The sequence below is a fragment of the Dermacentor albipictus genome, unplaced genomic scaffold (genome assembly GCF_038994185.2).
Source record: "Dermacentor albipictus isolate Rhodes 1998 colony unplaced genomic scaffold, USDA_Dalb.pri_finalv2 scaffold_35, whole genome shotgun sequence".
NCBI lineage: Eukaryota > Metazoa > Arthropoda > Arachnida > Ixodida > Ixodidae > Dermacentor > Dermacentor albipictus.
Window position 1 is genome coordinate 1,658,172 of NW_027225589.1, and position 63,198 is coordinate 1,721,369.

Consider the following 63,198-nt stretch of genomic DNA (forward strand, 5'->3'; position numbering starts at 1 on the left):
CGGCCTTCCATATCTCACGGTCAACAAGCATTTTAGTGCGATTAGCATTTGACCGAATGTTTGATATACCATATTGAAGGCCGCCGTAACGTGTGATATATGAGGCCTGTATGCAGCCAGGTGGCTGTCAAGCCCTTTCCTCGGGAAAAGCGGCGCCATCAAGCCGTGACGGAGCAAAGCCGGAGCGTCGAGCATGTGTCAAGATATACTGAAGCAAGACTGTTTGAATATATATGTAGTGGGTTGGACTCCAAAGAGCACGAGTAAAATTTAAATGATCGTTTTTGTTATCGAAGAGAGACAAATACCCCGTGGCTCATACCCAGCGACCCAAGTTTGCGTCGAAGAAGTTCATTGAAGAGATGGACATAGCTCTGCATGGGCTACAATCATTGTGCTGAGACATGGAATACCAAGTGGCTGGGGATGACATTGCCTTGGCGGACATCACCCCGGATCAAGGCTGGCAGACTGCCACGTCTCGCCGCGCCGCAGCCAAACGTGAGAGCGTTAACCATACTCCGCCATATGGCGTGCTGAAACGTGGAGGAACTGAGACCCGCGGCCGTGAAAACGTTAAAAACACCATAATCCGCGCGAGCAGAATGCCGCCATTGCCAAAAGATGACATCCGTATTATTATAAGGCCTCGTGGGGGACTTAACATAGCAAAGGTTGGCCCTGCGGTGGTTGCCAACGCCATTGCCGCCTCGGCTGGCCTCAGCCCGGCACAACAACACTCGGACACGCTTTGCCCCAACAACAAACAGAATATCTTAGTGGCAAGCACTCCGCTCAGAGAAAATGCTAACCGCTACGCGCGGGTAAAGCAAATTTGCATCCAAGGCGTCACCCACGAGATCAGCGCCTACGAAGCGGCACCACAGTCCACTTGTAAGGGAGTCATCCGCGGGGTCCCCGTGGAAGATGGGCCGACGGACATTGACTCGAAAATCGTCAATGACAGAAATCCACTGGCATTGGCCGCCAAGCGCATAGGCACTACCACCGCAGCAATCGTGGCATTCGATGGCCATCGAGTGCCCAATTTCGTGCGCTATGGCTCGGTCCTCATGCACTGCACGCTGTACCGCAGGCAGGTCGACATATGTTACGCCTGTGGTCGGCTCGGCCACCGTGCGGACGTGTGCCCAAACCCTGGGGACGTTATTTGCCGAGGCTGTGGTGCCCCAAACCCCACTCGGGAGCACCACTGTGCACCCAAATGTAAGCTATGCGGTGGCCCCCATCTCACCGCCGACAAAGCCTGCAAGGAACGCTACCACATGCCATACGTGGTCCGTCGACGGCGATGGGAGAGAGCACGCTCGACGAGGAACGGTGACGACTGCACTACAATGCCCAAGTCCGCCATCGCTACCACCGAAGACGCCTACCCGCAACTCCCTGGCAGTGCCCGGGCCGCTGACAACGACCGATCCCACTCCAGATCCAGGGGCCGATCTCGGAGCCGCTCCAGGCGGGCATCGACATCCCGGAGCCGACTACGGGCCCGCTCCCGCGGTGCGCCGCGCGGCGCATCTCGGGACCGCTCCATTTCTCGCTCCAAGTCCGGGCCCGGGTCCCGTTCTGGATCCCGCTCCGAGCCCTCTTGTCAACGTTTGCCAAGCTCACCGGCACCACCAACAAGCAACAAGAAACGAGGTTCCCTCACCTGGACAGATGTCGTCCGGGGAAGAAGGAACGACATCACATCACAGGTAGGGTCGGGCTCACTCCCAGAGCACGTTACAGACACCAACATATCCGAGATAGCGTTACTCAAACGCGAAAACGCCGCTATGAAAGAAACAATCCTCAAACTTACGGCCGCGATTGCCGAACTACAGAATGACAGGAGCGCGCGCGCAGCCATTATGCCCGCCGCCGAAAACGCTGCGAAGGCAGTAGCCCCGTCACCACCGCCACACCCTGTTAGCGCTGATAGCGCGGACGGCGAGAGCGCGCCCAAGAAACGCGCCGTAGCTCGCGCCATACCTGAACTGAAACCCGAGTTAGAGGAGATTAAAAGTACGCTGTCGGCAATTAAAGAGAGCCTCCGCTTTCTCGGAGAGAATATGGCCCGCGTACAGTCAACCCTCACGGCCCACAGTAATCGGTTGGGGATAGTCGAACACTATCTCGAAAACGTCGTAGCCCCCGCCATTGACGCTGCTAAGCCGGTCTCGACACAACATCCCACGCTTAATCCACCCACACACGCGGCCCCCTTCCAACCGTCAAGCGCCCGGGCCGATCCCCACAAGCATCAAGATGGCCAGGCGAGATGAAGCGTTCCGCATCTGGCAGTGGAACTGCAGGAGTTTCACTGCACGGAAAGCCTCCCTGCAGCAATACCTACGTAGCCACGATGCCAAGCCCCACGTAATCCTTCTGCAAGAAACTTTAACACACACCGCCACGTTTACCGGTTACCAGTGGTTACCAGGCCTCGCGGGAGGACGTGGTACTGCCACGTTGGTCTCTAAAAAGTTCACCTGCCTCGCGCATGACCTCGGCACGTCCGAGGTTGACAACGTCATGACGGAGATTCTCCCAAGCGACGCGTCCCGACAAAGTGTGTACATACTCAACGTGTACAGCAGCCCAAGACAAACGAGTCACCGTTTCCGACGCCTCTTCCAGAGAGCCATACGTCTTGCTGGCTCAAACCCGCTCGTTATTGCTGGCGACTTCAACGCTGCGCATCGCACCTCGGGTTACGTATATGACACCCCCAAGGGCACCGCGCTGTGGCAGCATGCGAACGAGCTCGATCTCACCCTAGTGACAGACAAGGCGTTCCCTACCCGTATCGGCACATCCACGCACAGAGACACCACTCCAGATCTCTGCTTCGTGAAGAACACAGCCGATGCCCGCTGGTCCAATCTTGCGGAGGATATTGGCAGCGACCATCTCATACTGGCCGTGCACTTACCCAGCATCGTCAGGAAGCCCAAGTCGTACACGTGGGTCGACTGGGACTTCTTTCGCAAGACTCGCGCCTCACGACTCCCTCCAGACACTGCCCCGAACCTCGCGACGTGGACGGCTCAGCTCAAGGCCGACGTCGTTGAGGCCACGAAAACATTTAGCACGAATATGCCAACCGAGAAGATGGACAGCCGCCTCGCCCACTTGCTCGAAGCCAAACAGTCTCTAATGACACGATGGAAGAGCCAGCGTCTCAACCGCAGGCTCCGCAAACGCATTGCACAACTGAACCAGACCATAATGGAACACTGCAGCACCCTATCCAAACAGCAATGGGACGAGGTGTGTAACTCCGTCGACGGACAGGTCCGCAACGGGAAGACGTGGAACCTCCTCAAACACCTGCTCGACGACACCAACACCCGCACAAACCAGCGCCACTCGCTCACCAAAGTCCTTCACCAGGCCAAAGGCACCGCTTCGCCGGATGACATCGTCAAGACGCTTGTGCATAAGTACCTGCCGATACCCAAAGGCCCGCCGACCCTATATCCCGATTACACCGGTACCGACAACAGTCTCCTAGACGCCGATTTTTCCGTCGAAGAGATACGCCGGGCTCTCCATGAACTAAACGGCCGTTCCGCCCCAGGCCCCGATGGCATAACCAACAAGGTCCTGCGGAACTTAGACGACCCCTCGGTCGTGTACCTCACGGACGCCATCAATGACCTGTGGGGGCGGGGCGAGTTACCTGATGCCTGAAAACTAGCCCAGACGATCCTCATTCCGAAACCGGGCAAGGCGCCTGGCGTCGATAACCTTCGCCCCATCTCGCTAACGTCGTGCGTGGGTAAGGTGGCCGAGCATGTCGTACTCAACAGAGTCGGCCGGTATCTCGAAGACCAGGACTGTTACACACACCACATGATCGGCTTCAGACCCGGGCTCTCGACTCAGGATACGATGCTTCTCCTGAAACACCAAATCATAGACGCCGGGGCTACTTGGGGCACCCGCGCCATACTTGGCCTTGACCTGGAGAAGGCTTTCGATAACATCCAGCACTCGGCAATACTAAAGGCGATCACGGCCTTAGGGCTCGGGCGCCGGTTCTACGAGTTCGTCCGCTCCTTCCTAACCCGTCGCAAGGCCGTGCTCCGTGTCGGAGACCTCACGTCGGAAGAAGTCGAGCTCGGACAGCGTGGCACCCCCCAGGGCTCCGTCCTCTCGCCGACGCTGTTCAACCTGGTGATGATTGGGCTCTCCGAACACCTGTCGAAGATACAAGGCCTCAACCATACGGTATACGCGGACGACATCACCATTTGGTGCTCCGCGGGGTCGGATGGCTTTATCGAATCCGCTCTGCAGGAGGCAGTCGAAACTGCCGAATCCTACCTCGACCACACGGGCCTCAAGTGCTCCTCCGCCAAATCGGAGTTGTTGTTGTACAGCCCAAAACGACGAGGCAAAAGGCCTAACGGATGGAAACCACCCACCGAGCGCAACATCACTGTCCGCACCAGAGACGGTCGCCCAATCCCCAGGGTTGACTCCATCCGAGTACTGGGAATGATTATAGAGGCAGGCGGATCCAACATCCAAACGGTCCACAAGCTGACGACAAAGACGGAGAACGCAATACGACTTGTACGCAGGGTGGCCAACCGTCACCACGGCCTCAAAGAAGACAATCTGCTGCGTCTCGTACATGCGTTCGTCCTATGTCACTTCACCTACGTCGCAGCAATGCATAAGTGGAAACAATCGGAGCGTGAGAAGCTCAATACACTAATCCGAAAGGTAGTGAAGCGGGCCCTTGGGCTCCCGATCACGACGCCGACGTATCGACTCCTCGAGCTCGGGGTGCACAATACCCTCGAAGAGATCGCTGAGGCTCAGGAGAGAGCGCAGATGATACGACTGACGATGACGAAGACCGGCCGTCACATCTTGCGCGAGCTCGGGTACTTCCCACTGAACACCCAGGATCCACCGGAGCTTACGCCGGTTCCCCGCGAGCTCCGCGACCTGATCACGATCGCGCCCATTCCGCGAAACGTCCATCCGGAACACAATCGAGGCAGGCGCCAAGCCCGGGCCACCGCGTTCCTCAAACGAGTAAACAAGAAAGCGGATGACGTCGCTTTCGTGGACGCCGCCGCCTACCGATGCAACCGAGCCTTCGCCGCGGTAGCGGTCTCGTCTTCGCAACGAACTTTAAACGCCGCCACGGTACGCACATGTGATCCCGAGGTGGCGGAGCAAGTGGCCATAGCCCTGGCAATGCTCGACGATAAGCGAACCACAATATTTAGCGACTCGAGACCAGCCATCAAAGCGTTCGAGAGAGGAGTCGTCTCCGTCAAGGCATTACGCATCCTCCGCGGCGCTGATCCAAGCACCCTCAAACACCACACCGTCATCTGGTTTCCCGCCCACCTGGGTCGGATTCCGGGCGCCCCGCCCAACCTCAACGAGACAGCCCACGACGCTGCGCGCGCGCTTACCGACCGCGCCGTCACCCCCGGGCAACTACGTCTCGATGAGTTGGAGGCGAACAGGGATGCCCCAATAACATACAATGAAATAACCAAACACTTTTCCTTGGGACGACGACTCTTTCCGCCCCCGCACCCCAAACTAAACAGGCCGCAGGCGCTAACGCTACGCTTATTACAGACGGATACCTATCCAAACCCGGCCACCTTACACATAATCTACCCGGACGTCTACCCAGACGATGCGTGCCCCTCGTGCGGGGTCACGGCGACACTCGCACACGTGCTCTGGGAGTGTAGAAACGCTCCGCCCGACTCTACCTCCGACAAGTGGGAGAAGACCCTAAGAAGCCCGCTCCTACAAGACCAGCAATGGGCCGTCCAGCAGGCTCGCGCAGCGGCCGCCAGGTATTCCCTGTCGGTCCCTGCGTGGGAGACGCCCACTGCGCGCTGACGTGCGTCCTGCAGGACTTTTATTAAAGTTTTTCCAATCCAATGGACATAGCTATGTAGAGTACCAAATTTACGTCCAAGAGGTTAATTGAACTGCGGCACATACCTAGTTTTGCATACCTAGTGACCCAGGTTAGGCGGAAAGCGATTAATTAAAAAGCGGCTCATCAGCCCTGGCGCATACTCGCTAATAGAAGCTGCAAGATATAAGTTAACTAGTGCCATTGGAGAGCGCCAAATGCACTGTGGTGCCAGCTCAATTACCTAAGTTATTAAAAAAAGAGGTTCAATGAACCTGCGGTACAAAGCTAGTAAACGAAGATAGTGCGATGGTTGGTTCCAAACATTGTTCAATCAATGCACCAGCCCGATGCTCTACTAAATAGATCATGTACTACCCAATCCCTGAGGCCGAAGTTGGCGGTGAAATGGTTAGAGACATAGATAGATATATAGATCTATCTATCTATCTATCTATCTATCTATCTATCTATCTATCTATCTTTCTATCTATCTATCTATCTATCTATCTATCTATCTATCTATCTATCTATCTATCTATCTATCTATCTATCTATCTATCTATCTATCTATCTATCTATCTATCTATCTATCTATCTATCTATCTATCTATCTATCTATCTATCTATCTATCTATCTATCTATTCATTATTCTAGCAGCTCTACTTTGCATATGAAAAAGGTTTGTCAAATGTGTCTTATAAATGTTGCGCCAGAATGATATGCAGTACGTGAGATGACAATTAATGAAGGGCGCAATAAATTGACCTGAGAGTACGCTGCTGAAAAAATTGTCTAGTACTGCTGAGCACACATATGCCAAAAGCTACTATTGAAATATTCACTAGACCATTGTCACTCGCAATGATATCCACATGTCGCCGACAGAAGACATCGCAGCTGAAGGCGACGAAGGGACTACTTCGGTTTTTGAAAGAGACTAGATTGGGCAAGCGACTGTGACAGTTATATCACGTACCGCACAAGAGTGATGGACTGTAAAGGAGGATGTGTGTGCTGTGCTATGTCCTCTCTCACTCCCTTCCCCGTCTTTCATCCCTCCCCCATCCCGCTCCCATGTGTAGGTTAGCAAACCGGTTGAGCTAAACTAGTTAACCTCCCTGCTATTTCTTCTCCACTTTTTCCTTCCTTCTTCATCATACTTCAACTGCATTTTTTTTTATTGAGCGCCGACTGTAACACCAATGAAAATGCTTGTAGTCGACGGGGAAATGAAATGATTCCCGATTGAAAGCTGTGGCATATTAGAGGCTTCCCTTTGGGATGATTATCTAAAGTAACAGGCACTTGTCTTTGTGGGGATCATATTTATTCCGTTGTTCTAGTCCTAAGTAAGGAGGTTTCCAATGTCTGTGTATAAGCTGTGCAACGAATACTTTTGTCACAAGAAACTATTGTGCTGTCATCGACGTATAGAATACAATTAGTGTCAAACGCCACCTGCAACCAAACTTTCGACCGCGCAGAAAGTCAGATAACATGGACATGTAGTAGCATCCACACAGAATGTTGCGCTTGAAATACAGGTCGATGCGCCACAAAGAGCAAGCAAAAATCGATGTTTTTCATAGCGAAACTGAAAACAAAACATCGCCATCATCACCCGGGGGAAGTGATGTGCAGTAAATAATGTGGAAAATGAGCGCTCATAATGTGTGCTTTCCTTGCCTGTATTCCGTTCCGGTGTAACAGCAAATAGGTCCCGCACGTCTGCTAACCACATACAGTATGCTTTGTTGGCTACATAGCGCGCTGTGACAACACCACAGCACCACCACAATGTTATTTTATTGTGAAGTATCCTGTCCGAGTCAAGCCGGTTTCCTCTATCTGGTTGTCTACGTTCACCAGCAGCGACACGGTGCGTTCTGCCTCCACTCGAAGATGATAAAATTGGAGTGGCCAAGCTAGAAATGCGACATAGTCCGATTTAACGCGGACCGGATGCCCACGTGTGGCAGTTACGTTAAGTGAGCGAAAATTGAACTCTCTGCAGTCTAGTGCGGAGAGAGATGTTCTATCGCACGCCGGTGCAGCTGGAACAGGGTGCGTGGCGCGCTAGCTGGACTGACCAGCAGCATGCTATTCAGGTTCACCGAAGCAAACATTTTGCGTTTGCGCCTTCTACATAAAAAAAAAAAACGCTAGCTCGCCGCGCAGTTGCCCACTAATGCTCTAGCAAGAACTGATCACCGGGCTGCCGCAGGTCACGTTTAAAGCGCAGGGTAAAATTTTTGCGACCTCCGGCATGACGTATCCGACAACACCGGCCGCTGCCTGGCACGCTGGAAACGCCAGACTAGCTGACCGATCAGACAACTACTGCCATCTGTAGTGAAAGATGGTAAATAGATTAAGCTTGGCACAGCCGGGCTTTAAGGGCTGTGTTCTGAGTGCGCGTAAACAGACGGCCAGACAGGCCGGACTGCGGCCATGGTGAATCTTCGCCCATTTCACTCTGACGTCATTGCATTCCTGCATGGCTGGCCGCCGCATCTGCACCATGGCCGCCGCGTCGCGTTCTACGTGACAAATGCCGCATGCGGTTCCTGCTCATTTTCGGTGCTCTGTCAGAGAGCATTTCTTCTGTCTACTTCGACGGGTTCAAAGTTGAAATGCACGAGATATCTTGAAGACGATGTACTACCGAACGTTGTCGCTCGAGAATATCGCCCTCGATTACAATTTACCTTTGAACCTTCACTTCGGTTTTCGTGCGGCCTTGCGGCACATGGTAGTTATAGTCACCCCCAGGAAGTGTTTGCCAGGGAAATCTTGATGGGTAAGTCACTGTGCTATTGAAATGTAGCTTCTGCAGCTTCGTCAACTGCAGTGTACATGTTTGAGAACGTTGGCGGGTCTATAGTCGCACTTGCCTGCTGCGCCGCAGTGCATGTTTTCGCTTTGAACGAAGAGACCGGAAAGATGCGCCAGCCTTCCTCTACTCGGGGTTGTGTATTCCACAGTCGTTTTTCGTGCTCGAGTAAGAATTGGTGCACCCGATGGCCACGCAACGCATCAGCATTCTCCCAACAGCTCAAATCCCGAGCTCAACAGGGAGAACACACGCCAATAGACATGTCCGTGAACTCGCAAGTGATAAGCGAGCAATGTGCCTGGCTGCCCATAGGTGTAGCATTGCGCAAGAGAGAGATCAGCAGTTGCATACGGTTCTTCAATATTCGCCATATCCGCATCACTATTTCTTTCCCGCCAGATGCAGGCGTCGTCTACATAGGCGCTATTTATTAACTGCAAATAAAAAAAAAATTAGAAATTACCAGCCCTGCGGCTTTGCTAGGATTACTTTGAGAGCACACGCTAGGCATTCATAGTCAATCAAAGCCAAGTGAAATTTTGTGGCAGTTGGACTTTAACAGAACCTCGCAGATTTTTGTACATATAAAAAAATGAAGTTGGTTCAAAGTGTAACCGATTGCGAAACGCCTTCGTGAAGTGTTAAAGAATATTATATGTAGTGTATTGCAACTTAGGGTGCTATTTCTTGGGGTTTTAGACAGGTTGTGAAATTACACAGACAATTTTTTTTCGACACATAAAAAATATTTTGTTGTGAAAAATTATTTTGTGTCTGTAGCAAGGCTCAAGCGGGGCATTGAGTGCGTTGCAGAAAACTATTTATCATCAGCGCACATGGTTTCCACTGATTTAGCAGTGACACGGGCAAAATAGCATATAGTGCATCATTTCGTGTAAGTGCATGCAGCAGCTCCAAAGTTGTCGCATGCAAATCTCTCGTACTGCCTATCCTAGAATATGTGAATCTTATCTGGGACCCGGTTAAACAGATTAACTTACATAAATTGCAGAGAGTTCAAAGTAAGAGGATGATATCTTATATAGCTGCAGTCCCTCATCTATTACTGTTTTACTTAACCGAGCAGGATTGAATTGAATACCAGAAAAGAATAAAATATATCAGCTGTTGTTTATGTCTAAAATTGTTGACGGTCAGGTAAGCAGGCTAACATTTGTTGATTGTATTTCATTTTCCTTATAGGATTCCACAATACAACGACATCCCTTTTCATTAGTCTTATTTCTGTGCAGAAATGAATGTTTTTAAATATTATTTGTTTCCCGCGAACAGCGGTAATTTGGAGTAATCTTAACGTACGCGTAGTTACGGCAGATAATATTGATCAATTTCAGGCTCTTCTCGAGATGCAATACTATTGATTTTTTCGCAACCAAATGCTTGTGTGCATGTTGGTATGAAATATAAAATAGTGATAGTCATGTAAAATCTAACAGTTCATTCGCATTGACTGTTGTTATGAGCTATGTTAACGGAAGTTGTGATGTACGTGTTTCCTTGTACCATCCTTGAAGAGCCCCTGTAATTCAAGTTAGCAGTATAGTAAATAAAACAAATAAATGAAATGGAGCCTACTTTACAATCTTGTCCTAGAGGCAGGTGGATGCGCTAATTTTAAGTCCTTCATGTTGAAAAACACGAAAGTTTGAGAGGCCCTTCTAATTCGCTCTTCATGCACGCAATGAATCCGTAAGATATGCAGACCAGCTGCGAAGTTAAATGTGGCTGTTGCCAGATTATCAGCGAGCAACACGTCCACGCCTGTACTCTGTCTCTATGAATGTTGCACTTGTCATACGCAAACTCTCAACCTTTTATTAAGTAGTAATCCTTCGCATTATGCAAGGAACAGGTAAATACATAGAAACTAGTATTAAAGGAAATCACGGGAATGAGGAAAATGCATGCATACTTTTCATACTTGCATTTATTTTTACTTGTTCAGCAAGTTTCATGACCGAGATATACTGGCAATAAAAAAATAAAAGTACTAGCTGTTATTACCAGGCAAACACAGATGAATTCAACACAGGATTGCCGTTAATTTTTATACATTTGCACTTAACGGCAACCCATAAAGAGGCTAATGAGTTGACACAGCAAAGCAATACGCGGCAATTGGCGGTATTGTCCTGCTATGACAAATCGCACGAGTCCAAAGATGCAATGCCACAGACTGGCTCTGTGGCTCGCACAGAGCTGCCCATTGTACGCGATGGCATTTCACCATAAAAACAAATGCTGTTTCACCTATTAAAGGGAGGTTTCCTTGTCTAGCTGCTCCCACTTTCGTTATGCACCAAAGCCACGTCCAGCGAGAGCGTTGTTTTTTTTCTTAAATGGTTCTTCCGACATCGCTGGGGGAAGGGCAATGTTTCTTACGCTTGCAACAGTAAAAATGCACGCACTGAGGCAAACACCGTGTTCCTGAACGCGACAAGTATGCGGTGACCGTGAACGAAAGGCGTTGGTACCGTGAGCACAGCCCTCGACTTTCCTTGTTTACATCGCAACGTTGTCCATATGGGTGAAAACGACCACCGCTATTGAGCGACGTGGTGCAAGCGACGTCCGCTTGGCAGCGCGTGGGGCACCACGCGATGAGGTCGCACTTCTCGCTCTAGAGAGTAAGAGAAATAGAAGAAATAAAAATACGCAAGAAAAATGCGAAGCAGCTCTATGGTGTTATCAGCGCATGGAGTGGAGTCGAGTCACTTATAGGCACAGATAATAAATATTGTGTAGGATCGGCGTCACGGACTATATTGCTCTTCACGAAGCACTGCTCGCGGAAAACAAGCGTCTATATTCAAAGAGAAATCACTGTTTTGCTATTCAAAAATCACGATTTCAGGTGACGGTTGTCGCGTAACGTCAGCCCGAGAGCTTTAAAGCTGTGCTGTGCTGTGCGATGGGGGCACGTAAAGGATACTCTGCTGGTCAAAATGTATCTGCAATCCACTGGTACGGCGTGCCTGATAATGAGATCGTGAGTTTGGTGCATAAAATCCCAGAATTGAATTGAAATTCAGGTCCCTAATAGTACTGCCTCTGTACACCTAAGATTGATGGGAATGGGAAACAGACTGTACACGCTTGGCATTGTGGCACTGTATTGCTCTGTGTCTTGGCTTTTGGTACTGCGGGGAAAGCGAGCGACACTTTAGCACAATGTCTCTAACAGCGGTCGTACAGGTAGCCTCAGATAGCCTTCTACAGTGCAGCACAGGAAACCGCGGTGCATTCACGTTGAGCGGCATGCCTTGATTTCTTTGAGTTGATACTTCTTCCTTCGATCTTTGTCAAGCGACTCACTATTGCTTACGCAGGATATATCATTGGCTCGAGATTTGACTTCTGTCAATTCACCATACTAAACTTTTTCAAATCTTCCCATTTTTGTTGGGCATCACCTGCTCGTGGCAGTTCTCTATGTGACTGTTTTAACTGCGGAATATAAAAGTCCAGATAAATGACTGTTACATTCATACATTAATTAAAATAGCAAAATTACCATCTGAGCAGTAAATATGAAAAAAAATATGTTTTAGAGCATCACTACATCAGTAAGTTATTAAATGATTGGCATAGGCCGCAAGACTTCTGGCTGTTAAACGCTTGTACTAGGAAATTTATTAATATCCCAGTCAATGAATGTTGCGAAAGCACTCTTATAGTTTCCGCGGTGATCCATCTGAATGCTAGCATCTCATTTGTCCACAACTCCACTAAATTCTAGGCGTTAATCAATCAAACATTGTCGTGTATTAGTTTGTACAAATTGCTAGAAGTTATATACTCCATTATTTAGGCACGCCGACAAAATGCACATGAACTATCAAATTAAATTGTCAGTGAGACAGTGGAGGAGTTTCAATAGATTGTATAGACACTTTGCCTCACAGTCAATGCAACGTTTGAAGTTTGAATTCTAAACAGGTTGTGTTTTGTGGAATGAATAAGGACCAGGTGATAACGGCACATCCATTAAGTTGCACTAAAAAACGTTTTCAGTGGTATGTGCAGTAAAGAAGTGCTTATTAGGAAAGCGCCGGTTTAATGCCTCCATGATTGTGAAGTAAATTGCATAAAAGTCCTCATTGTAGCTATACCAACAGTAGAGGCGGCAAGCTTTTGAACGCGCACGCTAGGTAGAGGCACCAGCTTTTCATTTTTGGATGCTTGAGTGTTGGAGTTTTCGCAAATGAGACACTCGGCATCCTGAATAGCCAGAAACAACAAAAATAATGATCACAGGCGAGGAAGCGTTCAACTAAGACAAACACAATTGAAAGTGACCCACAACACGAATGTGGAAGGCACTCCGATGAATGATGTCACCGCACGTGTCAAGAAAAAGCCACTTTTGTGTATTGTGGAGCCGTCTTTCCTTGTTGAGGTTATTATCGCACACAATGGCGCTCGTGCTAAAGCGAGGAGGAACGCATTGCATGTGCAGGTGAAACACGCACACATCAAGCGTATTCTGGATATAAATAAAAGGTACAACCGAGATACAGGGTCTTTGCAGTCCGACTACTTGTAACACTAGACTTTATTTACACAGCGCGAACCACACTGTGGTCGGGAACATTATTGGTTATAAGTGAGATATCTACCAAAGATTGTGAGTAGTCCTTTACAATTCTTATTGACATATTATCAGCTATGTGAACTTCTTACGTTTGGTTTGCAAGTGCCTGTACGATGAATTGCTGGACAACATGTCATTTCTCCTCAGGACAATCGTATTTGTGCAATTCTCTATCGATAAGGGGTTGACATGCTCTAATACTGTATTGCTGCTGCTGCTTAAGACAGTTTAAATTTGTTGGATCTCTAGATTCAGAATAGTGATACCGAATAGAAGTAGGTTAGTGAAACAACAATTTCTTAGAATTGGACTTTGAGGCTCTTTAAATAGAGCGAGAAGATCCATGCTGGTATAGCGAAGTCAGATCAATGAGTCCATCATATGCATTCACACCTGGGTTAGTGCGCGTTTACTGATATTTTTCCGTGCGGATGATTCGAGATAGCGGCCTAAGGTTTCTTACCGGGTACAATAGCACTGACTTACAGAGCACTTCCTGAAAAAAAGTTGAGAATTGTGTATTAGACTAGTATTGAGGACATTTGTGAAGGCGCGAGCAAGGGGTAGTTGATTCGGCATGCTTCTTCAAAATTGTTGTGGTATATATTTGCCCATCAAATACTCAACTGATGGTATTTCTAGTAGTCATGATACACTTGTACTTTTCCTTAGTACACCAGCACTTGAAACGATGGAACCATAACGTTTGACATAAATATTGGTGGCACCATCTTTACATTTACTACTAATAAATGTAATACTACCTTTAGCGCCTCAGCACAAATTGCCCACTGTCCTTCTTTCGTTCTCGTTGTTGCTGGTAAACGTCTGTAAAAGTCCGCTGCAGAAGAATATGGTTTACACAAATTTTTAAATTTACAAGATATTTCTTGGCGCTTTCTTCGCAGTACAATCTACAAGATGAAGATGAGAACACAAGCGATCTTGCTCGCTGCCTGCGCTGGCATTGTCATTTGCCTTGCACAGGCCGACGAATTATCAGCTATAATAGTACCAGTATTGGGATTCATAAGTGTTAAGACAATTGAATACAAATATCTATGCTTCTGGTGGTTAGTTACGCTTGACTAAATACAACTATCAATGTTAATATAAAACAGCGGGATGGGTATACTGATGTACCTGTTGGATAAATAACAACATTTTCTACTAGCTTAACATTTTACAAAACTTCGTATTTCTATGTTAAAAACATCGTCCCTTCAACTCTACACTTTCATGCGAAGAATTTATGACCCCAAACCAATAATTATATAGATCAAGAAAATAAGAGTACGTGTCGTTAAGTTTGCATGTATGCTACCAGCCGCACAAAGCTTGAAAGAATCATGTTGATCTGTAAAAAAAGAAAGAAAATTACGAGCGATGTTCTGTTTTTATCGCAAGAAATGACATCATGATTTTAAAAAACATTGCACAACTGTATGCCGTATCACAAAGCTTTGGAGTTTATATTTATAAATACGTTGCTCGGTGAAAGTCCGCGTAGTTAAGTATGTGGCCTTTTGCTCTTGAGATGGTTAGCGCGAGCTCTAAGCCCTTCAATGAGTATTTGCTTTCTATATTTCGAGCGATTTTTCAGTTCTATCTAGAGTAAGCAGTCTGACTAAATACATGCATGTAATCGCTACATTGTTAATTGCAACTTGATTAGGCTGTGTATGGTGCACTGGTGTAAAATATTTCACTTTTCCCGTGGTGCAGAGAAGTGCGACTTCTCAGACCTCGACCTGGAGAAAATGGTCGACAACATTGTGCGGCGGCTGCCCCAGTCGTACTCAACACCAGGACGAAAACCGGAAGAAATCGTACTCGGAATAACCATGGGCCCTTCTGTGCTCAAAGGCTTGGATAATTTCGAACCTTACGGTCCAGTGTTCAGCTATTGTCGAAAGGGCGCCAAGCTCGTCCAATTAGACCTCGTCACTCATCGCCCCATGGAGCTCTCCGCGGCTTGGAAAACTTGCGATGGAAAGGAGGGAGTCATTGGAACTCACGGAACTGCCAGAGTTACGGTGACTTTCGAGGTAACACACTCACACCACAGTGTTTGTGCTTTATTTTGCTGTGTGCACTGAATACCAGCATGTTTATGCATGACGAGTTGATGTCGCCGCAAAATTTTACCTATGTGAAAGCAGTATGAATCAGTAGCTGTCGCGGTCATTGTTTATGACATTCAGATGGAGCTGGGAAAAGTGGTCTCGGGAGCTACAGGTTGAAGTGTGCGCTCAATCTGTGCGATTTTTGCGTTTTAACCTCGTGTTATATACTCTGGTAAGCTATAGACGTACCTAGCATTCGTCATATTCGCTGAAAGTATGGCGATACTTTCGTGCTATATAGCTTCGTCTTTCAATCTGTGCACTTCATAATATCGTCGCCGTCACACGCGTCTGTCGTGAGTTTTTTTATATTAAAACCTAAAAGAAACACGCAGGTCAACGTGATGTCCACCTTTGTGATGTGGTGCGTGTGAAGTCATATGTAACCTGCTCACCTGCTGATTTAGGATAACAAGTTGCATATCAGTTGCGGAATGGTTATTGCCAACATTTCACGTGGTCCTTTTTTTCTAGGTGGTCAACGGGACTGGCGAAAATAATTTCCAGGATAAAGGAAAGAAGCTGGTTCTTCACAGTGACCCGAATCCTGTTGAAGTCAGTCTCATTAGCGTGTACATTCGAGGGGCAGGAGAACTGTTGAGTAACGTTGTAACAGCATCTAGGTTATTTCTGCCTAAGTTGCCCACGGAGTTATTAACTAACGAAGTTACATTTCGATTCCGGCAGATTCTCAAGGATTTAACTGAACGGCCTTGACAGGCTGGTTAGGCAGAACGTAGTCACTCCATTCATGGCTTGCGGGCATTCTAGGCTACAGCTTAGATCGCATACGATGTATCGAAATGCAGCAAAATAATTCGGATCTGCACAACGAAATATTTTCAATTATGGCGCCCGTTTTAATAAATGACTCTTATTTTTGTGTATGTCTGGCATCGATTTCTCGCATGTTGTTTCCTTCCTCTGTTTGGTATACTTAGGCCCAATGTGAGTAGTAGTCAGACTACGAAGAGACGAGCACCTCTTGGGTTTAGGTCATTCATTTCTCGCGAAAGAAATGAACATCTAATTCTAAAAGTCTATTGCTAACCCAATTTTGTCTATAGTCTATATATACCGGTGCTTATTTCAAGATTCAGGCGGGTATAGCTTACCAACAGCCTCAAGCAAAGTAACTTTCTCTACCTCATTAAAAAACGTATTGTATTTCCCAGCTCTTGTTTAATCGTAGAAGAGAGAAAGCGGTTCTCCCGTGGTTCAATACAGTTTCCTACCTGCGTTTGCACAGGCTTATTCTTACATTGCAAATGCGAACAAAAAAGTTGTTGTGAAGGAAACAATGCTACACGGAACCGTTTTGGTAAAGAATCTCTCTTGCACCGACGTCCTGCTGTACCGGGATTTGGGTACACAGAATTGTTCTGCAAACATTCATGCCCTCCCATCGTAATTCATAGGCTACAAGTACAGACTCAGATTGCGATTTGTTGGCAACCCTGCTTGTCTTTTTCTAATGTGTTATGAAGCGTATCTGTGCGAAACAGCCGTAATCTTAAATAAGCACGGGTGACGAAACAGTAGTAAACCACAAACGCAAAGAGGAAATTGTAGCCTATAGAAGCTGTGATAACTTCTGTGAGAAATGGATAGCTATAGCGTGTTTTTTTAAAGAGTAACAATTGAAGTGAGTACTTGCTGAATGCCTATAGTCTGCATTCAATGTTCAAGAAAAAATGATAGAATTTTGCTGCTTCAATATATTTCAGTTAGTGTGCCAACCAACAAAATAACTAGAGTGAGATGTTATAGTAAACTAATTTCGCTTTTTTGAATTTACAATGCTAGTAGCACAGAGTTTCGATAAAATTTCTCAGTGGCAGTTACTTCATCGTACTCGAAAGTTCCAACTTTTTCGATGCGCTGGCTTAAACAGGATTGCTGGGAGGAGTATTCTTAGGATACTTCACGCATATTCTGGTTTATATGCGTTGAATCACTTTGCCGCCAATTTGGGTAACGCGGTATGTCTTAATGGGTATGTGCTGCTACTGCTTGATGTAAAATTGAGTTTACGCGGATATATGCGACAAGGTGCCGCGCTGACTGACTCAGAATAGAAGCAGGGAACCTTTAGCATTTACAATACTGCGCGCGAGTTTCACATGCGATGTGGCTGAATAAAGGCAACCTGGCATGCCTACACCGAATTCGACTGAACGTCGCACACAATAAAGACTTTTTGCTTACTGAATCTACTAAGGTCGCCATTGTACACGGTGTGCCACTGTTAGGGCGAGATACAATTTTCATGTTATATATTTGCTGCCTATTTATATTGGAAAAAAAAGAGCCCCCAAAGTCTGCACTGAACGTCAACAAGAATACCATCTCTCGAGCTAAGATGCGTTCTTGGCCGTTACGCCAACGCTGCATGTGCGTCTGACGATACGAAGGCAGTTCTAAACTTCTTCAGGGTCACTGGTGTGATAAGGATCATTTTGTTATTGTAGGGTTTCCTATATGTTGCCTATCTGTGACATGCATTTTGTACGCCATAGTGTGATTTGTGTGCTACCAGCAAAATCTCTCGAGGGTTGAAGTTGAATTTATTTTCTTCAGTACGACAAACAGTAGTACAAACAGGTGAAGTACAATAGTCCAATCAGATGTCCCCAAGTAACCACCGTCGAGGGGACCTCCTAAGCAAGAAACAAATGCTGGTTAGTACAATTGTGGCACAGTAGCAGGCTACATCATACAAAGGTTGTGTTTGTCAGCAAAAAAAAATGAAAAAAAGAGGAAAAGAAAAAACGCAGCTTTGAATACAAAAGTGTGGTTGTGTGGAACATGCGACGAGGAAAAGTTTTCATTGGAAAGAAAAAAACAGTGTTTTAATATAAAATTAGGTGGTAGTAGCATAGGGAACAAGCAATGCAGTAAAGTATTGCCAGGGACAGAAAACATCAAAAATATACAAAAGAAAGGTAGGAACACAATAGAAATACATTTAATAATGTTTACATCGCAGAAAATATACTAGGAGTTCCATAAAGAGCTAATATAATACGCCTTAGCTTTGCGCTTGAAGCCTTAAAATGCACATGATCTGATATCGGACGGAATAGAATTCCACTATGATATGCCTGAAAACATGACAGTAAATTTGCCGTAGTTAGGTTTAATTTTAAAAAGGAACAAATTGTGACATGCGGAAAACCTTGTGTTATTGTTATTAGTGAGGTCAGTACGGGTAAAACTTTCAATACCTAGCTTCGTATTTATGAGGTGGAATATTATTAGCAACAACTTATGATTGAATAACATGCGCAAGGGGAGAAGGTTTAGGGAACGAAAAATGGGAGCAGAGTGAGACGTTGAAACGTGAGACGAGTGAGGTTGAAATGTCATCAGTCATACCGCTTGCTTTTGTAAAGCTTCTAGTTGGTGGAGATGAGTGAAGAATGTATTACCCCATGATGAGAGGCAATATGAAAGGTGACTGTGAATATATGCGTAATACGAAGACAAGAGAATACTTTGGTTCCAGAAAGGAGCGCGATTTGACAATGACGTGAATGCAAAATAAATTTTTTGAACAAGAGATTGGGCATGGCGGTTGAATTTTAAGTGCTCATCTAGGATAATGCCTAGAAATTCGGTTGACCCGGGTCTTGTAATTATGCGATTGTTAAGTGATACACCTAAGGAATCTATGAATAATGTTTGAGGGGAATGAAATACCATGAAAGTTGTTTTCGATGGATTGAAATATAACATGTTTTTCATGCATCATGCATGAACGTTGGCGACATCATTGTTTAATTTTTTTAGTAGCGTGACGGAATTTTTGTCCGATACAAAAATGGTTGTGTTATCAGCATATTGAAGGCGCTGGGCATGCGTTAATATTTGTGGCAAATCATTATTGAATAAAGAAACAACAATGACCCAAGTATTGATCCATGAGCGACGCCGCTATTAATAATTTTAGGCGAAGAGAAGGAACTGTTCACTTGGCCTATTTGTGGTCGGTCTCTCAGATAGTCACGAATGAACTGCAAAGGCAGGCCAGGAATGCCATAAGATTCTAGTTTATGTATGAGGATGAGGTGGATAACTGTATCGAACGCTTTAGTGAAATCCATAAAGAGAGCACCGACTAATAGGCCTTCGTCTATAGCTAATTTAACTTTGTCAGTAAACGTAATAAGTGGAAGTTCTGTTGACAAATGCTCTCTAAAACCAAATTGATAAGGAGATAGTAGCTTAAATTTGTATAAGCTATTAGTTAAAGGCTTGTGAATGAGCTGTTGAATTAGCTTGCTAAAGAAAGACAAAATGCAAATAGGATGATAATTATTCAAACACTCACGATTACCTTATTTAAAAATTGGGATTAACTTACCTATTTTGAGGCTTTTGGAAGAGACACCATCTTTAAATAATTTATTTATTACGTTGGCAAGTACCGGTGAAATTTCTTTATGCCCATGCTTAATGCTCGACGGTAGGATGAGATCAAGTCCAGGCCCAGTTGTTTTCAGTGGTGTTATGGTACTACAAACTACTTGTGAAGTTGCAGGGTATAAGTAAAATGAATAGAAACTGAGTGGTGAACTAGGTGAGGGTAGTTCTTGCTGCAGAACAACTATAGCACTAAAATGGTTACTGAAAGCGTTAGCGATGTCCTCAGGGTCGGTTAAGTTATGTGAATTGTAGCTGACGCATGATATGCCAATATCAGTGGTATTAGTGTTGAAAAATTCTTTAATTACTTGCCAGTTTCTACTGGTGCCGTTTTCATTTTGTCTAATCTCGCTTTCGTATTAATTATACTTCGCACATTTTAGGGTGGCTGCAAGAACATTTGAATAAGCTTTGAATCGTGAACTCAATGTGTAATTAAAAGGCTGAGCTTTGAGCTTCTTGCGAAGGTTAATTGTCTTTCTTTCCTATGGATTGCATTAAACTGTTGCTGATCCAAGGCTTTCTTGGTGTACTGAACCAGGGCGGTGAAGTTATTCACGCATAAGTTAGTGCACTCTGATATTCGCTGAAAAAGATGCAAGCGCTTTTTCTGCCCATTGCTCCTGAAACACGTCTGTCCAGTCAGTCGTACGAATTAGGTGAATGAATTTATTTGAATCAAAGAATGACCTGGCGTTTTTCCTAGAGAGACTAGATCTTACGGAGCCCGCGCTAAAAAAATTGGATAATGGTCTGTTATATCATAGTTTACTCCATCGGCCGTGGTATTATCAGTTGGTAAGCTGGAAAGGATATGATCGATTAGAGTGCTAGAACGCCTTGTTCACACCGAGTTGGCGTATGAATTAGCGTCCACAGCTAAGAAAAGTGGCAAGGTACTCAGAGCATGAGTTACTGTTAGGGTCAACTATACTGATGTCAATGTCACTCCGAATTATAATATCCTTGTTGTCGTCAATTAAGTTCTTCAGTAACTGTTCGAATTCTCTGCAGAAATCAATATAAGAAGGCGAAGGTGAGCGATAGATGGCCGCAAATATAATATTACGATTGGTTGGCAACAAGTTACCGCTTGACTGAAAGTTACTTTGATATACTTCTAACCAAACAGATTCGCAGAGAGAAGTTCACTGTAGGTCATGACGGCGTTTGTAGGTAAGTTTTGAATTTACTAATATGGCCGAACTGCCTACGATGTCCTTCGCAATGACAGTATTCAAAAGTATAATCTGGAAGACCGAACATATTTCCGTCATGTGGTGACAACCACGTCTCAGACAGGCAAATAAAAGAGAAAGCTTGGTCGAGAATGGAAAGAAACGTGACAAGATCATTGTGGTGCCTACGAATACTGCGAATGTTAAGATGTACTAAAGATAGCGTGGGCTGCTTTTTTTTTCAGCAGATAGTTCAATCAAGTGAAAAAACACTCAGCCATGATTAATTGTAAAGATCAGAGAGCGCTAAGAAAACGACATGGGATTACGTGAATATAGATCAGTCACACTGGATATGTGGTGCATACGGCTGTCTTCCGACTTTCTGGCTTTGATAGCACAGTTGTCAGCTCATACGAATTTCCACACTTTAGATTTCCAAGTTCTAGCGCCTGCGCAAAAAGTCCCTTATTTTCCGGTGTTAAATGATCGTTGACGAAAAATAGATATCGGCGGCTTATGCGAGAGCCCAATAAGGGCCGTAGTTAGTCGGGCCTTTCGCACTTAGGATTCAAAGTCTGCCTTTTTTGTCCTAGAGCAGAATCGGGCTATGATGATGGTTCCCTGTTTAGCAGGTACTCAGTGAACAATTTCTGTATCAGTAGCAGCCACAGGACAGCCGATCTTTTCGCCCAAGACCTGTGCAATTGACAGGCAGTTTTCATGGTCTGTTATTAGGATGCCCTTAATTTTCACATTGTTTTGCCGCGAGTACTGCTCCAGGTCACCAACTCATTGCGTAAGGGTTTTGTTACTATCCACGAGGGACTTGTTCTCATCACTCAGAGATTTGTTTTCTTGCAGAAGGTTGTCATTCCTTGATTTCACAGACTCGTACAAGTCGATAAAAGCCATCAGGCTTTGGTGCATCTCTGCGACTTCAGAACGGAGTACTTCAATTTCCCTTGCCAGCTCAGCGTTAGTCGGCATCGCGGTTAAGCACACAGAGTAATAAACACAAGCAGTAGTACACCTAGCGAAAAGGCAGCAGCGGTGGTAGCACATAGGGTATTTGTGAAGGACTATGAAAAAAAATTACCAAAGCACCAACCTGCGCGAGAATTGAGGCAGCGGTTAGGACCGTACTTTACACCATAACCACAGCTGCCGAAATGAAGAACTCCGTCCAGAGCCAGCCGCTTAAGAAGGCTTGTCTTCGCCGGCAGCCACCGGACGCAGCGCGGTTGTTCCGATGTACGCAGTTGCCATGCAGTCGTGACGGTGCGATGGTAGCCGGCTGTACACGTGTCCGCCTTGTCAGTAGGTGCTGTCATAGTGCTGTTCTTTGAGCTCAGATGCTTCGTGATCTGCGGCAGAATTGAGGCAACGGTTAGGAGCGTACATTACGCCTCAACCACTGCTGACCAAGTATAAAAGCCTCCTCTAATAAAATATTTAAAATAATAATTAAAAATAAACACCTCCTCTCTCTCTCTCTCCAGTCACCGTGTATGTGCATCTGAGTAGCTTGGTATGCGCCGTGTTTCAACGTCAAACAATAACAAACGATTTATCCAGTACTGCACAAATTGAACTCGCTGACATATATTTACGTAATGTCTCAATATATATACGCATATACGCATACGTACTTTTGAATGACGCAGGGGCACCACAGAGAAGCGGCGACTGGGGAGCCCTGCTCCATACACTTTTCATACATGGCGCGTTTAGGAATTAGCAATGCGGCGTATCGCTGCTTTGCCTCAATGCTAATATCATTAGCGTCGGCGTTCATGGTTACATGGGTTCTACCGTAATATTGCAGCTGCATTCAGCAAATTACTTTACGCCCTTGAAAAAGGAAGTACCAAAAAGTATAAACGAAAGAAAATATAGAGGAACAGGAAGGTCCAGTATTCCTAAGATTGAGGGAGCTGACAAATTTTCACCCGGCGGTATGAAGGCGCTCGTAGAAAAAGTGGCACATTAGTAACCGGGCTTAAATTCTTTGACTAACGTAGTTTTCGTAATGGTACGGATACATTACAATCAATTGAATAATTTCACTCGAAAGCCTTATTCTTCGATGCCCAAAGTCAACCAGTGCCTAGTTAAGACTATTGCGGAGTATAAAGATATTGCAGTCCGCATCAAGGAAGAGTTTTTTGAATTCCACTCACGCTTATAGGAAAAGCACTGGGATGTGACGAACATGATACTTTCAGCGCCTTCATTGAGGATTGCTGCCGACAGGCAACATACAAAAACTATGTTTTTTGCGCTGAGGTTTCTTATTGTGAACAATGATGTTGGGTAAATTACCTCGGCGAACACTGAATGAAAGGTATCATAAGTTGTTTCTTCTTTCTTAGTAGCATGCCAGACTTCTCCCTCCTCGTCATGTGTTTCTGGCCAGAAACACATTACAAAGAGGAAGAAGTCTGGCACATGACTCGCTTTGTTGTAAGCATGTTAGCAAAAGCATGTTAATACAAATATTTCGAATGTATTAGCATTAGGAGTGTCAACGTGGCAAACTATGCGTGTATGTGAATCCCTTCACATGGTAGCACGTGTATAATATATATATATATATATATATATATATATATATATATATATATATATATATATATCCAAGGGCCAGCAATTTTTTAGTCAAATCGTAAGAAGCCCGCATACAATGATATGAAGGCCATGAAACAGGAACTTGCCTGTAGTTCCAAATTGAAGTAAAGAACTGATACATGAAAGAACATGAAAGTACATGAAAAAAACACCATGCCTTGTGTGGGATACGAACCCAGGCCTTAGCATTATACATGAGATGCTTTCGGCATAAGATTCACCTAGGCGCCGTTTTCTCCTGCTCTTTTTGGGGAATTTATGTTGGTTCACTACAACTTGCTCTGTAGTGGTTAGCCAGCTCCACCACTCACGTCCATGGTTAGTGCATGCAGAACAGCCTCTCTACCGCAGACGGGACGTAGTCTCTGAGCTAGTCAATAAACTCAGGCATGCTACCTCAAGGCACCACAGCTCGCGAAGTCGAGACCCTACACATTTAAAGAACGAGAAGAAAGGAACTGAGGGCCTCAATCTCAATTAGTGTTACCATAAGAAGCCACCAAACAATGACACGAAGGATAACAATGGAGATATGAACCACAGGCCACCAACCACAGACGGCGATTTTGAAGACAATCCGCCACGATTGTGGGAGGAAATTGCTGCCGCCGATTACCTGCTGGTAAAATAATTACAAGCGTGCTCCTGGCCTGGTGCTCGGCCATTGTTGGCGCTAAGTGCTTGTTAGGGGGCTTTGTCTCCAACCCGAGGGCGTCCCCACCTAAATAGGTGCATTTGGCGCTCCTCATGAGAAACGGCCGCCATGGGAAATGCCCAAATATCACGTTTACAGTTAAGGCGCGTATGGCTACCCCATTGGTCCCTCCGTCCGTCTTTCTCCCCCACAACACAACTCCCCCGGCGCAACCCCACGCGTATACGCGAAAAGAAAAAGTCGCGCTGGTGGCTCTGAATGTTCTCATCTTATCGACCATGTTATGATGCATGACCCTCATGGCCATATGTAAAACGTGGGATGGCGGCGATTCTTCGCTCCCTTTGCAGGGTCGAAAAACATAATAAAACGAAATAGCATACCCACCAATCGCCAACATTACCGACGACCTAGCACGCCTCGACGGCAAGTGTTTTGTATCCTTCCTGTTGGAACGGTTTTCAATTGAGTGCTACACGGACGTCACTTTGCGAACCATGCGTCACCGGTCGTGTATAGATTTAACGTTTGGAAAGAACGCGTCTAGCATAGCAGTACAACCAATTTCAGTGTGCCACAGCAACCACAAAACTATGGTCACTGTGGTAACAAATAAGACAAAATTGAATTTGCATGACACTGAATTTGCATTTCTAGACTGCTTCATCGTGTAGCATTAGATAGTAGCATTAGACTGTTGTTATGACCTATGTTAACGGATGCTGTGATTTACGGGTTTCCTTGTACTATCCTGGAAAAGCCCCTGTATTTCGGGTTAGCAGTGTAGTAAATAAAACAAATAAATGAAATGAAGCCTACACTACAATTTTGTCCTAGAAGCAGGTGGATGCGCTGATTTTAAGTCCTTCATGTTAAAAAACGCCACAGTTTGAGAGGCCCTTATAGTTCGCTCTTCATGCAAGCAATGAATCTGTAAGATATGCAGACCAGCTACGAAGTGAAATGTGGCTGTTGCCAGATTTGCAGCAAGCAACACGTCCACGCCTGGACTCTGTCTCTATGAATGTTGCACTTATACGCAAACTCTCAACGTGTTTTTTCAAATAGTAAGCATTCGAATTATGCAAAGAACAGGTAAATAAACAGAAACTAGTATAAAAGGAAATCACTGGAATGAGCAATATCTACGCGTGCTTTTCGCACTTGTATTTATTTTTACTTGTTCAGCAAGTTTCATGACCGAGATTCAATGGCAATAGAAAAATGCAAATATTACGCTTTATTAAAATACAAGCGCAGATGAATTCAACACAGGATTGCCGTTAATTTTTATACAATTGTACTGAACGGCAACTCATAAAGAGGCTAACAAGTTTACACAGCAAAACAATACGCTGCGATTGGCGGTATTGTCTTGCTTTGACAGGTCGGACGAGTCCAAGGATGCAATCCCACAGACTGGCCCAGCTGACGTCCAGTGGTCTGTGGCTCGGACAGAGTTGCCCACTGTACGTAGCCGCATTTCACCATAAAGACAAGAAGTGTTCTTTCAACTATTAAAGGGAGGTTTCCTTGTCTGGCTGCTCCCACTTTCGTTAGGCACCAAAGCCACGCACAGCGAGAGCGTTGTCTTTTTCTTAAATGGTTCGTCTGACATCGTTGGGGGAGGGGCAATGTTTCTTACACTTGCAACAGTAAAAATACACGCGCTGAGGCGAACGCCGTGTTCCTGAACGCGACAAGTATGCGGCGCCTGTGAACGCAAGGCGTTGGTACCGTGAGCACCGCCCTCGACTTTCCTTGTTTACATCGCAATGTTGTCCATATGGGTGAAAACGACCGCCGCTATTGAGCAACGTGGGGCAAGCGACGACCGCTTGGCAGCGCGAGGGGCACAACGCGACGAGGTCGCAATTCTCGCCCGAGAGAGTATGAGCGAAAAGAGAAATACGAAGCAGCTATACGGTGTTATCAGCGCACGGAGTGGAGTCGAGTCTTAAAGGCGCAGATAATAAATATTGTGTAGCATCTGCGTCACGCACTATACTGCTGCTCACGAAGAACTATTCGCGAAAAACAGGCGTGTATATTGAAAGAGAAATCACTATTTTTCTATACAAAACCACGATTTCAGGTTATGGTTGTCGCGTAACGTCAGCCCGAGAGCTTTAAAGGTGTGCCGTGCACTGGGGGCACGTTAAAGATACTCTGGTGGTCAAAATGTATCTGCAATCCACTGGTACGGCGTGCCTCGTAATGAGATCGCGAGTTCGGTGCGCAAAATCCGAGAATTGAATCAAAATTCAGAGCCTTAAAAGTACTGCCTCTGTACACCTAAGCTTGATTGGACTGTGAAACAGACTGTACACGCTTGACATTGTGGCACTGTATTGCTCTGTGTCTTGGCTTTTGGTACTGCGAGGAAACCGAGCGACACTTTAGCACAGTGTCTCTAACAGCGGTCGTACAGGTAGCCTCAGATAGCCTTCTACAGTGCAGCACAGGAAACCGGGGTGCATGTACGTTGAGCTGCATACGTTTGATTTACTAAAGTTATTCTCCTTCCTTCGATCCTTGTCGAGCGGCTCACCGTTGCTTACGCAGGGTATATCATGGGCTCGAGATTTGACTTCTCTCAATTCACCTTACTAAACTATTCCAAATCTTTCCATTTTTCTTGGGCATCATCTGCTCGTGGCATTTCTCAATATGACTGTTTTAACTGCGAAATATAAAAGTCCAGATAAATGACTGTTGCATTAACTCATTAAGTAAAATAGCAAAATTACCATCTGAGCAGTAAATATGAAAAAAATGTGTTTTAGAGCACCACTACATCAGTAATTTAATAAATGATTGGCGTAGGCCGACAAGACTTCTTGCTGTTGAACCCTTGCACTATGAAAAATTTAATATCCCACTCAATAAATGTTGCCAAAGCTCTGTTATAGTTTCCGCGGTGATCCGTGTGAATGCTAGCATCTCATTTGTCCACAACTCCACTAAAATCTAGGCGGTAATCAGTACTACCTTCAAACATTGTCGTGTATTCGTTTGCACAAATAGCTAGCACATAGATAGCCCATTATTTAAGCAAAGCGCAAAAAGCACATGAGCTATCAAATGAAATTGTCAGTGAGACAGACGTGGTGTTTCAATCGAATATATAGACACTTTGTCTCACAGTCAATGCAACGTTACGTACGCACCGATCAAATAGGAATTTGAATTCTAAACAGGTTGTGCTTTGTACGATAAATAAGGACCAGGTGATAACGGCACTTGCGGTAAGCTGCAATAAATAAAATTATCAGTGGTGTGTGCAGTAAGAAAATGCTTATTAGGCAAGCGCCGGTTTAATACCTCCATAATTGTGAAGTACTTAAAAAAGCAGGGTTAAAAAAAAAGTCCTCATTGTAGCTATACCAACTATAGAGACGGCGAGCTCTTGAACGCGCACGCTTGGCAGAGGCAGGAGCTTTTCATTTTTGGATGCTTGAGTGTTGGAGTTTTGGGAAATGAGACACTAGGCATCCTAAATAGCCAGAACCAACAAAAATAATGATCACAGGTGAGGTAGCGTTGAAATGATACAAAGACAAGTTAAAGTGAGCCACAAAACGAATGTGGAAGGCACCCTCATAAATGATGTCACCGCACGTGTCAACAACAAGCCACTTTTGTGTATTGTGAAGCCGTCTTTCCTTGTTGAGGTCATTATCGCGCACGGTGGCGCTCGTCCTAAGGCGAGGATGAACGCATTGCTTGTGCTGGTGAAATACGCACATGCCAAGCGTATTCTGGCTATATATAGAAGGTACAACCCAGAGACAGGGTCTTTGCAGTCCGACTACTCGGAATACTAGACTTTATTCACACAGCGCGAACCACACTGTGGTCAGGAACATTTTTGGTTATAAGTGAAATATCTACCAAAGATTGTGAGTAGTCCTTTATATTTCTTATTGTCATATTATCAGCCATGTGAACTTTTTACGTTTGGTTTGGAAGTGCCGTTGCGATGAAATGCTGGACAACATGTCATCTCTCCTCGGGACAATCGTATTTGTGCAATTCTCTATCGATAAGGGGTTGACATGCTCGAATACTGTATTGCTGCTGCTTAAGACTGTTTAACTTTGTTGGATCTCTAGATTCAGAATAGTGATACTGAACAGAAATAGGTTAGTTAAACACAACATTTTCTTAGAATTGGACTTCGCGGCTGTTTAAATAGAGCGAGCATATCGATGCTGCTATAGCGAATAAGGTCAATGAGTCCATCATGTGCATTGATACCTGGGAGATTGAGCGTTTACTGATATTTTTCCGCACGGATGATTCGAGATAGCTGCTTAAGGTTTGTTACCGGGTACAAAAGCATTGACTAACAGAGCATTCCCGGAAAAAAAGTTCAGAATTGTGTATTAGGCTAGTATTGAGAGCATTTGTGAGGGCGCGAGCAAGGGGTAATTGATGCGGCATGCTTCTTCAAAAGTGTTGTGGTATATATTTGCCCATAAAATACTCAATTGATGGTATTTCTAGTCTTCACAATTGTACTTTTTCTTAGTACACCTGCACTTGAAACAGTGTAACCATAACGTTTGACATAAATATTGTCGGCACCCTCTCTCTTGATCGCAGACGTGGTAATACTAGTTTTGGCGCTTCAGCACAAATTGCCCACTGTCCTTCTTTTCGTTCTCGTCGTTGCTGGTAAACGTGTGTAAAAGTCTGCTACAGAAGAAAATGGTTTACAGAAATTCTGAAATTTACACGATATTTCTTCACACTTTATTCGCAGTACCATCTACAAGATGAAGATGAGAACACAAGCGGGCTTGCTCGCTGCCTGCGCTGGCATTGTCATTTGCGTTGCACAGGCCGACGAATTATCAGGTAAAGAATCGCATGGACAATTTTATAACAGTACCAGTATTGGGATTCATAAATGTTAAGACAATTGAATACAAATATCTATGCTTCTGGTGGTTAGTAATGCTTGACTAAATACAACTATCAATGTTAATATAAAACAGTGGGATGGGGTATACACTCTAATCTTGGTAACCTATAAGCATACCTATAAACATGAGTAACGAATAAAATAACGGTTACTTCGCCCGTCCTTTTGATATTTTCTTTATGTTGCTCATACTAAGGGTTACAATGACAAAACTGAGTGAGACGGGTGCTGCTTTTTAGATACATTGATCTGCTGCCAGCATGTAACCTCTATATTGTAACCTACAGAATTTTAGTAAGCTTTAACCGAGACCCCATGGAGACATTATATGGAGGGGAAGTTCGCAATTTACAAATTAACAAAGTGCAGGATAAGCTACCTGCGTGCACACATGGTTGATCCACTTGATGAGCACTTGTACGGGTGTCCAGTCGCAAATTTTGACTGAGAGCAAATTACTCATTGAGCCGGAAGAGCCGCATATCGGAAGTAGGCCGCGAGAAAAGAACGTTCTGCAAGAATAATGACGATTCTTGCCGGAAGTGCAACCATCGACTGAGCAAGTATTATATACGATTAGCGCTTTTCACAGACCCTACATGTGTCCTGCAGAAATCTATCTCGTTGCCGTCGCATGCCGCTGCCGACACATGACGCCGGAAGTGTTTTTTTTTTGTTTCTTATGGGTCTCACATTCACGGATTGGGGAGCCCTTTTAACATACGTTTAGCTTATAACATGATAAAATAATGCTCCTCTGGGACTTCTGACTTCTTCATGAGGCGAGAAAAAAGAAGCATGGTTGTTATTATTATATGGTAGGAAATTGGAAGGGCCTTTTCCCGCGTTTACTCAGTGCGAATTTGGTTGGGTGCATTCATGGAGCAAGCTCAATCGCAGAGTGATGTACGAACATTTTCCTCATATTACAGCCATCCAGCGCAATGCACCGTTGCCTAGAAAGCGTCCAAAGAATTTAATGAGTGTTGCCCCAACGGAAGATATATTAACTGAGCATTTTAGCAAACAATCTTTGCAGCCGAGGAGCGTATTCGGAGCAAACAAAATGCATCATTAAAACGCTTGGCACGTTTCTCCCGTTATTTTTTGAGCACACAGCAACGGCACGAGTCAACGTCTGCAACACGCCACATGTCCCTATATTGTGCAGCAGCAACACGGTTGATGCAACGCACCAATGCATGTAAGCGCAGCATACCCAGCACGGAAAAGCCGCATACAGCCGCTCCATTACCACGGAGCCGGGTAGACAGATGAAAAGTACAGTTGGCTGAAGTTCTACCACCATGATAGCTATATAGAATAATTCTGTTCAATGCAGCAGCATTGTTTCCAAGAGCGCACTATGTCCATAAGCTTGTGTTTTTGTTTTACCCTCAACGAACCTGTTTTCGTTTGAATATGTGCAGCGGGATCTGAATGTCCGAATCGTGCTTAAGTTACTGTACTTCAGTACGGAAACAGCGGCCATGTTTTTATGTCATCTCTCCGCGTTTCCGTATATAGTTTTAGCATTGCATGACGGGAAGTAGTTGAAAACATGGCGTTGTGAGTTGTGTATGTGTGTTTTGTTGCTAGTTTCGGCGCAAATTTTGTCAGTGGCAATGGCAGTGACGAACAGAGACTTGTTTGGGATAATGCGCGGCCGCTGCAAAGAGCCATTTTGTGACTGTGAGCGCTTCAGTGTCCTCATTTCGGTGAACATTCGCTGTGACTACTGCGACCACAGCCCCGGATCGCATGGGAAAATAGACGAACTTGGTAAGTGTTCTTGCATTGTACTGGTTTGTTGGTTTGTCTGTATTCAGCATATAGCTAGGCTGCAGCTTGTCTTTCAGTATAGGTCAGGGAAGTGCAAAAAAAAAAGAAAGAGAGACAGACAGCAAAGGGGTAAGCAGCGATTTGCGCGGAAATGCATCCGTGTTTCTTCCACGCTCAAAAACGACACTTTAGGCTCGGCCACGTAACCGGCACAGCAGGCCGCCGCGCGCCGTTCGCGGGCCGCCATTCGACGGCGGCTTTCCTCGCGAACGGCGAGATTTACTTGCCGTAGATAGGATGTGATCATATGATGTTACCGGGGCCCATTTGTGTCGCATCCGTAGAGCGAAGTAGCGACCGAGGAGTGGTCGTTATGGCAACGTCGGCAGCCTTACCGCAGCTCATCGCTCGGCGGCGCCGATATCGTCGCTAGGCCTTTTCCGGTTCACGTCGAAGCGAACGCTTATGGCGCTTCGGAATGAATCACCGACGCTCACAAGCCGCAATATTTGATACCGTTGCTGTCGCTCTTCGCAATAATTATACACAATGCAGAAAATACGCTAATATTAGCGGCGCCGTCGGCAGTGATGCGAGCACAGCCGCGCCCGTCGTCTGCCGTTGGGAGCCGTGCAGTGCAGCTGAGCTGGACAGGTATCCGTGCTCTCGTTCGTGTTTAACGTTTGATAGTGGATATTGTTTTGCGTAAGGAGATGCGAACTGTTAAGAGAACAACGCAGGGGAACTGGCTCAATCTACACTAGCCTACAGATGCGAGTTTTGAGCGTTAGTTGTTTTCAGTGAGTTAGGAAATCCAAACTACTAAGGCACAGTCAATGCATGTTGACTGTGAGTAACACACCAGCCCGGTTTACTAGTGCCAGCTTTCCTAGCTGACTTCTCTCCTTTTGCCCTTGTTCGTACATATCTTTGTTTTATTATGTGGGAAAATGCGACATGCATGCCATGCTCTAAACTACATAAATAAATTTCGTGCAGTGGTTTATGTCATCTTTAATTTCTTTTCGTAGATGGCATTGCCAGCTGATGAGCTCCAAGTAACAGCACCTCACATTTACTGCGCTCCTGAGAAGATATGTGTTTTTGCTGGCAGCCAAGCCGAAGTCATCACTGTCTCCACGTCTGGAATACAGCGGGCACTTATTTTTTGCCTTTTGGCATATTATGTTAAGAACCTAGAATATATATTTGCATTTTACAAAATGCTTGCTCTCGTGCAAAACGTTGTGCTGCCAGGAGACAAGCTAGTGAAAGGACTGCTTTCTACCCGTCTGAAACGTCTCTTTGCGCTCCTAAGCAGTAAAAATGTAATCTAAGGAGTAGTGCTGTTCGCGCTGCTTTCCATGTTTTTCACCAACTCTGAAGTGAAAGAAAAAAGCAACATAATGTGTGATTTACTTCAATGCTGTTGGTTAGCTCCAAAGATGGGAGAGGCTTACACCATAAGCAGCTGTTTTTTTTTTCACGTCATACATTGTTTACTTCTAGTCACAAGCAGTGCATTTACTTTCTCTAGTCATTTGTTCCTCTCCCTTGTGGTGAAGGCTGGTTAATTTTATTTCATTCGTGTATTCGTAGACCTCAGAATTTCTTATAAACATAGCTTAAGCATTTCATTCACCCACGTAGATGGTTGTTTTGCAAAATGTAATGCACTCTATTTGCCCTTTGCTCAGTGAGCAGATCGGTATATATATCTGTGCCTGTGCAGAAATCTAGTATTGCAGTTAATAAATAGCATCAATTCTGATGTTTGTCATTTCACACAGTTGTGCTTCAATGACTGTATATGGGAGTTCTCATGAATGGTATTTTGTATCAGACCTTGTAGAACAAAAAACTTGTAATAAAGAATTTCGTACCTGACAGTACTCCAACTTATTTTTCGAGAACATTCACAGAATATTAAACGGAACAGCTTATTACAAAGGCTAGGTGCATAGTTAGGAAGTGAAATAATGTCATTGCCTTCAACTACATTAAAACAACTCATTGTCACAATATTATTGCCAGCAGCGCTTTGCAGTATGCTTTTGCGCACCTGAACTAAATTATTATGGCTAATCTACAATACTCATGCATATGTTGCTTCCCCAGGTGTTTTTCTTCATTGAGTTTACTTCAAGTAATTTTGTGCCTTTGGAAGATGGATTTTTAATAAATAGTGGCTTTTCTGCACAAGTATGTAATACTCTAGGAACTGAAGGTATTTTTGGCTTCCACATATTTTAGAGGGACATTAACTCAGAGGCAGTATATGTTAGAAACTTACAGCTGAGTTATATTGGCTTACTTCGGCTATTGGCTTACTTCGGCTTACTTCGGCTTCGGCTTACTTACTTCGGCTATTTATTCAGATGTCTTTATTGTGATCGCGATGTATTGTTATAGCTAACCTATAAAATCTATCATGGCGTCATGATTTAAAATGTTCTGCATCTCGAATGGGGCCAACATTGTGATGCCTGTCAGTTGCCTCTGATTTCTTCTCGCCACAGATTGTCATGTAGAAGTTTGAATTATGGCACTGAAAGAAAAATGTTTGGGTCGATACCAGTCCGAGCAAATTACATGCTCTCTTTAAAGCTTTAATGAAATGCATTGACAGTGAAAGTCTCTTCTTTTATAGTCCCACAATTTAAACACCAGCCTAACTATAAACTGAGGTGAGGACATAGCCAGCTGGCAGGCATGACAATATCGCCCCAATTCGAGATGGCAATATCTTGTACTGGAACAGTGCAAATTTTCTAGTTTGGCTATAAAAATAGAATGCAATCAAGAAGAAAATATCCGTATAAGTTACTGAAGTAACCCCTAAATTTAACACATCCTTTAGAGGTTACATTTGCTTTTAGAAAGTAAAGGACTGCAGCGTAACCTCTAAAGCCGCATATTTTTCAAAGGTTACAATGTACCTCATAATATAACGGTTACAACGTACCTTATATTTTGTATTAGTTACAATGTAACCTATAATATATTAGTTAGAATGTACCTTATAAATGCGAATTTGTGCACCTATACTAAGGGTTACCCAGCTAACGGTGTTCTGCTGTACCCGTTAGATAAATTACCAAATTTTCTACCAGGTTAACATTTTACAAAGCTTCGTTTTTCTAAGTTAAAAACATCTTCCCTTCAACTCTACACTTTGATGCGAAGAATGTATGACCCCCCAAAAAATAATTATATAGATCGAGAAAATATGAGTACGTCTCGCTAAGTTTCCATGTCTGTTACCTGCAGCACAAAACTTGAACGAATCATACTAATCTGTAAAAAAAAAAGAAAGAAAATTATGAGCGAAGTCTTGTTTTATCGCCAGACATGACATCATGATTTTTTTAAAAAATTGAAAAACTGTATGCCGTATTACAAAGCTTTGGAGTTAGATATTTATAAATACGTTGCTCAGTGAAGGTCCGCGTAGTTAAGTATCTGGCCTTTTGCTCTTTAGAGGCTTAGTGCGAGCTCTAAGCCCTTCAATGTGTCTATGCTTTCTAGATTTCTAGCGATTTTTCAGTTCTATCTAGAGTAAGCAGTCTGACTAAATACAGGCTTGTAATCGCTACAATGTTACTTGCCACTTGATTAGGCTGTGTATGGTGCAGTGGTGTAAAATATTTCACTTTTCCCGTGGTGCAGAGAAGTGCGACTTCTCTGACCTCGACTTGGAGACAATGGTCGACAACATTGTGCGGCGGCTGCCCCCGTCGTACTCAACACCAGGGCAAAAACCGGAAGAAATCGTACTCGGAATAACCATGGGCCCTCCTGTGCTGAAAGGCTTGGATAATTTCGAACCTTATGGTCCATTGTTCAGCTATTGCCGAAAGGGCGCCAAGCTCGTCCAATTAGACCTCATCACTTATCGCCTCATGGAGCTCTCCGCGGCTTGGAAAACGTGCGATGGAAAGGAGGGAGTCATTGGAACTTACGGAACTGCCAGAGTTACGGTGACTTTCGAGGTAACACACTCGCACCACTGTGCTTGTGCTTTATTTTTCTGTGTGCACTCAATACCAGCATGTTTATGCATGACGAGTTGATGTCGCCGCAAAATTTTACCTATGTGAAAGCAGTATGAATAAGTAGCTGTCGCGGTCATTGTTTATGAGATTCAGATGGAGCTACGAGAAGCGGTCTCGGGAGCTGCAGGTTGAAGTGTGCGCTCAAAGTGTGCGATTTTTGCATTTTAACCTCGTGCTATATGCTCTGGTAAGCTAGAGACATACCTAGCATTCGTCATATTCGCTGAAAGTATGGCGATACTTTCGTGCCATATAGCCTCGTCTTTCAATCTATGCACTTCATAATATCGTCGCCGTCACACGCGTCGGTCGTTTGTTTTTTGTTTCTATTAAAACCTAAAAAAAAACACGCAGGCCAACTTGATGTCCACCTTTGTGGTGTGGTGCATGTGAAGTCATATGTAACCTGCTCACCTGCTGATTTAGGATAACAAGTTGCATATCAGTTGCGGAATGGTTATTGCCAACATTTCACGTGGTCCTTTTTTTCTAGGTGGTCAACGGGACTGGCGAAAATAATTTCCAGGATAAAGGAAAGAAGCTGGTTCTTCACAGTGACCCGAATCCTGTTGAAGTCAGTCTCATTAGCGTGTACATTCGAGGGGCAGGAGAACTGTTGAGTAACGTTGTAACAGCATCTAGGTTATTTCTGCCTAAGTTGCCCACGGAGTTATTAACTAACGAAGTTACATTTCGATTCCGGGAGATACTCAAGGATTTAACTGAACGGCCTTGACAGGCTGCTTAGGCAGAACGTAGTCAGCGCCATTCATGGCTTGCGGGCAGTCTAGGCTACAGCTTAGATCAAATACGATGTATTGAAATACAGCAAACTAATTCGACTCTGCACTACGAAATATTTTCAATTATGGCGCCCGTCTTAATAAATGACTCCTTTTTTTGTGTATGTCTCGCATCGATTTCTCGCATGTTGTTTCCTTCCTCTGTGGGGTATACTTAGGCCCAATGTGAGTAGTAGTCAGACTCCGAAGAGACGAGCACCTCGTGTGTTTAGGTCATTCATTTCTCGTGAAAAAAAAATGAACATCTAATTCTAAAAGTCTATTGCTAACCCAATTTTTTTCTATAGTCTATATGTACCGGTGCCTATTTCAATATTCAGGCGGGTATAGCTTACCAACAGCCTCAAGCAAAGTAACTTTCTCTAGCTCATTAATAAAACCTATTTTATTTCCCAGCTCATGTTGAATTGTAGAAGAGAAAAAGTGGTTCTCCCGTGGTTCAATACAGTTTCCTACCTGCATTTGCACAGGCCTATTTCTACATTGCAAATGCGAACAAAAAAGCTGTTGTGAAGGAAACAATGCTACACGGAATAGTTTTGGTAAAGAATCTCTCTTGCACCGACCTCCTGCTGTACCGGGATTTGGGTACACAGAATTGCTTTGTAAACATTCATCCCCTCTTATCGTAATTAATAGGCTAGAAGTGCAGACACGGATTGCGATTTGTTGGCAACCCTGCTTGTCTTTTTCTAATGTGTTATGAAGCATATCTGTGCGAAACAGCCGTACTCTTAAATAAGCGCGGGCGACGAAACAGTAGTAAACCACAAACGCAAAGAGGAAATTGTAGCCTATAGAAGATGTGATGACTTCTGTGAGAAATGAATAGCTTTAGCGTGTTTTTTTTAAACAGTAACAATTGAAGTGAGTATTTGCTGAATGCCTATAGTCTGCACTCAATGTTCAAGAAGAAAATGATAGAATGTTAGCTGGTTCAATATATTTCAGTTAGTGTGCCAACCAACAAAATAACTAGAGTGAGATGTTTTAGTAAACTCATTTCACTTGTTTTAGTTTGCAATGCTAGTAGCACGGAGTTTCGATAAAATTTCTCAGTGGCAGCTGCTTCATCATACTCGAAAGTTCCAACTTTTTCAATTTGCTGGCTTAAAAAGGATTGCTGTGATGAGTATTAGGATACTTTACGCACATTTTGGTTTATATGCATTGAATCACTTTGCCGCCAATTTGGGTAACGCGGTAGGCCGTAATGGGTATGTGCTGCCCCTGCTTGATGTAAAATTGAGTTTACGCGGATATATGCGACAAGGTGGCGCGCTGACTGACTCGGAATAGAAGCAGGGAACCTTTAGCATTTACAATACTGCGCGCGAGTTTCACATGCGATGTGGCTGAATAAAGGCAACCTGGCATGCCTACACCGAACTCGACTGAACGTCGCAAACAATAAAGACTTTTTGCTTACTGAATCTACTAAGGTCGCCATTGTACACTGTGGGCCACTCTAAAGCTTGTGTATGCCCTCGAATAAAGTTAGTTGTGAGTTCCGCGCTGTTGTGTGTGTTTCTTGCCTTCTGTCTACGCCGTCTTGCGCTGCCCCATCAAGATGTTCAATTATCGATGTGTTCTGCAAATTAGGTTAAAATTAAACACTTTGTTTTCAGGTATTTATACGTCCTGCAATTTAATTCGCATGCATTATACTTCATCGACTACTCCGTTCCCAAGCACTGCCGTAGGACCAACTACAGCTCCGTCAAATGCACCGTGAGACGTCTACTCAGTGATGTCACAAAGGTGAAGCCGTTGTTTGATGCTTATGGCAGACATAATGGCAAGGAAAGGTGCATACATAGAGCATTGTGGCGCATATACTGTGTCAACATAACTATTATTGGACCGTTTCATTACTGTAGCTTTGAGCTAGTAGAAAAAGTATCGCGTGTGCTCGTGCTTTTGCTTGTGCTACGTGGCGTCTCCTACAAGTCACTCATCTCAAAGGGCTTCTCCGCCTACGAGGGCAGCATGCCTCTGATTCTAGCCATGTAAAAAGAAAGAAAAATGTGCAGCCTCAGAGATCCCCACTTTTCCGTGCAGCGAGACACGTTTGATTCTAGCATCGGACGTGTAATTCGTTTATTTTCTGTGCACCCGGTATCAGGCAAGACAGTAGCAGCGGACTGCACCAGCGATTGCAGTGCTTAACTCGCCTTGAAAGTTCACACAAGAGCTGCGGTTCAAATGTGGATACGGAGTGAGTGTTCGTCCATCAGCTAGAGATCCGCTGGCGCCGGAGTTGTCATTAGTAAAGTGTTGCATGAAGCGATAGCGATGGAGGCAGTCATTTTAACCGAAGGCTCATTGAAACATACGTGGGGGGGGGGGGGGGGGTGAGTCGTGACAATTTCTTTTCATTTATTTTCTGTTCAGGTTGATGGTGAGGTGGCGAAATGCGTCAGAATGATGATGGCTTTAATAGAAGCAAGAATGATCAGGTAGAGAGGCCGACTATATCACTAATGTAGCTTCGTGACCGACAAGGCTAAAAAACAGCCAGAGAGCAAAAGAAAGGGGGAAGTGCGATAAAAGACTTCAACGCCCATTTATGGCTACGTCAGGACGGTGTGTTATAACCGTATGCAATATATCCATTGAAGTCAACAAGGATCTGTGACAACTTCTTGGCATTAGTTTTCTTTGTGCTTGCATTGCTTGTGTGAAATACTCCTGCACAAAACACATAAATAAGTAGGGTATATATGAGGTGTTGAGCTGGACATGGCCTAGTGCACAAAAAGTCTAAGGCTCTTCACGAAGGATTAGACGAGCCCTCTGGTGAGCAAAGCTTTTTGTTTTTGAAAGTGTTGTATTTTAAACATAGTGAATAACAGCACGACTGACTTTCTTCATAGAATATCCTTGTTCACCCAAGGTTGCATTCCCACCTCAACTGAAGTAAACATTGCGGCCTTTCAAGTTGCACCTTGTCGCTGAAATAACTTTTAGCGAAGTTGTTATTGCGGGCTAGAAGAGCTCGAAAACGTTTTGGATCTGTATTTCTGGTACCATGAAAACTATATAACATACAAAGTATAAATCTCCAGCGAACGGGCGAATTTTAACGGTCTTTTGCACGATGACCTTACAGTACGTGGATTCATTAGAGGATCAACGAATATATTTAAACAGCAGTTTTATTCCTGCTTAGAGGAGTTGTTCGACCACGTAGAGATTTTTGCTGCGGTCCTGGAAGACCCTCAGCAGGGTTCTATATTTCGGGAAGACTGCATGTATGATAGGGCGATGTACACAGAATGTTCGAAGTGTGTAGCTTAATTTAGGGCTTTGTAAATAAATATAAAAAATCGCTTCGGCCCTTTAGATGCGTATTACGAAACCCATACTTTCTTCCGGGACATTGCGAGGGAAGTAATTGTAACGCCGAAATTGAATTTATATCAAAATCATGCACGTGTTACAAGTGATGTGCTATCAAAATGTAAATCTTTTTCTCTCGCTAAACGATTCAGGTTAATTATACCCTTTCCATAAAATTACTTGTATTGCCATTCTATGACTTCATCGTTGCCCTTGCCTTACTTTCTGTTTGGCTCGTCATCTAGTCCTTCTCTTCTTATTTTTTCTTACTTCCCTCGCTCCTTGCTAACTTCAACTCCTCTCTCTACCCGGGCCTTCGTAGAGATTGTAGAGGCATCTTTCAACTCTCTGTATCACTTGCCAACTTGGTTCTTTCCCATTTCTCTCTCTGTATATTTCACATTTGTCTTTTCCTATCATATAATGACAGTAATATTTCTAGGTCATTACACTGGCAGTATGCACGATCTTTCCCCATATCTTCTGAAAGAACTGAATGAGGCGTGGCGTAGATATTTGCTCTAAATAAGAGGCATGTTACGGGGCAATTATTCGAGCAAACTTTGGAGCGTCTGCGTTAATGTGCACTTTGTACGTTCTGGTTATTGGTTTCAGCTCATTTCATAGAATGAAGATGTGGACAACGACACTTCTGCTCCATGTCTGCATTGGCTTAGCGGTTGCTGTGCCACAACCCACTGTTATATCAGGCAATAGTAGTACAAGTTGCCAATAGAAAGGGGGGTGTAATGCCCATTGCATAGAGCCCCCTCACAAGTTTATTGACAGCGCGCCACCGTCAAACACATGGCTTGTTAGAACCGTTTGATGGCGAGATGGGACGATATCAATTAGCTGAAGCGCAAGCGCGCAAAGCACTTCGCCAGTGTCAAGTTTGCTTGCTACCCTATTAGAAATGCACACGCCCTGGCTTTTACGTACCGCGAAGCGCAATAGCGTGCGTGAATTCCTGCGGACGTTGCTGAGGAGCGTTCTTTTCAGCTATCCACGCCGCGCTTGAATGAATCCATGGAGAACGTAACATATTCGCGGATCTCTTTTAAACGTGCCAGAATATTTACGACTGTACGTCGGTTTCTTCAATGCCTATTGGTCAAATTTTTTTTCAGGCTGTGCCACTTCGCCTCTTCGTGATGCTTCCGTCCCAAAACTGCAAAAGTTCACAATGTCAAAGTGATGATGATGATGTTGGGATTTCTATGGCGCAGCAGCCGTGAAGACTATAATGCGCCAAGCACAATACACAATGTCAAAGTGAGACATACACACTAAAGATGCTTTACTATGCTAAAAAAACATCCAAACGCTTGCGGAATATCTTCAGACTGCCTCCTTTCAACGAGAATAAGAGTTGGCGGTCCACTGATTGCTTTTCCACTGAGTACTTGCCGCTGCCTGTGAGAACTGAATTTTCCTGCGTTTATTAATTTTTTCATGTGGCAGCATAACCTTTCCCAGCCTTCTAGTCACGTATGCTGCTTCGGTCTTCCAACTCTGCTTCGCTGAGGATCCGTTTTAGCAGTACTTTTAGATATACGTTGCACACTGCCGTGTCTTCTGACCAGCCATCACAAAACTAATCAACGGGGCGTGGAACAATCGCAGACGACGGCCCCACCCTTCCCATCCGGTAGCCTACTTTCACTGTGCTGCTTCGGCCCGTCGAAATTTCTCCATTTGAGCACGTCCCTCACCTCTTATTATCCAATCAAATAAATAAAAAAAAACTTGCCAAGGTGGACAGTGGTATTGGCGTTGAAGGTAACAAAAATGACCTCCTATAAACGAGGGCCAACGTTTGATTTGGCCGTTCAAACCGAGTCGTGCGTCCCAGCTGGATTATTGTGCCGGCGTTTACGTACGTTTGACGGCAGGAGATCGGAATAATGTCAGAATCAAATAGTTTTGCGATATTCAGCCCAGTGGCTCACTATGCATCCCCGAAGTGTCTTAGTCGCGATAGCTTCCACGCAAAAAATTGATTCGGCGCAGATGCTCAAGAACCTATTTTGTTATAGCATCCACAGTAAAAGGCGCTGTACACGGTGTAATTATTAGTAGTGTGATGGCATCGATGCCAAAAAGAAAGCCTTTGAGACCCTTGGTGTCAGACCAGGCGTGTTTTGCGATGCTGTTCTGGGTAGCATGGACCGTTATAGGAAAATGTAATCAGGATTTAAGTCCTCTGTCAAAAGCAAGAAAAAAAAGGAAGGTCAGAGCGAGTAAAAAAAAAAACAAGGTATTAAAAGGCAATCGGAAGAAAATAATCGCGACGACAACACATCAGGAGTATTTCAGACCAAGAATTTAAAATTTTAAATCACGTTTTTTCAGTACATCGCTTTTGCTACAACGGATCATTTTCTCTGCAACTACTTTACACTAGATTTTTTTTGTGCATGATTCCAGAACGGTTGTGACATCTACTCAACCTAACCGAAGGCGTTGCCACAAGAACTTCGCTTTTTATTCAAAACCTTGCCTAGAAAATTGCCGACAATCTGAGTTTTTGGCGTTATATATTTTGCAGCCAAACTGTTTGTGCTACGCTGTGCTCAAAGCTGCATTTATTCATTTAATTCAGTACAAAGCCCAGTGGATACAAAACTGCTAGAAATATTTTTAAATACTAAACAACTAGATCTTATTTTCCTCAAAAATATTTCTGCTTCTTGTACAATATATTTTATAATAAATGGATGCTTTCTTAACGCAACCAAATAATGCGCTATAATTCATCAGGTGCCACGTAGCACTTAGAGTATACTTTTGGGCAGCCTAGAGGTTGGAGATTTATAGCCTTATTGGGGCCGCGAGCTGAGGTTAAGCGTCTAGCGGTTACAGCAAAGCAGCGATATCTATTCTACGCCTACCTTCGACGATAGGAAATTACTCCAAGGAAGTATTGGCCTACGCTCAGGTATAACAGCAGCTTTAGAAAGTGTGTTGGTATGAGAGCAGGATCGCAAAAGGGATCTAGTGGCTATGATAGCGTTTAGCATGACGTTATATGCCAAATATATTGTGTCGCCCTTTAAAGCCTGATATAAGCTGAAATCAGGAAAGCACTCAACAGTGCCATTTCCTAACATAACTCGTACACGCTTTGTACACTTAAAGTTGACAGGCTTTGTTAATGCATTTTTTTGTATTTTACCGCTTCTAGCGTTTACTATACTAAGAATTCACGCCTTGAAAGACATGTGGTGGATGGTAAAGGTATGCTGGAACCTGCGCTAATGCTGGTGCCCGTGCCAAGAATTCCCTTATTGTGGCCCCTTCAAGACAGGCTTTAACAATGAAAACACATTTCTTTTTCGTTTTTACAGTAGCATGTCCGCTCAAGAATAAAACTGTTCTCATTGAAATAAACACTATTTCAGCTATACTGCCGCTTCAAGTTGCATATGAATGTTGTTTACAAATATTTTGGTTCACTGAAGTGTTCAAAATATAATGGCGAAAACGTTCAACAATGGTTTGCAGGAGATGCCAAGGACTGTGATTTTTCCGGCATCGACCTCTACCAAAAGGTTGATGCGGTCGTGAAAGAGCTGCCACCGGAGTTCTCACAGCCTGACCAAAAACTGGGAGAAGTCATACCCGGCGTTTTCCTAGGGACCATTGTGTACAAAGGGTTGGACAACTTCAGACCTTATGGTCCTGTATTCAGCTATTGTCGAAATGGCACCAGGCTCGTTCAAGTAGACCTCGCCACCGATGATCACCTTATGGAAGCTTTCATGCCTTGGAAGACATGTGGTGGACAGCAAGGATCTATTGGTACCTTTGCACGTGCAAGGGTTACGGTCACTTTCAAGGTAACATTTTTTAATTCCTTGCAAGCTTAGAACTTTAGGAATGATGTGTTATGAACAACCCTTGTGAGCCAGGTTCCCAACGCTTTCAAACACTCTAGATCGTGTTACACTTAGACAGCCCACCCAGCTTTAGAGTTTCATTTAAACGCTGATGTGTTATGTCATAGCCACTTCAAGGACACGTTCCTTGTTTATTCGTCACTCATCAAACCCTACGGGAATACGACCAAATACTGAGCGAAATTCAAATTACTCCACTTGTGGTTCGCTCAGTTCTCACGCCAATTGGGTACAATAAAATATGAAGTATTCTTCGACACTAATGCCAACAATAATGCCATAGTTTCGAATTTTGATCTGTTGCCTAGAGGGATGCCAAGGGACGCTCTTTTGTACTTGACAGTCAGACGTTAGCTATAACTCACTGTAACATCCACGAAGCTAGTGATATGTAAACGCTGCCACGAGTGGTCAGGCTCATCCACATGCTCATGTATGCATATGCTTCTGGTAGTAAGCGGTAAAAGTAGGCAGGCGTTGTGCCCCTCTCGGTGTCAGGTGTCTGCTTGTTCTGTCCCTATTTTCTTTGTGTGTTTGTATGTTTCCACATGCGTATAATAATAATAATAATAATAATAATAATAATAATAATAATAATAATAATAAGCGGTAAAGTATATAGCTATACCAACAGCGGCGAAGCACCTCAGGAGCTTATACTTCTGTAACTTGTCTATACCACTCTAGATAGGAATTATCATATCTTTACACTATCTGTATGAATCTAGTTGACACGCATGGTATTAAAAAAATTTACTGTTGTACCTTAAATTGTAAATATACCACACATTATAAGATAGTTTAAAAACGGGCCAGATTTATTCGTTTTGTGTTGCACTGGAAAATATGTGAAGCTAATCGATTTTTACACGTAGCACATATTGAAACACTATATTCCTCATTGTATTACAATAAAATACATCTCTTCAGCCATATCCATCTTTGCCTCAAAACATCAAAAAAATGAAACAGTTAAGCTTAAACATACATTTCGAATTCTCAAACATTTCCTTCCTCTTAGCAATCGCCATAGTAATATTCATTTGGAGCGCGAACGCCGGAAACATCTCGCTTATGATTTGGGGTTTATCTATCAAAGAAGCCAAAGCAAAGTGATTAAACATACACTGCGAGTAGGCGTGTTGTATAGGAGTCTTATTCGTTTGATCTACTTGCAGCTGGTGGACGCAAGTGCTGTTGAAACATCCGAGAAAAACCAAGTGACGCTGGATTACCACAGCAGACCAACTCCAGTTTCTGTGCATGATGTTTCCGTGTATTTGAGAGGAGCTGGAGACACCATGGGACGCGCTGCGGCAATCACGAGCAAACTGTTTCCTCAGCTACCCAAGGAATTCTGGGTAGACATGGCGACAAAGAGACTAAGCACCGTACTCAAGGAGGTCATCGGGAAGTTATCCACGGGCATCCGAGCGAACCCTTACGGTTAGCCGACGTTCCTATAGACGCATGAAGAATCTGTAGAAGAGACAAAAGGACACTATGAGCTAGAAAATGAAGCATTCTTTGAGTGACACAATGTCACTTGTGATTTTCGAGGTCCCGTACAGGTAGTAATGTGCACGCTTTGATTGCTAATAAAGAACTTCTAGATAGCAGATGGCACCTTGTGCTCGGGCCAGCTTCCCACGCAAGGAGTGCCGCGCTCGCAGCTGTTTAAGCTTTTCCTAGACTCTAGAACGATGCAATGTCCGCGAAGCCTTGAGCGATCGGAACGCACGCTTTCTGCGCTTGGTCGGCAGAGACGGGAGCTTTGTTCCAGCCGCAAAGCCCTCCATGTCTCAGTAAGGTGGCTGGTGGTGGTCTCGTGCGGACGCGGTACTATCGGTGAGCGCATATTCCCCTCATCTTTTAAAAAGTTCAATTCTTACAAGCATTTCACTCGCAATCCATACGTATTTCAAGGGAACTTTCCACGTCTCAGTAATTTCTCTCACCGTATTCGAGTGCTTATTGCCGTGTTATCGTTTGTTAACGAGCCAGGACGAATTTTTCTTCAACTATGAGGCTTTTCTTTTAGGAACCCGTTTGGGGTTCCTCTGTAGCAATTGCTACGAACGGGTGGATGTCTGATTTTCCCTTTATTCGAAGCTTCCCCTCTACTCTAAATATTTTAAGGCAGTTCGTCGTGTGTGTATCATGGCCACGCACGCTTATATCGCCTTCCATTTCGCTACCGTGGGCGCGCTTTAAAACCACGTCGCTGGAATTTTGCTTCAGAAACTCTCCTGTCCTTTCTTCTTCGCCTCCCTTAAACTGGCGCTCTTAACTACTACACGTAGAGACAAAGCAACAGCGCTCGCATTCGACCCCATAGATGCGATGAAAAACAAAATACACACACACACACACACACACACACACACACACACACACACACACACACACACATATATATATATATATATATATATATATATATATGTATATATATATATATATATATATATATATATATATTTATATATATATATTTTTTTTTTTTGAAAATTATCAGCCATAGCACTCGTAGTACAGCATTCTGGGACGTTCTCGAAAGTAGTCTAATTAGTGCTATTATAATTACACGAAGGTATTTTGCCCTCATGAGCAGCAGTCCTTGAGATAGTTACTCGGACCTGCTTCCCACTAAGCGTGCCGCGCTCGCCGAGCACGTCATCAAGCATTTCCTAGTCTCTAAAGCCGCTCGAGTTCGCTCTTCTCCACGGGCGGCCATTTTTCCAAGAAAGTATGCCTTCCAACAACTCGCGGACCATCGCGGACCACTCGCGGACCAATCGACCATCGCGGACAACATCAGTGCCTTTCCACGTAAGTATGAGGCTCTGGTTAGAAGCTATGGCGCTTCATGGTAACCTGGAGCCTGACGGACCAACCGACTGAGCTATCTTTCCGGGCAACATCCAAGGGTCACGAGTTCAAATCGCCTGTTCTTTCTCTTTTTCTTTAATATGCCCCTTTTTTTTAAAAAAAGGAAGAAAATCTTCTCTGTTATGTATGGTCACACATGTACAGGCCATAAATAACAGGTTCTCTAATTGAGCGCCATCCATGCGGTATACCCGAGCTCAGATTGGCCCACCTTGACTGATCAAATAAGGCCCCACTGTTGGTTAAATGAGGCGTACAACTCCTGCGCGGGCGATACAGTATCCTCCTCGCGTGCAAGAGGACTGCGGTTCGAACCCCGGTGCCGCGCAATTCTCCACCGAAAAAAAAACGTGTGTTGAGAAAATTGCACAAACAAGCCTGGAGTGCGGCCTGATCCCGCTGAAGAGAACCGGTAACGCACTCTCTCACCAGAGCAGGATTGGCCACCCTGGTGCAGTACTTGGCCACAACCTCCTATATGAACACATCAATCAAACCCCGGCCCTCAGTCCCCAGCAGCCGCGAAGCAGCTGACAAAGGCGGTGGTCAGATCTGTGACGCAGCAGAGGGTGCTAAGAATACCTGGCTCCGGACAGGCCGCCATTCGAATCTGAACCTGGCAACGTTTAACTTTAGAACGCTATCTAGTGAGGCGAGTCTAGCAATGTTATTAAAGGAATTAGAGGGTACTAAATGGGATATAATAGGGCTCAGTGAGGTTAGGAGGAGAAAACAAGCATATACAGTCAGGGGCGTAGCCAGGGGGGGGGCTTATGGGGCTTCAGCCCCCCCCCGAAATTTTTTTGTGCTGTCCATGCACCGCCGACCGAAGCGACCCCCGGCGCTGGAAATCACTCTGAATTTTGTCTAGAGTGTCTTTTTGACGCTCGAAAAGACATTTAACCGCGAAGATAGCGAACTCGGGCTGGATTTCGTGGAAAAGCCCATACACCGGCAGTCACATAACGCCAAGCAGTTTCATCCGAGCACAAAGTTTCAAGGGCGCTTTGATGGTGAGCGGGCTCGCCGCGGCATCTCACTGAGGCCACGGAATCTATGGAGCGCATGGATATCAATTGCGAAACTTTATGGGTATCAATCTCATAAGCTCTTGATGTGAAACGCGCATTGACATTTCTAAAGTTGTGCTTTAAATTTTCAATTGCGGAACTTTGTGGGTTTAATGTTCTTATAAACATTTGACGCCAAAGGTCCATTGACTTTTCTAAAGTCTTACATCGGAACATACAACGAGACAAGCCAAATCAACACACTAGCAGACGAGTTGACAAAGCACGCAGCGAGGTCCAATGAGACGATGTGTTGGGGTGGTTCATTTGTGCCGTCATGTCACACAAAAAAATATCAACACTTTTTTAACCTACGCCAGAACATCCATGTCAAGACACTAAAGCCAGCCAAAGTAACTGCGTTCCTCTTTATTTTTTCTACTTTGACTTTTTCTCGCCGAGGACACATTGAGCCTCTTCAACTTTCTCTTTGTTCTCGCTACCCTACCCGCGGGTCCAGAGCGAGCCAGAGCGCATATGTTTTTCTCGTATGGCCCCGACCACCGCGCGGTGCACTTCGGTGGGCGTTCGGTTTGCTCTGGCCGAGTGGATTTTCACCTGACAGAGTTTTGGAAGCTTCCTCGCTAGCAGACGAGAAAAAAAAAAAACAATGGTCGCTCGCCGCCATCACTGTGGGGACTCGGAAGGATTGCACCGCGTTCCTTGACCTGAACCTTTCCGGAAATAAACTGCAAAAGGGTACGCATTTGGGCTGGTTGGTTCATGCGCTGTTTTTATTGCTTTCCGGAAAGTCTCGTTTCGCAGGTGTAGGATATACTGAGCAGTATGCGTATGCTTCTCAGTGGGCCAATCATCTCATGTTTTCTTTGGTATTAATTTCGTAGCCCCATTAGGTGCCCGATGTAGGCATTCGATTGTGGCCAACATACTTTCCTATGCGTTTTTTTTTCATTTCGGTGCCTCCGCCCCACAGAAAAAAAATACATTGTTGTGGCGCAGCGAATTGTCGCATGGTGAAAGTTCGATTTTGATACTTCTTTTGCGGAAAGTAATGGGCAATGGGACGCTTCAGTTGCCGGATACGTTTATTGTATTATTGCGAAAGCAACTATAAGGACACTCCAGGCGCATTCCTGCCGTCGCCGTCACCCTCATGTTACGTATAAAGTCCAAGGGTGATAAAATCGTGACCACGCGCTGCATGCTGTATGTGTGAGTGAAAGCGTAGGAGGGGAGGTGGAATGGGTGAGCCGACGATGGTGGCTCAGTCTTGCGTGCGTAAAGGAGAAAAGCGGGGAGCAAGCGCGCCGCCTTCCGTCGCGCGCAATACATCCGGGGGAGTGGATGGAATGGGGGCGGAATCTAGGATTCTGTGAATATATGATTGTGCAACATGTTTATTTGCCTTGTTTGACGCATTACATACAGTTACTTCTTCTTACATACATAGACTCATTGGAGACTTATACGTATACTTAAATATCTTGTTGCGAGGTTTTGTGTATACATGCAGTGAACTTTGTTTCCAGTGGCATTTTTTTGTCCTTTATCAAGCCGTATTTTCGCATTTGTATATCCCATTGTATCTTTGCATTTCTAATGTATGAGGGCGAGTCAAATGAAAGTGCGCCTACCCTAACCGCGCAATTATGGTTCGGTTCATTATCTGCGAGGCATGCGCGTAAGGAGAACGGCATGTCTCATTTACAAAAGTGACACGCAGGTGTGAAGATCAATGTTCTTTAATGCTCTCATACACTGGGTTGAATATGGTTGCGTCACATAATGGACACTTCAAAAGTTGAACAGCTCGGTGTCGCGAAGTTTTTGACAGCTAAAGGTGTTTCCAAAACAGAAATTCATCGCCGTATGGCTGCCGTTTACGTGGAACACGGCATTTCATTGACCACTGTGAAACGTTGGAGCAAACGGTTTAAAGGACGTTGTAAACACATTCCAAGACCAGGCCAAAACCATCGTGCATTCACCCCCCACACAATTTCAAAGGTTCATGAGCTGATGAAACAAGAACGGAGGATAAGCATCGATGAACTGGCAGACCGTCTGAACATCAGTCATTGTTCGGTTCACGCCATAATTCATGAGCTTCTCGGTTATCGGCTCTTTGGTGCGCAATGGAACCCCAAGATTTTGATCCATCGCGAGAAGACGGAGAAGTTTCGCGCTGCCTTGACTCATCTGATCGGGTATCACAATGAGGATGACGACTTCTTGTTTTGGTGCCACTACTACGAGCTTGAAACACGACGGCAAAGCTTACAGTGGAAACGTTCGAATTTACCACGCCCAAAGAACGCAAAGGCCATGATTTCCGCTGGAAAGGTGTACTTTTCTTTCGGTCGTCAGGGTCCATTACTGATAGAATTTGCTAAATCTTGAGATGCTATCAATTGTTTCCGATGTTGTGAAACGCCAGAACGGTAGTGTGTCGTTGACGAATGGGGTCATCTTGTTCCACGACAATGCCTGTCCCCACTTCGCTTATGTGGTCAATACAAAACTGGCAAAGTTCAAGTGGGAAACGCTGCAGCATCCGCCATACAGCTCAGACCTGTCACCTTGCGACTTCTACATTTTGGGGCAACCGAAAAAACAGCTCAAGGGAACCAGATAGAGACTTTTTGAAACACCAACCCAAGGAGTTTTATAAGATGGGAATCACGCGACTCGTTAGTCAATGGGACAAATGTCTAAATTCTCATGAAGACTACTTTTAAATAAAGTACCCCGTTGTTGGCTCACATTCATTTGACTTGCCCTCGTATATCTTGCAGAATTCCTACTTTTTACACATGCCCTCTGTTGCGACTATTATTTCGGTGCAATTACTCACGATACACGACCAGTGACAGCTGCTTCTGCGTAATCCATTAAACAATTACAAACAAATTACAGCGTCATTGATATTTTTCACTGGCCATTGCATATATACAAGAATGTAAGCACGGTTCTTGAATGACAAAGTTTCATTAACATATTTGTCCTCAACTTGTTCAGTTCATTGCTTTTTAATTTTTCATATCAGTGGCATGCGCTGCTTTCCTTGTTTCGAAGTGATATAGTTCTAAAGTTCGTGTGATATTTTCTTTACTTAAATAGACAAAAATATGGAAGCATTGATATCAGTTATTTTGGGCAAAATTTTTGGCACATACGAGTACATTCTTTTATGAAAAAATACATATTTTATTGTTTTCAGTGTGCGTAGCGTTCAAGAATTCGTTTGCAGCATCTTTGGCAATGACAATGCAGTTATTATTCATGGATTTGATCCCTCGATAAATTGTTTAAGAGGACGCTTTAGCTCGGGCCCAATCCGACGCGGCCTATTCAAATACTTGTAAAACGCAGAAACGCTTTTCTTACATAATCCTGCTAATCGCTATTATTGAAATTCGTTGCATTTGAGAGAGAAAGTTAAATCCTAGTTCTGTTGGAAACACAACTTCGATTTAGGGCCTGAATATTGTTTAAAATATTTTGAAAAATTCGAAAGTTTGAAAAAATAAAAGCACGACGTTTACAAACTAATAGCTATGCATGAAGAACAGACATTGTGGTTCTGTGAACGGCATCTATTATAACAATCAAAGGGGACAAGTTTGCTATGTCAATTTGTATCTTCCGTGAATTGGTTACGTTGTGTACAAGGGTTCTGCACAAGCCGTATTTCCACAATACTACATTTTTTTGAGATTCATGTGTAACATATCCATTTTGTCCGCTGTAGATGTACTATTAGATGCAATTCACAGAATTGTGATATCGTTTTTCATTGTTGAGCCACGGAGTTTTAAACTTGATAGTATAGTCTTCTGGAAATTTTCGATTTGGCCAATTTTTAATAAATAATTGACCATCTAAATGAAAAATTCGATACCAGTAGTCACTGGAATTAAACTATTTCTTTTAAATGCAACAAACCTCCTCAAATTTGGTGAAGTGGTTGCAGGGTAAAACGAATTCCCTTTCTACATGTATTTAAATAGGAGCACCCGAGCTAAAGCGTCCTCGAACAAAATTTGTGGCTACGCCGCTGGCCCCATATATATATATATATATATATATATATATATATATATATATATATATATATATATATATATATATATATATATATATATATATATATATATATATAATGTACATACATACATACATACATGGGGCCAGTGGCGTAGCCCCCCCCGAACAAAATTTCTGGCTACGCCACTGTATACAGTGCTAAGAAACGGGCACGTACTGTGCTACCGGGGCTTAGCGGAGAGACGAGAACTAGGAGTCGGATTCCTGATTTATAAGGATATAGCTGGTAACATACAGGAATTCTATAGCATTAACGAGCGAGTGGTAGGTCTTGTTGGGAAACTTATAAGAGGTACAAATTGAAGGTAGTACAGGTCTACGCCCCTACATCCAGTCATGATGACCAGGAAGTCGAAAGCTTTTATGAAGTCGTAGAATTGGCGATGGGTAAAGTCAAAACAAAATACACTATGCTGATGGGCGACTTCAATGCGAGGGTAGGCAAGCAGCAGGCTGGAGACAAGTCAGTCGGCGAATATGGCATAGGCTCTAGGAATAGCAGGGGAGAGTTATTAGCAGTGTTTGCAGAACAAAATAATATGCGAATAAAGAATTCCTTTTTCCGCAAGTGGGTTAGCCGATAGTGGACGTGGAGGAGCCCGAATGGTGAGACTAGAAATGAAATCGACTTCATACTCTGCGCGAACTCTGGCATCATACAAATTGTAGAAGGCTCGGCAAGGTGCGCTGCAGTGACCATAGGATGGTAAGAACTCGCATTAGCCTAGACCTGAGGAAGGAGCGGAAGAAACTGGTACATAAGAAGCCGATCAATGAGTTAGTGGTAAGAGGGAAAATAGAGGAATTCCAGATCAAGCTATAGAGCAAGTATGCGGCTTTCACTAAGCAAGAGGACCTCGGTGTTGAAGCAATGAACGACAATCTTATGGGCATCATTAAGGAGTGCGCAATAGAAGTGGGTGGTAACTCCGTTAGACAGGAGACCAGTAAGCTATCGCAGGAGACGAAAGATCTCATAAAAAAAAACACCAATGCATGAAAGTCTTTAACCCTACAGCTAGAATAGAACTGACTGAACTTTCGAAGTTAATCAACAAGCGAAAGACAGCTGACGTAAGGAACTATAATATGCATAGAATTGAACAGGCTCTCAGGAACGGAGGAAGCCTAAAAGCAGTGAAGAAGAAACTAGGAATAGGCAAGAATCAGATGTATGCGTTAAGAGACAAAGCCGGAAATATTGTTACTAATATGGATGAGATAGTTCAAGTGGCTAAGGATTTCTATAGAGATTTATAGAGTACCAGTAACACGCACGACAATAATGTGAGAGAGAATAGTCTAGAGGAACTTCAAATCCCACAAGTAACGCCGGAAGAAGTAAAGAACGTCTTGGGAGCTATGCAAGAAAGGAAGGCAGCTGGGGAGGATCAGGTAACAGCAGATTTGTTGAATGATGGTGGGAACGTTGTCCCAGAAAGACTTGCCACCCTATATGCACAATGCCTCATGACCTCGAACGTACCGGAATCTTAGAAGAACGCTAACATAATCCTAATCCATAAGAAAGGAGACGCCAAAGACTTCAAAAATTATAGACCAATCAGCTTACTGTCCATTGCCAACAAAGTATTTACTAAGGTAATCGCAAATAGAATCAGGAACACCTTAGACTTCTGTCAACCAAAGGACCAGGCAGGATTCCGTAAAGGCTACTTAACAACAGACCATATTCACACTATCAATCAGGTGATAGAGAAATGTGCAGAATATAATCAACCCTTATATATAGCCTTCATTGATTACGAAAAAGCGTTTGATTCAGTCGAAACCTCAGCAGTCATGGAGGCATTACGGAACCAGGGTGTAGATGAGCCATACGTAAAAATACTGGAAGATATCCATATCGGCTCCACAGCCACCGTAGTCCTCCATTAAGAAAGCAACAAAATCCCAATAAAGAAAGGCGTCAGACAGGGAGATACGATCTCTCCAATGCTATTCACAGCATGTTTACAGGAGGTATTCAGAGACCTGGAGTGGGAAGAATTAGGGATAAAATCCGATGGAGAATACCTTAGCGACTTGCGATTCGCTGATGATATTGCCTTGCTTAGTAACTCAGGAGAGCAATCGCAATGCATGCTCACTGACCTGGAGAGACAAAGCAGAAGGGTGGCTCTGAAATTAATCTGCAGAAAACTAAAGCAATGTTCAACAGTCTCGGAAGAGAACAACAGCTTACAATAGGTGGCGAGGCACTGGAAGTGGTAAGGGAATACATCTACTGAGGGCAGGTAGTGACCACGAATCCGGATCATGAGACTGAAATAACCATAAGAATAAGAATGGGTTGGGGGGGGGGGGGGGCGTTTGGCAGGCATTCTCAAATCGTGAACAGCAGGTTGCCACTATCCCTCAAGAGAAAAGTGTATAAAAGCTGTGTCTTACCAGTGCTCACCTATGGGGCAGAAACCTGGAGGCTTACGAAAAGGGCTCTGCTGAAATTGAGGACGACGCAACGAGCTATGGAAAGAAGAATGATGAGTGTAACTTTAAGGGATAAGAAAAGAGCAGATTGAGGAAGGGAACAAACGCGGGCAAATGATATCTTAGTTGAAATCAAGAAAAAGAAATGGGCCTGGGCCGGACATTTAATGAGAAGGTGAAGATAACCGATGGTCATTAAGGGTTACGGACTGGATTCCAAGGGAAGGTAAGCGTAGCAGGGGGCGGCAGAAAGTTAGGTGGGCGGTTGAGATTAAGAAGTTTGCAGGGACAACATGACCACAATTAGTACATGACAGGGGTAGTTGGATAACAATGGGAGTGGCCTTTGCCCAGCAGTGGGCGTAACCAGGCTGATGATGATGATGATTATGATGTCTCGTTGCCTGGGTACACAAAGGAACATGTTTTTACTATGATGCATCAGCGAAAATACATGAAGAGGGTCAGCATTTATGGTGGATTTCTTCACACAGGCACAACAATTCGCAAATTATCCTGTTGTATTGAACACCGTTCGTGACATGTCAATGGCGTCTGCTAGTTTGCATTGCCAGGAGCTCTTATATATGTTTTTTGTACTATGTTCATTTCGTTGTTCAAATTCAGTCTGCCCCATTTCGACAAAAAAAAAAAAGACGCTCCTGCTTAAGGCTTGGAATATAGGCAAACAGCGTCCTGTCAGTGGATTATTAAGTAAATATCCATTGAAGAATAAACGACATACCTTATTTGAATTAAATGTTCGATTACGCTATGAAGAGAATGTAGGGTGTAACAGGTTTCCAGTACATTATTTACTCCGGTGCATTCTGTATAGAACATACGACACAACACATTTGATGCGCAAACTGAATCCCTTATTTTGTTAATTTGCGGACATTCGCATTCCAATGCGAATGTATTGGGCTGTATAACCTTGTTCCTAGTATAAGCGGCAGTTATATTTAAAGAGTAAATACTTGATCTGGGGAAGTTGTAGTGTCATGCTGAGAGCGAAGGTGCACACAACCACCTTGTTTTTTTTACTTTACCCCCACTACAGCCTACTTTCACGATATACTCCTCCTCCGTTATGTTTCGTCTGCCGAATTCGTTCTTATCTTTAGTGCAGCTCTGTGGCAATCGCTGTCGTTGTGCCTTATCGCATACGATGCTACACACCCATCTCCAACTATGACAATTTTCTGCCGCATCTTCGGTTTCTCTTTTGGGACAAACCAAATTCTGTCGGTAATCATGAATTACAAACAGCAGCCTGGTAAAATAATTTGAGGTGCACATATGCCCTCAAATATATTCTGCCATTTGTAATAACATGAAATGTAAGATTTATGCCTTTTTGTTTTTTATACGTTTAACATGCTGTTGTAACTATTATTCGGAAGGTCAGGCTGTGTAAGCAGTAATGGCCCCTTTTGTCTGGCCAAGAAAATCATCTTTGCCATCAAAAGACCAAGACAAAGAATGCAGAGAAAAAAGAATAAAACTGCTGTGCAAGGCGTAACAGGATGACACTGAACGAGACAAGCCTTCGCAGAACGTGCTGTCCGTGCTATAGTAAATCCTAGACGAAAGTAAAGTGAGAAAATGTTGGCGAGGTTGATAACTTGACAAATTCAAAATTATAGCACGAAATGGTGGCTTAGAGGCAACACAATGTCACTAAATACACGACATATTTTCACCCGCAAAATCTGCCAAGTGGAGAAAACCTGACGCACGTGTAAAGGTGCCGCGAGCAAAGATGGCTGATGGCTTCGCATATAGCGTTTCTTACAAAAATTATGACAAGAATACAGGTTGGTGCGATCATTTATCTAACCTTAATTCTTCGGGCTTCAAGCGCCTTTGTGTGTTTATTTATTCCTCTTTATATTTTAAAAATTTTCGAGTGCCTATTATTTATTACACGAAACAAAACAATTAGTCTGTGCGCACTTGCCTAATCATTTCAAATTGCTGCATAAATAATGCAATAGTTTGCTCAATGGGATCTCTGTTTTAAATTTTTCAAGCCATTTGAAGAAAGAAGCAGGAAGATTACGTGAATCTGTGTAATGTCTGTCATCCTCAAGTAGCTTTCATCACAATACTTGCATCAACCGTAGATACTTGCGCCCGAGTGCCGGCAAGTAATTTTTTCTAGAAAGCTTACGGCGTAACATTTTAAATTTCTTAGTGCTTATTATTTTATACACGTAGCAACATAATTAGTCTGTGTGCTCTTGCTTAATCATTCCAAATGGTTTCATATATAACGCAATAGATTTTTGAATGTGATCACTGTTTTCAATTTTCGAAGCCGTTTGAAGCAAGAAGAAGGAAGATTACGCGAATCTGTGTAACGTCCGCCATCCTCAAGGAGCTTTCATTAGAGGGCAGCAATGACGCGCGCGTTGTATTTTTACCACTGTCAAAATAAAAAAAAATATTATTCAAATTTCTTGAATGTTGAAGCCGATATTATGCCGAAAGAGCCTGGTTTCTTCGGATCGCGCACGCCACGCTAAAGGTGCTGGAGATTCGTCATAAAGGTTGAATACAGGAGAGAGCGCAAGCCCGGACACGACTCTTTGGCGATGACACATCAGACACACCGGACCTATACACCGACGTGGCCCGGTACCCAGAGAGACGTGCGCTGTGTCTAGTCGTACTATATAGTAGAGACATTCTGAGGGCTTCGGCCGCGCTCAACACTGTGGGCAGTGGCACGGAGGAAGAGGCTGCTATCGCCCTAGCCATCGTGCACGCTTCAACCACACCGGCACATGATGGACCCATCACAGTGGTCACTCATTCACAGACCACCTGCATGACTTTTGCACAAGGGATGGTGACAGACTACACACGCCCCATCATTACATCTAACAGTGTTACACAGGGTGCGTATCGTCTGGACACCTGGACACGCCTCTCTCCTTGGTAATGGACGTGCTAACGCGGTAGCCCGAGAGCTCCCCAACCAGGAGCTATTGGAAGACCTGTGTAACCCAGAAGGTGCACCGACAGAACCACTGAACTACACTGAAACTTTACAACGTTACAGAGATGGCAGGAGACACTTCCCCGCTCCACATATTTACCTTAACTTGGGTGACGCCGTCACGCAGCGATAGATCCAAAGTAATTCATTTCCCTGCCTCTTTTACCTTCACCGCCTCCACCCCACACAGTATTCATCATACTGTCCCTACTGTGGAGCAAAGCCCAAAGTATATTCTTGCACCTGGGAGTGCCCACATCTTCCGGGTTACTGCAATATTCCTTCATGTTCACCTTCCTCCTGGGAGACTGCGCTCACCAGGGGCGCTATCCTGGACACGCATAGCGGCTGCACAGCCGCCATTATCCGCCCATGTTTACTCTTTGATTGGCTGTGGAAAGCTCACGTGCCTTGAAATTTGTGCCGGGAAACGGAAGTTTTGCGAAATGTCATTTTGCGTTTTCATCAAGATGATGAAACGTTACGTGGAGCTGCAATTTTTATGGACTAATACATTTTTTTGGCCCTTGGCAGATGTATTGTGATGTTAGCGCTTCAAAAAGAATGTGAGCGGTAGCGTTTAGAAGCCCATGCAATGAATCTGCGATTGTGCGAATATGTGGTGGTGATCCAAGGTATGCGCCATGCCAGCTTGCTGATTGGCTGAAGGAATATCTCGTGAGAAGCGTCACAGTAAAGGCTCTTTCGTCTGGGCTGGGCTTCCGGCAGGGTCCCACCGGAATGGAAGAACGCCACCACGGTTCTCATTCCAAAGCCCAACAAGCCCTCGGGCGTCGAGAACCTCAGGCCCATATCACTCACGTCGTGCGTGGGTAAGGCGGCGGAACACGCCATTCAGAACAGAATGTCCAGATTCCTCGAAACCAAGGGACTATTACCACACACCCTAATCGGATTTAGACCCGGTCTATCAACTCAAGGCACCATGATTTTAATCAAGCACCAAATCATTGATGACCCCATTAGAAACGCCAAGGCCATTCTTGGGTTAGATCTAGAGAAAGCGTTCGACAACCTCTCTCACCAATACATTGTGGACACCATTTCTAAACTCAACCTCGGAGCTAGGTTCCACTCGTACGTCAAGTCATTCTTGGATAACAGGACGGCTACACTCCGATTTGCCGACCTCTCCACGGAGACTCTCGCTGGGGAGCAGGGGCACTCCCCAAGGCTCCGTCATCTCCCCTATGCTTTTCAACCTTGCCATGGCGGGACTTGCTGAGAAACTAGGGCAGATCCACGGGCTCGAGCATACCATATACGCGGATGACATCACCATGTGGGTGTCCAAAGGAACCCCGGGCATGGTGCAGGACATCTTGCAAGAAGCAGTGAACGCCATAGAAGAATTTCTAATTCCCACAGGACTCAGATGCTCGCCTACCAAGTCGGAGCTGCTCGTACGCAGACCCACGCAGAAGGGCCGCAGGCCATACTCGTCAGACTTCGATTACAATCAATAAATTACCGTACGAACCACTTCGGGACACGCCATACCGTGCGTCGACAAAATCAGAGTCCTGGGTATGATCGTAGAGACTAAAGACGTCAATGCCTCTACGGTTCAGAAGCTCATCACCAAAACCAACAACGCTATTGGGCTCATCAGAAGAATTGCCTATAGACACAGGGGCCTCAAGGAACATAATCTCATCAAACTCATACACGCGTTCGTCACCTGTCACTTCGCATACGTTGCGGCAATGCTCAATTGTACACGATCTGAAAGAGACAGACTGAATGCCCAAATCAGAAAGGTCACCAAGCAAGCCCTCGGCATTCCAACCAGCACTAGCAACGAGAAGCTGGGGCACCTGGGCATGCACAACACCCTGGAAGAAATTGCCGAAGTCCAGCAGAGCGCCCAGCTTGCTAGGCTTTCGACGACGCCTCCAGGGCGCACGATCCTAGAGAAGCTAGGCTTTGCACAAGGAGACATAGAAAAAGACTTTGCGGACCTCCCACGGGACATCCGCGCCAAGATCATGGTCCGCCCTATACCCAGAAAAGTACACCCCGAAAACAACAGGGGCAGACGACAAGCGAGAGGACAATTCCTTCTTAATCAAGCCTTGGCGAATCGTGAACGCTCAGCTTTTGTGGACGCGGCGGCATACACGGGAAACAAAGCTTTCGCAGTGGTGGTTGTGGACGGCCGTGGATCCACAAGATATGCAGCCACGGTAATTGCAAGGAAGCCTGAACAGGCCGAACAGGTTGCGATCGCTGTTGCGCTCACCGACGACAATCTTTCCCATATCTACAGCGACTCAATAGCCGATATCAGAGCATTCCAAAAGGGCACGGTCTGCGCACAGGTTCTCAGGATTGTTTCAAAGAAAGAGATTAGGAACCACTTCATATACTGGTTCCCGGCACACTTAGGACCAAAGATCGGCGACGTCCCCAACCTTAACGAGGCGGCACACGAGGCTGCGCGCGCGCTTACAGACCGCGCGGCTTCACCCAACCACTCGGAGAATAAGGACGCGCCCACAACATACAATGAAATCACTAAACACTACTACCTACAACGCAGACAGTATAGCACGCCAGACCGCAAGCTCACTCGAGCTCAAGGGGTTACACTCAGAATGCTACAAACAGACACATACCCCACTCAAAACAGATTACACCATTACATGCCTGAGCTCTACGACAAGTCTCATTGCACCAATTGCAATACATCCCTTAACGTGTATCATTTACTCTGGCCGTGCTCGCAAGCTCACGTAAACTACGACCAGGACAAGCGCAAGTTTGAAGAGGCAATCCGGAGTGAAGAACTCGCTCTCCAACTCTGGGCCGTCCAGCAGGTACACGACGCCACCAGGAAACTCAACCTCCCGGTTCCGTCGTGGGAGACGCCCACTCCATGAGAACCCAAAGCTCTCGTGGCCTGCAGGACCTGAATAAAGTTGATTTCCTTCCTTCCTTCGTAAACGTCGTTTTGACGATGCGTGACATTGCGCCGGGCCGCCATTTCTGAGATTTTCCGCCATAATGTTTGCTGCGACGAGCCGCGCTAATGATGCTAGTGAGCAGCCATATGCAATGGCAGCCGAGAGGAATGCGTATCGCCACATTTCTCCGTGGTTTGGCGCCACGAAAATCTTTTGTTCATTACGCGTGCTCATAGTATTTGCATCGCTCTCGGGTGGTGTTGGTATTTGTGTTTGGGGCCATCATTTTTTAAAAGAACGCGTTTATACGAAATAATATTGATTGAACATAGCAAGCTTTCGCTAATGTTGTCCACTTTTCACTGCTGCATTTGTATTGTAATCAAGATTAATGCCTTTTCGCCCAATCAAAAGTTATGACAACGGCCTCTTTCTAATTTATAAAAAGAAATGTACGCAAGGCGGCGCCTTGAAGTTTCCTCCCGCGGTGCGAGTAACCAGCGAAATGAACAACAGAAGGCAGCGCCGGTGCTTGCTTCGCGCTAGTGGATATTTCTGGCGCCCGCTACGCTATCGGTGATATTCGGCCGTTTCTCAGCCAGCCGAGTCGGGCTGAGTCACTTGCGTTTCATGAGATAGCGATAACGTGGCCTAGAACGTCCGCGCATCACCACTGGTATGTCGCGTATGTTGTCTCAAGCAAGAAAACAAGCGCGTTGGCACCAACATGCGATGACTCATTCCATTTTCCGGGGACGCGCATCCTAGCTGTTGAAGCAGACGATGGCTTGTGCGCCGCAGACGACACAAGCGAGAAGCGTTTTCGACGGAATAATCATACGCATTGATAACGATAACGATAACGATAACCGATAACGCTACATTCAGTGCCTTCATTTCAGTTTCTTAGGCGAAACGTCAAGTTGGCGTCACGTTGCGTAAGCAAAACGGGGACACCAGCGCCATTTTTTTTTTTGCGTCGCGCCTACTACACGCATCGAAGAAAATAGCGGAATGTCCAGAATAGCGCCCCAGCTCAGACCATTAAGAGCAGCGACGGCTGGTGCGGTGGGCACGTGGAGTGGCGCGAGCCAATGGAGCCCTGAACTAAGGCCTTTACCCTATGACGAAGTTTCCTCACCTCACAATAAATAAATATTTTCTCTCTCTCTCTCTCTCGAATTTGGACGCACACCAATATTTTATCTTAAGTGTTCGGGAATACAAGTGTAAATACCCGATGGTTTTGAGCTGTGCTATCCAAGTCGAGCAGCACAGGACTCAGCTGGCTGTTACCTTGATGCACTGGAGCTACGTTTCCTTTTGAGGGGGTTGAGTTTTACAATGCGTAAGTTTGATTCATGACCCGCAGTGACGGCATTGCAGGGTCCTTCGCCGTCAGTACTCACGTGATGTCAATATCAATGGTATATAATAATCATGTCAGATTTACTGGTTTGTTTTACGGATATAGAAATTCGACAATATGTAGTGTTTGGTCTTACCGCTAAGCTGGGTTTTTATAGTTTATGTGATTCACTTTTAATCAATGGCATATATGTTTGGCGGACCGTTCTATAATGTTTAAAATAAACAGCAGCAATACTGGACGTCAAGGAAGAAGCGCTATCACCCTGAGCTAAAACATGTACAATTTGTCGCATTAAAAATAGCCGCGGGCTGCTCAAGTCTAATGTGAAAACAGGTGCTTGATTTTCTTCGCATACTTATTCACCTTTTTGAAAGCTCAGCGCTTTATAGTTAGTAAGCTATGGATGGTGTATATCATGGGGTATTGTTGATGGTGTAAGGTAGCTATAGTGTATATCATTTGTACAGGGTGTATACGTTAGCTTCCGAAACGACCAGCTCTAACCTTGAGATAGACGAAAACGAAAGGTTTTTTTTTTCCTTCTATGAGAGTAGACGATGCTCAGTAACGGCAGACGCCCCCGCGCCTCTTATTGACCGTGTCATTATAGCACACTTTCTGCATTGCAAGGAATAGCACCTATACTATAACATTAGTTGTTTCTTCAGTGCCTATCGTATTCTTTGATCCTGCGTGCGTTCTGTACCGACTTTCGGCTGGTTTTTATTATAATGCATGCGTGCTAGCTCGACATTTTTTTTTAATCCGCCTACAAACACCTCCTTATATTTGAAGACAATGATATGAATGAAAATTTACGGTGGATATTAACTATTGCTCTGAAGAAAGATGTAATCAATGTTGAAATTTTGCATTTCACCTAAATTTTATTAGAAGAAAAAATAAGCTTCTGCTCTATGCACAATACTAAAATTTTGTTCTGGATGACATCATGCTGAATAGTGCAAAAAGTACGGCTAATTACAGCAGAACGAGTCTGAAAAGGTAGCTGACCTAGCCCCTACATACTTTTTTCTCAAATTCGAATTTCTATACTTAGGCCTTCAATCCAAAGTTTTCTGAATTGTGAGTTACCTAGAGGATCACAGTTAAAAAATTCGCCAGTTATGTTGTGCATATACGTCGCAGTAAGTTTTGTTCCTACAGTTTTTATTTGGAAACAACTTTTATCCCATAACCACTGTGACGTTGCTTAGCTTCCGGCGCTTTACTTAAACTAATTACGGGGGTATTGGTCACCAAACGCGGCACGTCCTATTGTTGCGGTGGGATTAGAGAAGAGAGAGGAAGAAGATAGGAGACGCTGGCTGCTGCGTGTTGTTGGTGGTCAGCCAACATATATATATATATATATATATATATATATATATATATATATATATATATATATATATATATATATATATATATATATATATGTATATATATGTTGCTAATATATTTTTACACACTCGCAACATCTCCGTCACACTATTAACTCACCAAGCGAATGGTGTGGATGTACGAGAAGTACAGACAAAACATATGAGATATATATGCTAGTTGTGCATAACTGTGGAACAAGAATGAAAAAATAACAAGTTCTGAAGAGGCGTGGAATAGAGCTTTTAGCGTTATATATCCACAATGTTCTACAATTGGTACCTACAACAAAAAAATACGCATAGTGCATGAGTGGTAATGTCGTCTACAGTTCCGCAACGTATTACTAACTTTGGTGGGCGTCGGTAAATGCGTGATAAGTAGTGATTGCATACATAATAATCTAAAATTTCCTATTGTCTTCAATATCTGTTTTTAGACATCCTTTTAAAAGTGAGGAATAGATGCTGGGCAAGGCACCATGAATGCTTATTGAGTAGTGAATATTCATACTAGCTCTTCTTTTGAAATAATGTTCGTTAAATTATGTTAAAGAACCCTTAGGCGTTCCAACTGAAGTTCTCCTGAACTGCCAAAAGCCCGTTTCATAGATACATACGCTGAAAGGAAAGTGCATTTTGAAACAAATTTCAGGCGCAATATCTTATAGCTTCTTCCTTTCTGGGAATATCTACTGAGTTTATTTGCACGTAGATCAGACCGGCTTTATTTCGGCTTTGAGAACATGCAAATAACTTGCATATATTATTATTAGGTGAGTTATAAGTCACTATCGCACATTCATCTACATTCAAGGCAACTGGTAG

At 44.4% G+C, this 63,198-nt stretch overlaps 1 protein-coding gene and 1 long non-coding RNA gene across 2 annotated transcripts; both read left to right on the plus strand.

The window, feature by feature from the left end:
* Positions 1-8,433: 8,433 nt before the first annotated feature.
* LOC135919751 (uncharacterized) lies at positions 8,434-16,242 on the plus strand. Its single transcript, XR_010570049.1, has 3 exons — positions 8,434-8,718; positions 15,095-15,417; positions 15,970-16,242. It is a non-coding gene; the product is annotated as an uncharacterized lncRNA (long non-coding RNA).
* Positions 16,243-28,192: 11,950 nt separating this feature from the next.
* On the plus strand, positions 28,193-44,652 carry LOC135919730 (uncharacterized). The gene is made up of 4 exons (XM_070529910.1): positions 28,193-28,289; positions 29,156-29,250; positions 42,807-43,141; positions 44,380-44,652. Exons 2-4 carry the CDS (start codon positions 29,169-29,171, stop codon positions 44,650-44,652), a joined length of 690 nt encoding a protein of 229 aa, XP_070386011.1. The 5' UTR covers positions 28,193-28,289; positions 29,156-29,168.
* The last annotated feature ends 18,546 nt before the right edge of the window (positions 44,653-63,198 follow it).

Bases quoted from the DNA above. Each gene is read 5' to 3' on its own strand.
- LOC135919730 (XM_070529910.1), top strand. From the start codon at position 29,169: ATGAAGATGAGAACACAAGCGGGCTTGCTCGCTGCCTGCGCTGGCATT. The intron at 29,251-42,806 runs GTAAAGAATCGC...AATGGTTTGCAG, and splicing joins ACAGGCCGACGAATTATCAG to GAGATGCCAAGGACTGTGAT. The intron at 43,142-44,379 runs GTAACATTTTTT...ATCTACTTGCAG, and splicing joins GGGTTACGGTCACTTTCAAG to CTGGTGGACGCAAGTGCTGT.